Genomic DNA, 72,089 nt, shown 5'->3' on the forward strand with positions numbered 1-72,089 from the left:
TTTCAAAGTCTCTGTACAAACCTGCTTGTAAATATTGCAGGTTTTTTGTTTGGCGTTCATTTCGTTCAACAGTCTTCCCAGACTTTAGTGCTTCTACAAACAGAAGATCTTCCCGGGTGCTTGACTTTCGTGGCCTGCCTTTTTTTGGTCCACTAGCTGGAACATTGGAATTGGAAGGTTGTCCAGTTGTTGAATCAGCTGTGGCATGCTTGGAGCTGCCCTATACAATTTCTTTTTGAAGAAGTGACACTAAAAATTAGTGAAAAAGGACATTGTCTGTTAAATCTGTGTTTCTGCTACATGCACTTTGTTGTTTTTTTGGTAATCCATGACACTTTGTTGTTTTTTTAGTAATGCATGACACAATATTTTTCTTATAAATTATTAGTATAATTATTATACAATGGCAAAGACTCAGTCATGGTAAAGTTAGAGTATGCATTCAAGGCAAAAGACTCAGTTGTGGAAACCCCTAATTAAGTAAGTCATTTGAAAAAAAAAGAAGCAGAGCTGTGCTTAATATGGTCATTACCTTGCAACAACACATTTGGATGTTCTGCAATTTCTCTCTTCCATAGACTCCACTGATTCTGTGTTCTCGCTGTGAAAATTTCTGTTTTGTGAGGGTTACGTTTGTCTATGACACTGATGGTAGTTTCAAATGCCCCTAGCCCTTTTGACATTGCAAGCTCTTTTAGGCCCAAACCTCTGGTTAAGAACTTTGGTAACTAGCATGGAATGGATAATAAAAGAAAAATAAAACCGTAAATAATTACAATCCATTTTTACAGTCCCAAAAGGAAATCAGAGCACATTTTGGTTAACTAACCATACTGATGTTGTCAAAAGTATCAGACGGAATTTCCAATTTGGACTTTTCTTTAAAGGCTGGCTCACTCGGACCTTTAAGATACCCCCACGACACAATATTAACAGGTATGCCATCTTTATCCTAGAATATCAAATAAAACCAATAGGAGAATATTAAAATCAAATTTTTAAATTAAAGATATTTTTATTCAATTGTTTTTATTGAAATTTATTTTTTGTTTCATGTATTAGCTAATTATCTTGTTATTTTCAATGGAGGTATTTAACCACTGTGGTTAATGTCAAGTGTTTAATGCTCATTTAATGACAAAAGAAACAAATTATTTATTGGAATAAGCAATATTTTAATTATTTTGGGGCTTAATTATATAAATAACTATTCACCAACAGTCCCAACAGGACTAGACAAAAACCTGACATATAGGACTTGTTTTCATACGCTTCATCACAACTAAAACTGGAATAAATTGCTTTTACTCACGCTATACTTTACATGTAAGCTTACTTTAATGTGTTATTACATCCAAAGATGTCCAAATAATCAATACTTCTAGTTCTTACAACATCTTACAGAGGGTAAAGAAATCTACCGAAAGCCCGGAAACACTATCTGAAAAGTTTGACAATGCACTGCAGCTAGGTCATGTCATGCATGAGGTCACGAAGCAATATGACAATATGGTCAATATGAATAAAATATGCAAATGTGACCTTCAAAAAGACAAAAAAAAGCATCCAAAAGAAATATTAACACTTTGTAGACATATTTCGGTTATTACTTTGAAGCGATGGATTAGCAGACATCAGTAAAAGCTGGATAGAGTGTGGATACTGACAGATAAATGACATTAACTCACCTTTTCTGCAGAACCATCCATTTTCTGCCTTTTCTCGATCGATAGCCTGTGTGACACTTTGTGACAGACTAGATTCTAGGCCCTCCTGGTTCACTATTGCTGGGGTTTGTTCTCAGTCCTCCGTCCGCACGCGCATCGAGAGGCCGTCACGCTTTTTTACATCCAGTTTGGTGTAGTTTACGAGCTTAAATGAAGCTAAGATCTACAAAGACTTAAAAAAAAGTGAAAAATGATTCCCGCAAAAGTCAATGGTTCACAAATCACGCGTAAGTAAATACATCTTTCACGGATCACGAAGAAATCAAAAGCTAGTTTCCCAAGGAAGGAAAAATATAGATTCACGAGTCACAAAAAAAAAATAAATCCTCATTCACGCTTCACGCAATAAAATAATGTCCATTCACACGTCACGAAAAAATATAGGGGACCCTCACATGAGACATGTTTCAGTGTACTTTGCTTGGTGGTATTTTTATTATATTGTAAAATATTTTAGTTTTTACTTGAGTTTTGTAAGTGTAAATTCAAAAATATAACATTGGTGTGCCAAATTGTACAGTGGCCCATAAGAGACACTAAATCCCAGGTTTTATTTTCAAGCGCCCAAGTCTTAATTTCAAACTTGCGGTTTTTATTTTCAATTTTTATTTTTCTATATTTAAAAACTTTGTTTACCTTAGAAACTCAGGTTGTTAATTATTTTAGAAACTCAGAGTTTTCTTTTAAACTCGGGTTTATATTTCTAAAAACTCAGGTTTTTATTTTTAAAGCCCAGGTTTATATTTCCGAAAACTCAGGTTTTTTACTTTTAAAACCTAGGTCTGGCATAATTTCAATAGGTGTTAACCAACTTAACCTATGGCTATCTGTGTTTCTCGTTCCCACAAATCATGGCTGCTGTCATTCATAGGTTAGTTCACATTGTTGTTCTGTTTCTAATGTTTCTGGTAATTGCTGAAGCTGTCTTAGACTACTTTCCTTATCACAAAAATTATTATCGTAACACCCTGATAGAAAACTATTTTAAACTTGGGTACCAATACTCGGAAATAATGGCATTTTTGAGGGCACACCATGGCATTCAACTCTTGTTGCGACAACTTAAACAGGTACAGTGAAGTAATGGTTTACGATGATGAAAGGACCCCGCTAGTGCAGAAATCCTTGTTGACACTATTCAGTCCGAACTGGAAGGACCTGGTTCATGCCTTGGGTACAGACAAATGCACCAAAAGTTACGAGTAGAACATGGCATTGAAGGTGATCCTGATACTGTGTGAATAATATTGAAGCGTTTAGATCTGGAAGGTGTCCAGCAAAGGTTGTAATCAACGTATCGTTTCTAAGAAAGTCATATTCATCTTGGTGAATGAACTACTTCAAAGATATGCGGGATATAGACCATGGGACGTTCGCTTCTATGTGAAAAGTTTGTGATCCCCCAAGTGGCAGAGGTCATAAATGTTTTAAATGTTAAGCTGAAGTCACAAAAACACAAATAAATAACTTTCCCACGTCTCTCGAGTGGGTAACCGTTAAAATTTCATGGTTGAATGCACCCTCTGTGAGAATTCAAAAATGGTAATTCACATTGTTCAAACATACAAAAAAGGCTAATTTGTCAACTTTTGAGTGATCTACAATTATACAAGATCATGACAACATGGCGTAATGACAACTTCATCAAATTTGCCGAAAATTCTATGTTACGCTCATGTAAAAAGCGTTGTTGGTGATATTATACCATTTAAAGAATCAACATGGGCTACATACTTAAGGTGTGTTGGAGTTTGGAAAGGACTCGTTAAAGATCAGACTGAAATAGCAAGAAATTTTTTGAAAGATTATCATGGCAGTGACTGTGAGATATCCTCTCTCGACTAAATAGCACTACCAGAGGCAGGCGGGTATCACAGAAAGTGTTACAACTATTTTTCTGATTCTTCCAAACAAGCACGAGCAGTTAAAAGAAACAAAAGGAAGATTTGTCTTGCAAAGGTACGTTATTTATAATTATTTATTAACATTTTAATTTGACACAGGCATAGAAAGTGTTACAACTTTTTTACTGATTCTTCCAAACAAACACGAGCAGTTAAAAAGAAACAAAAGAAAGATTTGTCTTGCAAAGGCATGTTATTTATAATTATTTATTAACATTTTAATTTGACACAGGCATATACTGTACAACTATTATATAAATATACCATCACCACAATGTATGGTTGGGTAATAGGGTTAGGGTTGAAGTCAATATTAATGTTGATATGGATTAGGTTCAGATTATTGTAGTTTGGTGTCTGTGTTTGGGTTAGAGGTTGGTTAATAGTTGGAATTAGTGTTGGGATAAGAGACGGGTTAGGTTGTTTGTTAGGACACATGTAAGGATTGGGGTTGCTTAATGGCGTAGAAACTACTGGTCAGTCATAATTTTGTTTAAATATTCTAAACTTAAAAGTTGTCACCTATTACCAGGTGTCACAGAGGAAGTGACAACATCAGAACCCATTTCAAAGAAAAGTAGCATTATTTGCAGAAAGCCAAAACATTCCACAGATAAGCATACGGGTAAGCGATCATATGAACACCTGGTGCAGTGTGAGCTAATTGGTGGTGGACAGTTGCTTAAAGCAGCTCAACTCAAACATGATGATGCCATTTTATGCCACATTGAAAACAAGGACTGTTGCAATAGAACTCAAATATCATATAAGTTGCCATAGGGAGTACACAAGATTTCTTTCTAGAGTTGGGAATACTGAGAGAGCACAAGAAAAATTGTATTCCCAGTCGTTTGATAAGTTCTGTGATCTTGTAGTCGTTAAGAGAAACAATTAGGGGTAAAGAAGTGTTGCGGCTGACCAAGCTTAAACAACTATTTGACAAAACTGTGAGGGATACAGAAGACAAAGATCATCTTACAAGACTTGGAATCTTAAGAGGAGATTAGTAAATAGATTCCCCCAGTTGTGTTTCCAGCAACCTAGTTGCAAGTATGAAAGTGATTTTGTGTATGTTGACAACTTGTCTAGTGGACAGTTAATTGAGGAGTCAACCATACTTCATGAATCATTAATTGATGCAGTCGGTTCAGACATTGAGGACACTCAAGACAGTGAAGCATTTTAGCCATTGCACAAGATATAGTATACCTTGCCCGCAAAGGAAAGAAAGTCATGCCAAAACAAATCTCATTAGCCATGACAGTAAGGCATTTAACTAGATCTGCACAACTTGTTGGAATTATCAATGGTTTGGGCCATTGTGTTTCTCATTCATTTCTACTCAAACAAGACACTGCATTGGCCCAAAAAGAAATTGAACAAGGCAGTACAGGACTTCCGTATGGCATCCAAAGTGACGTATACACTACCCTCGTCTGGGACAATAATGACTTCTGAGAGGAAACCCTGTCAGGAAAAGGACACGTAACACAAATGACACGTAACACAAATCGGATTGGTAACACAAATGACACGTAACACAAATGGGATTGCTACCCAACATGTAGAAAGTGCATTTGTAGTAGAAACAACGCGTCTGCCCAAGAAGAAGACTAAAAACATTCTCTTCATCCACCTGATAAGAACATTATCTCATTTTACGGTGCCAAGAAGTCATCTCCTGACGCCTTTCCAGAGAACGTAGCCTTACAACTTGAGAGTCATTCAGCATCACTACAGCCACACAAAGACAGGGATGCTGCCTATTATCTTGCAAAACAAGCTGCCTCAAGTATTCCCTTACTTTCCTGGACTGGCTTTAATCAGCACTTAACGTTAGATGAACCCCCTAAAGCAACCATCGGTTATCTTCCAGTAGTGGATGCAAGCCCTACCGAGCTAAACACAGTCAACACTATCCTCCAACGTAGCGTGGAAATTGCCGACCGATTACAAATACCAGAAATTGCAGTTGTTTTAGATCAATCAATCTACGCGAAGGTGCAGACGATACGATGGCAAACACCCGTTTTCCAAAGTCAAATTGTAATTAGACTTGGTGCATTTCACACCACAATGACCGCTTTAGCTTGCATTGGTAAGAGGTTTCGAGATGCAGGACTGCAAGACATCCTCATAGAGTCTGGTGTTGTGGCATCTACTTCCCTAAATGGAGTAATGAATGGTCACCACTACAACCGAAGTGTTCGTTGTCATAAGCTCATGGCAGAAGCACTGCACAGCTTGAGATGGAAAGCGTTTTGTGAAAAAGTTCCAAAAGAAGATGCTAAGATATATGACGAGAAGGTGGAATGTTTGCATGCTTCATTTCCAACTTATCAATATGTAGAATACCAGAAGGATGAGGAATTTCAAGCAATGATGGCAGCATATCAAACTTTCGTGCAAACGAGAAGCAGTAATGGAAAGTGTGCTGCTATTCATACGAGCCACAAGAGAAGGTGATTGGTCACTCCACCTTGCAGCTGTCCTACTTATCGTTCCTTGGATGTTTGGTTATGACAGAACCAATTATTCCAGGTATCTTCCAGTCTACTGGCTCGAGATGAACAACCTGGCAACAACCCATCTATTTGCACACAAAGAATTACAAAACGGTAATTTCGCAGTGCAAAGACAAGACGTACATGGTTTCTCTCGAGTGGCTTGTGACATGACCATAGAGCAAACAGCTAATAGAGACTCTAAGACCAAAGGAGGGATGAAAGGATTTACTGTCAGCAAAGGCGCCACTAATCGTTGGATACGAGCTCATCACGATTGAGCAGCCATCACCAGGCAGTGCAAAGAAGACATGGCAGGTAAAGGGCAGAAAAACGCGAGCCGTAAGGACTTGACAATGGGTCGCATGGCAAGAGATCAACTTGACGTTCAGTAAACATACAGTTTACATAGTAAACACCATCTCGAGTATGATCAATCCCTTCGACAGTGATCCGGACGTTGCTGCTATTGATATTGTCAATCTGTCTTCTGGCATCATCGCTTCACCAGAAATCTGCTCCAACCTCCCTTAAGAAGGATGATGCGGCATTTATTGCTTTTTGCAAAGAACGTCTGCAAGGGGAGGTTGGTATTAACGAGAAGCTCAAGAAGCAGAAGCTGAAAACATTTGCAGATACAACGAGACCAAAGGCCGTCGCAATGAAGGGAAAGATGGTTACCATAAGAAATGATCAAGAGCTCCTGTCCAGACTTGTGGTCATCAGTAGAGTATGTGAGATTGATGTTCGACAAATACAGTCATTGCTTGAGCCACCTTCCCTTATCATTGGCTACTTCTGAAGGCTGTCTTGTGAAGACAAGCAAAGCAAAACTATTACATGTGCTAGAAGCTGCACCTGATGTACCTCCTTATGTTGAGGTCCCAAGAGAGGGTATATGGGTCGTCAATGGAATGGCAATGCTGCAACAGATCAGTCCGAAGAATATGCCACAGAATATGGGCCTCCTTGAAAAAATCTTGAAGCAGTTGGTGAATTTAGCAATCAACACAAGCTCATGTGTTATTCACTTTGTCACAGATTGCTATCCAGTTATAAGCATTAAGAATGCCGAACCAAAGCACAGGGCCACAAGTGGTTCCTAAAAGATCCGAATATCAAAGGCTGATCAACCTGTCCCGAAGCAATGGAAGAAATATTTAGCAAACACCTACAACAAGGAGACTTTAGTGAAGTTCCTGTTTGACACATGGAGGAAGGTTGATGTTGCTGTCTTGAAAGGTGTCTCAATAGTCATGGCCCATGGCCCAGAATGTCATTCACTATCACCGTTGGGTGGAGCTGTTCACGTCCAAGAAGTCCCACAGCTTTCAAATTGCATGCATGAGGAGGCGGGCACACAAATGTTCTTCCATGCAAGTTATATTGCTAGCACTTGTGGTAACAGTATCCTCATTAGAAGTCCAGACACAGATGTATTTGTAATTGGTGTTGCATTAGCGTCCAGTGTCGCGAGCTCCCAATTGTATTTTTATACAGGAAGGGATGAAAATGTGCGCATGATCGACCTACATGCAGTAAGAGAACACCTTGGAGAAGAAATTGCAAATGCTATCATCGGTCTTCATTGTTTCACTGGGTGTGACTTTGTTAGTGCACTGGGGTTCTTGTGTACCAAACTTTGCACATGCAAGAACTGTTGTAATCTTGGTAAGTGAATTTTTCATTAGAGGTTACTCATGATTGCAATGTTAACAATGTTAATAATGAATTAATACTAGACTTTCCTCGACATACATTTGCAACTAAACTCAGAATTGCCCGTTTGTGTAGGTTTACCCGATAATGAAATTGAAGAAACCAGTGAGGTTGAACTTGAACTTGAAGATGATGATGAAGAAGAATATTTTGAAGAAGAGTTCTTTCTGGAGGACTTATATTATTTTGAACGTTTTATTATATCTGCCGCTACTATGACCTGTTTATATTGTACTGTTATATTGTGGCTATATGCATTTTCAATTTGCCTTCTCAATCATGTTGACTTTTCAAGTAAATTTGATGCATCAAATTCAGAAAAGGTATTTATAGTGTGTGGTGACTGTAATATATTTTGAATAATGTCTACCTTAATGCTAAATTTTGATGCTCTTGAGTTTAAATACGTTTATAAATGTCAGTTATATCTTTATCGAAAACAATCAACGATATAGAAACGTTTAACAGTCAAAAATAGTGGATGGCAAAACATAGTCACATAATGTTGGTAAGGCCAATTACTCACCAGTACACACTTATTGGGCATGGGAACATTTGTTTTTCTTTTGCATTAATAATACTAAATACATTAAAAACATTTCAATCTCTGCCAGTTTGGAGATCACAAAATTTGCTTTCTAGGACTTAATGCGCAGGAGCCAGACTGCATTCAACGTGCTTCCCGCCAGAGATCTCCAGCGGGCAGAGATGGTATTATTAGGATGCCACATATTATTTGGCAGGGAAAATTTAACGGTTTTCGCCACTTGCGGCGACCGGCGCCATACCAGTGGCAAAAATTTTGATATTGTGAACTCAGAACTAGCACACAATCGTCTAGGAATTTAGGAAATGTTTGAAGAAACTTCCAGAAAGTTTTGCGAAGTTTGTAAATTGTGAACACAGTGACAAAAATGAAATTTCGGGAAATATTTTTTACGAGTGGAAACACAAGCACTATTAAATATTATTTTCATTATTATTATGTCATGTGTTATGTGTATTGTCAGGCTGTCAGCGTACTACAGACTACGGTAAGGTGAGAATTCTTTTTATAAATCCTTAAATTTGCATGCATTATTAAGCCATCCGTTGTTAAACAACGCAGGTAGTTGAATAATGTTTCTTGAAATGTAAAATGAACGCACTTTTAACCAAAACAAATGTGTAAATTGCAAGTTTTTGGCCCTTTAAATACATAGGGGTGATAGGGTAAATTAGTTTTATCTAATTACCTATAGTCCTATACAATACATTTTTAAGTCAAATTTTTATGTGTATACTACAAGACTACTAGCGAATTAGTTGCATTTATATTCCGACTTAGGCGACATACAAATAGTAATATAAAGCCAGTTTCAGACGTCAAACTTTTCATGTGCCAAATCAAATTCATTAACATTAGGTTGGGCACATGAAAAGTTCAACATCTGAAACTTGCCTAATATAGAATTGTCAACGCAGTGTTGTTCACACTGTTGTGCAAATACTTGGACTGGGAAATGAAATCAGAGACAGAGACTCTATGGAATCAGAGCTATTAATATTTTTCTAGATGGCTGAAATTCCTCTTTGCTGTGCTGTATGTCAGCCTGAATGTACTGGGGCACATAAAGGTTCTATATGTCACAAAACAGTACATGTTATATGTTCAGAAGCTAGTAAAAATAATGATGATGAAGGTTACGGATCTGCTGTGGTGTACAATAATTGTTCTGAGCAAACGAACAACGAGCCTCCTATTAAAAAGACACTGGACTGGGCCATTAAATACCCTCCAAATACAGGCACACACACACTCAAACATAAAAAACCTCAACCTGCTAATAAACCAATCCGTCAGTTTGAAAAAGAGAAACGATGTATTTGTTTGAACTGTTTCAAAGATGGCAAGGACCCCGACGTTTATGTTATGTCACGTCGCGACAATAGCACGAAACAATGACATATTTAAAGGTGACATTTAGGAGAAACTATAAATGTTGCAATTGTGAACTGGGAGTGCTCTGGAAAGGAAGTAGAGCATGCGCGTGAGAGATATTCCGTTTTACAAAAAAGGAAGATGCAGGCATGGGACAAAAAGACAATATGAAGCAGAAACTAATTACAACACAATACAATCTAACCCAGCTGTCCCAGCAGCAAGAATCAGGTTATCAGGTAGAACATATAATATGAAGTGTTCTGATTGTTATATCATAGCAAATAATTAACATCCAAAGCAACACTTTACATCCTGACTTAACAATAACATTTCAATCTGCTTGACACTACATGATGACATCATATTATAATAAATATATATCTTGCTTGAATTACTGCAACACTCAAATTTTCATTGCTATCATAAACTGAAAACAAATACATCCAAGTTTTTGATCTTCACTTTTTTCTTCAATTTTAGTCATCGCTAAAGTTTGAAAGCGAAACTGGACGACCTAATCTCGAAAAATGCACGAACTTAAGTTGTATGAACAAATCTGAAACCGCTGGTGAAATCTCACAAAATAAGAGTACTGTTGCTGAAGGAGCTTTTTCTGCGTCATCTGATTCCTCTTTAAAAGACGAAGTCCATAGTCTTCATACGAAAATGGATGAATTATTCACCGCAGTGAAAAGTGTGAAAATAACAGCTTCCAGTTCCAGTGTCGCAAGAACACCAGCGCCTGCAATATGTGTTGCTGAGACCAAGAGTAAACATATAGACTGAGAAAATCTAAAGAACATTGTTGATCTAACCGAAAAAACCAGGATTGGATTTTACGCTGGTAATTTGGAAGAAAAAACTCCATCTGTTTTACGTTATGAGACCTGTTACAGTCTTTTAAAATCAAGAATGAATATAAAAGCTCAACAAGACTTGCAAAAAGTTGCCCTCAAAGGCATTGGTAAGTACTCTGGCTCTATTTCATCCGGACTGATTTTATTGGAAGGTAATTCAGAATTACTTATTACTGGATGGAACGCATACTGGTACCATATAAAGCACAGCATCAAGCAGTATTTATCATGTAGTGGAGAACATTCACAATTACACTATGATGCTCTGCAACATGAAGCAGTCATGAAAAAACAACAGGAAAGAGGAGAACAGGTCACTCAAAATCTGATCAGAATTGCCGTTCGCGTGATTAAATCAAAGACCTTATGCTGGCACTACGACAACGGCAACGGCAACCTTATTAGACAAGAAACTCCCGTCGGCGTTCGGGTTGCCGTCGTCCTGTTATTCGTGATTGCGTTTTTTGCAAAAAAGGCGGGAAATTTGGAACAAAAAAACACAATTTATAAAATTCTAAAATGCCTAGTCTTCGAGAAATTACGGTATTCGCTTAGGCTTTAAACGGTATAAATGATGAGGAATTTGCTCTGTTGTATGATGCAACTAAGCCAAAGAGCCCAAGAGTACCATATTGGCGTTATTTTAGCTTCGATATAGATAAAATGACAGATGATGAATGTTTAGCAGAGTTTCGTTTCTTCCGAAATGATGTTTATAACCTGGCAGATATACTGGAATTGCCCATTGAAATAAAATGTTATAATGGCCTAAAAGTCGATAAAATTGAGGGGCTGTGTATTTTCCTGAAGAGGTTTGCATATCCTTGCAGATATGTAGATATGATCCATAGATTTGCCAGACCTGAACCTCAGTTGTGTATGATATCGAATCAAGTTCTGAATATAATTCATGAACGATGGCACCATTTGCTCACAAATTTTGACCAGGGCTGGTTGCAACCAGAAAATTTGGAATCTTTTGCCGCAGTTATACACCAGAAAGGTGTACCTCCTCCCTCTCAGACCACAATTACTGGGACCTTTCAAAGGGGCTGTGCTTACAGAAGAACAGCAGCAGTGGAACAAATCTATGAGCCAAGTAAGAATTGCAGTCGAATGGGTATTTGGCGATATAGTCAATTACTTCAAATTTATGGACTTTAAAAAAAATTTTAAAGTACGTTTAAGTGCAGTTGGGAAGATGTATATGGTGTGTGCTCTTATGGAAAATGCACGGTCATGCCTATATGGCACATCAACAGCCAAATACTTTGGCATTGACCCACCCAATATACAAGAATATTTTGTGTAAATATACAAAACAAAGCACTGTTCATGATAAGTGTTTTTTAAAACAGTACATGATAAAATGAACACAGTTGTAAAAATTAAAACAGTTGCACCATGGTTGTAAAATATGAACAGTCTAAGTTATAAATACTTAATTAGTTAACTTGAACATATGAACAAAATTTAAATACCAACATTGAGACTTGTAAACAAATCTACTCTCATTTGTTCTTAACATGAAAATAATTTGTTACCTGCTGTAACTGTTACCTAATGGCATGCTACATATATGCAGACTTTCCAGAATTAGATCAACTTGGCAAGGCACTGCATGTGACGGACAGTATTAGGTGAAAGAATTTGGCAATACGCTACACAAAGTCCTAAACGTAGATATTGATCCCGAATTTACGGCTGTGATATGGGATCCATCTCACTGGATCAATCTTGCCATTTTAGACTTAGGAGATGATAAATTAGGATCATCTTCAACGCTTTTGAAAAGATTAATCAACCGTTCCAAAAACATTCACGCAATGTTCGGTCGAGGTAAGATGTTTAGTACCGCCATCGCTATTGCCCAAGAGAAACATATTCAACTAAAGATGACCCAAGGCAATTATACCAACAGATTTTGGTCCTCACAGTACCAACAGTTACAAAATATTATTAGTGGTTTTGCAGTTTGTGCCGAGGCTTTTCGTCAGTTTGGTTACTGTGAGATGAAGGAGTATCAAGATCCTGGGTGATGATTTTGCAATTGATTTGTGCCCAGTCACAGATGCTATGGAAATGCTTATCAAACTGATGGTCAAAGTTCAAGGACTTGACAGACCATGCTGGAAAATCTGCTTATGGTAGCTTAGGCTAAAGCTCTATTGAGAAAGTCGACATTACATGCCCACATGAATCCTTGAAAAATCTTTCCAAAAATATTGAAGACATTCTGATCAAAAAAGAATTCAAGGGTCAAAAATTGGTTGATGGTTGGGAGAAATATGACCAAGATGAAGAAAATGATAATTGGGTAGCACGAGATGAAGAGGACTGCCAATGACTGCGTCAAAGAGGAAAGCCCGTTATTAACGAAGTTCAACTAGAGCAATTTGGAAATGAAGATTTCAAGAAGTTTGTGGCACACGTCAGCAAACTCAAACATCTTCAAACCGCCTTAGTAAATGGTCGTCTTGAAATGGAACCAGACTTAAGTCATGTCATCTATTGCAAAATGAAACAGGTGTTTAAGTATCTGTTATGGGAGAAAAAAGATATCATGCTGAAATGGTTTCTTTTGACAACAGAGAAGAAATTTTTAGCTACCGAAGTTCCATCTAATGCCTCTGTGCTTCAGTCATTTTTCTTATCTGTATCTGAAACAAAATCACCCACGCTTGATGTGCACTTTAAAATGACTTTTTGTGACAATGAAAAAGAGTATGTGGTACAGCTTGACGAAACAGCCATATACAAGTCTATTTACAGTGATGAAGAAGTTTACATGTTATTTGGGAAAGAAGTTTGCCTGCTGGTTGATATAGCCCTAGCTAAAGGGGGGCCAGAATCGGTTGTTGAATCTTATTATTCTGTTATGAAGTCGCAGCAGAAAGATGGTGGTCAAGACAACAATAATTTATCTCTAAGAACTAAACTAGACTGGAGCCTGACCAATGTTCTCCAATGTGAGAGAATGGTTAAAGAAGTGTCACACTTATATCTCAATGGAGATAAAAAGAAAGGTCTAAAGAAGCATGCACTTCCAATTCTCGGCGATAACAACCCGTTCAAAAAAAGTAAAGTGCTGAACAGGCTTGAGCAAAACAAAGCAAAACTGCCATTTCTACAGTAATTTACGCAAATAAAATAATTTATGAAACATTGCAAACCTATAGCAAACTGTCTACACACATGAATGTGTCATTAGGTTGCAGAAAGTCAACATAGCATATTCCTAAATGTGGTAAACAATTGTTATTTACGTGGTTGATATTAGTTTATCTTACAGCTTATTAGTTTATTATAAATTTAATTATATTGAACTTAAATATAGCTTTATTAAAGGGTATGGGAAAAAACTTATAGTAGCAGCCATGTATAAATATCTCAATGCATTTCCTGGGACAAACATGGCGTTAACTGGCGTACAGACAGTTATGCGGGCATAAATATCCGGCGGGCAAAAATTATGGAATGCAGTCTGGCGCATGAGGGCCCATAGTCTAATAAAGGAATTTTCAACAATAGCGACACAATACAAGGTGGATGTCTTCGCTTCTGTTTCATGCATTTAATCCAGAAGGAACTGAACAATGTTGCTAAGCGCTGGAATGCGCACCGAATTCGCCCTTCAAACAACAGGGAATCACCCCCAGGTAAACTGGGCCTGCTATACCATCTTCCAGGACAGTTTGACACAAGAGACTATCTTTTGAACATTGATGTTGATGATCTAGACATTGCTGAAGGTTATGCTAAAGAAAGGCCTACAATGGGATGTGACTACAATTTTGCAGAGCTCGCCAACATGATCATGGAAGACAACAATTACAAGATGCCTGCTAATGAACAAGAGGCATGTTCTATGTATGTTAACTTGCTACATCATATTAATGCTGTTTGAGACGAGAGATATGTTTAATATAAGTTTAGAAGGATGATTATAACGGTCACAGACATATCGGTGACAGTACATTGGAATTTTCATTTGCATGGTAATTAGGACACTCACATGCATGACGCATCGCTTTCACTGGGGTTGAAATTTCTTTAAGCTTTTGGCTATAATTTGGTTTGAATGAAGCATGTTTATAGAACATAATAAAACTGAACTTTTAATCATTTCGCAAATTTTCAATTTAAGTATTGCAAGTCTCTTACATTTGGGCAATTAATGCTGTCATGACGAATTTTCTGGCGCAATTAAAAACGTTCAACTTATCTAAGCAAATTTGAATTGTATATCAACAAATAACTTTAATGCGAGCGCATTTTTTCGCCATTGATGGCTAGCTTAATCATGTAACCTTGTTTAAAGAGGTCTTGACAGGTACTACTGGCTTAGATTTGATTAGTGATTGACAGTCTGCGCTTGTGCTGCATGTATCAGTCAAACTATTTGAGAATTTGTTACTGCAATTTCTACTATACAAACAGAGCAAAGTAAACAATGTTATAACCAACCCAATAAACGTTCACTTAGCCTGGCTTTATGACTTAGCTCAGACGTTAAATGTGTTTTTCGGTCACATAATATAGCTGTCAAACATAACATAGCTAGTTACATGTACACTGAATACTTTTTAATAATATCTTCTCTATCTATCTTCCTAATATATAGACTTGTTACTTTGGACTATTAAGAAAATACGCTTTTAAATGTGCATCGGAAAAGACAGAATATGACATGAAGATATTTAACATCTAAACTAATGCAATTCCTTGGCTAATGTTGAAATTTTAAAAACATCAATGGATAAACAATGTGCATAAGAAATTTCAACACAACAATCATTGCACATAAAAGACACTATAAGTATTATAGATCAAGTGTCATTGGATCATGTTCAAAAATATAAATCATACGTTCATTCTAAGATTTAACCCTCAAGAGATTATTTACTATTGTTTTAATCATCGTCACTAAAATTCCACACACTGGGATTGTGCATATAAAAATCAAGACTTTCAGAAAATTGGGCATAAGATTGGTAATTTTTTGGCAACGTCAGGATTTCAAAACATGTTCTTGATTTCAGTCTTATACCAAGGTCTGCCATTGTTTCCATCATGAAAATATTCTATAGAATATTCTATTGAAATATTTTATAGAAATATTCTATAGAATATCCTATAAAATATTCTAAAAGATTTTGGCACTAATTCTATAGAATATTCTATAGGATATTCTATAGGATATTCTATGGAACATTCAATAGAAGATTCTATAGAAGATGCTATGGAAGATTCTATAGAAGATGCTATAGAAGATTCTATAGAATATCCTATAGAAGATGCTGTAAAATGCTATTGGATATAAGATATGCTACATACAGTAGCATATTCTACAGAACATGCAATTTTGTAATATTGCACAATTAAGAGATGCTATTTACTCTTCTGTGCAATATTACCAATATATTATGTCTAGCTACGAGAAAACACCAAAGATGAAAATCACTTCAAGAATAAAAAGATATATATTAGGAACAGTGGCACATGTGTATTTTACTTTATACGTTAGATCTTTTTAAAATGTTTGTCTGACCAGTAGCTCAGTTCATAATTTTTTACAGGACTTCTTTTTAGCGTTCTCAACCCTTTACAATATTACCAATTCTCTGCATCATTACTTGGCGCACTTCAGATGCAAGATAACCATATCTTTTTGAAGCATACTCTACATTAAGGAATATGATTGGAAAATTATTTAATAATGCAAGGATGGGATAGCATACAATATATATTTAGCTAAGTAAAAAAGTTATTAGCTTACCGCATATGCTATTGACTTTTTCCTGGTCTAGTTGTGGCTTGGCATCCTTCTCCTTGAAAGCATTGGAGGTGTTTCCTGTCATGGAGCGTGTGGACGAACCTCCTGGCTCCACAACATGCCCATAGTCGCATAAACAAAATCCTTTAGATTGGCTTTTCCTTTTAATACCTTCTGCTGACTCTTTGTTATAGAGATACTGGGACATAAGGGCACCTACAAATATATTTTTAACCTTTTTGTGAGTTAGGAAAAAATAACATTGAATTGGTAACTTAGTCAGGCACATATCTAAATATTCATCAACTTTGATTGATAATAAAAGCTGACAAAAATTTCCCAAATAATGGTGATGTGTGCTTTTTCTCATCTACACAGACATTAAGATCAAAAGCACAACTTCCAAAAACATACCTTTTGTTTTGTTAAATTGTATTTACCCTTCAGAGCTTCCTATTCAGTAATTCTCGATGGGCTATCTGAGGATCTGGTTGAATTCTTCTTTCGTCGTTTTTAAGCCTATAAAAACATTAATTTATTAGTGTCTCAGTCTATCTGATATATACTACCAGAACCATAGTGTAAAAATATTGACTTCTGTTGTTGAATTTTAATGCATTTGTTTCGGAATGACAAACACGAAAACAGTTTATTAAATTTACTAGAAATACATGCATGCAGCAACCCCTCGCCTCGGTTAAGCCAATTGAGTTAAGCATAGGGATGGTAACATGATAGTTGGAAAATTTTGTGTGGGTTGGAGAGTTTGGAGGGTACTTGGTATTGTTGGTATGTGAGAAGCGAAGAATGGAATATATTTCTGGAAGCGGAAGTACTGTAGTCATAGCAACTCGCAACCAACATCGCAACGGCCGTATATTTTCAAAGAATCAAAGTTTACCCTCATATTTTTGTGAAAAAAAAGGCAAAAATACGACAAGATTCTAACCATTTTCTGTTACTCATCTATAGTCAGTGTTATAGTAAATTATTTTAATCATTAATTACTATGAAATATAACATCAGACGTCTCATACGACTTCCGAAGTTTTATGTTTACGCTTCGACTGGTTTTTGCACGCGAATATTTTGAAAAAGTTGAGTTTTTAAATGAAATTATAATGTCGCCTATCATATTACACATTCAGATTTGTAGTGAAATACGTTTGAGAATACTAAAGTTGTGTTTACCACGAAATACCTGTGCCAGGTTATTTTCAAGTGTAAAATCTTCCGATTTCATCATACACGGTGAATTCAGTAGAAAATTTAGTCTTGTTTTTTTTTGTTAAACCGTAAACCTGACCACATTCAACTGATTTGAGTTTCCTTCTGATGTAATTAAAAAATATATATATTCCATATTTATGAAAATATAAATAATATGAAAATATATTTAAAAGTTTCTTCAAAATTTTGCGAAATGACAGTTATGCATGTTTAAGAATACAAATATTTGTCTCGACCAATCAAGAGCTTAGTACACTGGCGCATGCGCATAACCTAGAAGACCGTCCATGGTGTGAGGTCCATTGCATAATGGTGGACAACTTTGATTTCGCCTTTGCACACCTTGGGTGTAAATATCCGAGCGGAATTAGTACCCTCGCACGGTGCTCCGCACTGGCTCGGGGAAAAAACACACTACTAGCAAGAACACAAACTTTTACCTTTTCTTGTGTGACTTCTGGCTGTAAATCTTCCCACTCTTGATCTGACTCAACATACCTACCATTTTTTTTGGTACCACCTTGTCCTCTTCCATGCACAGGGGTGTCTGTTGAGCCAGTTACACAAAACCTCGAATAGTTTCGTAGACATCTGATAACAAGCATAGATTTATCGGTTATTATTAATATATAGCCAGTCAATATTAGGTAATAAGCTATTACTCGAAACAAAAAGGTAGACATTTCCCTAACTGAAAAAGAAAATGCCCTGGGCAATATATTATCTATAAAGATTAAGTATTTACAGAAGAAGAAAGCAGAGCTATGAACATGCATGGTCATGATAGATCTGTGACTCTCTCATCATGCCACAGACAGCTTCATTTACCCAAACCTTTTTAATACACTAAAATGTTACATGATACGAATTTTGATATCTTTTTTCATGCAATTAATGTTATTAGGCTACACAATTATGTTTATATTGTGATTATATAGTATCAGACAAATGATTAACTTTAGTCTCTTGTGTTTTTTGGCAGTTTATATTATTTGGCAATTAATCTAGTATCAAATGTATCATATTATTATATAAAACCGTTTGAGGTGAATTAAAATTTGTCGGTGGCTCGCCAGCAGAATGCAGGCACGGACCCAGCCGAAAATCTGACCGTGTAATATAGGACTAAAAATTTCCCCAGGGGGGGGGGTGTGTTGGTGGGGTGAATGGGCTATGATGGACCCTCCGAAACAATCCCTGTACTTTCACAAAACCATTTTCAAAATCTTGGGTAAGGTATATTTACCAATATTTCATTAACATAACGTGAATTTTGCATACACAAATAATTCACAGACTACAGCGTAAATGCAAATTTGTATCATAGGGCGCTTCCATTAAGCGGCCAAAAAGGTTAGACTGGTCATACTTTAAATTGAAATTGAGTATTTTGTTAAGAATACAGCGGTGAAACTACATTTCTCGTGCTAGGCAGATGTAAATAACGATATACTTCTTGAAACACTTTAAAATACCAGTAATCTGTCTTACTGAAATACAACTGAACCGGTCTGGCCATTTTTTGTATAAAGCAGAGTGCCTATTGTTCGATTTAAAACCTAAAAGTCTTACCTTACAAGGACATTAAGTAAAGATTTTCAGTATTAGTCTCTTGGGAAATAGCAGTTTAAAAATTGTCGTTGGAATTGTATAACACAAGCGAGCAAAGCCTTTCTTTAGTAATAATTCCATCATGTTGTAGCCTGAAGAGTGATATTTCCCCTGAAATATGTTCGCTGACATTTGCTTTTGAGAAATTTTGACAGATTCATGTATTAATGCATTTGATTCAGCCTGAATCAGCCAGGATGCAGTGAACAGACCAATTTAACGTGTTATGTATAAACTATATCCGAGTTAGAAGTCAAGAAGTGTCGAACTTTATTGTTTATCACGCTTATTGCATAATCAAAAATAGGCCACCGTGCCGCATTGCGTTGCACCGTGGCAAAAGCTTGCCCTGTGATTGGTTTGCTACACTGCACCATGCTGTGTCACAGTGGTGTGTCATTTGATGGAGCAGTCCTGCTCAATAAGCTGGGAATATGCATGTCTCCTCAGAGAATGATCAATCTCCAGAAGGAGATGGGGAAGGAACACGATGCAAAGCTGCAGATGTGGAAAAGAGATGTACAACAAAATGAGTCTGCTTGTATGTTGCTACAGGAAATTATTTCCAAACAACTGCCGCCATTGGCAGAGGATGACATGGAACTGAATCGTACTGTAGATATGAATGAGGAATCAATGCAACAATACACGTTTTATAACAAGGACATATACAGTTACTGTTTGTCAATTATTACACCTATAATGGAACAGTTGAATGAATGCCAGACAACTGAGGACATTTTAAAGGCAGCAATGGATGTGCTTAAAGGACAAGAAATCCCTTATTACAAGTGAGTGCATTTGTATGGTAGGTTGTTGATCAGAAAAAAATACACAAATTGGTCCAACTATCACTATTAAAGTACACAATCATATTGCTGTACTCATACCAGAGTATTTACACCCCAACCTCCGACCCCCCCTCTGAAGAAATAAACCATTCCAAAAAGTTGTCTGCTCTGGCTATATAGAACATAGTTTTCATTATTTGGGATATTGGGTTCAGAGTTCATTATCTTGTTGCAGATGGCATACTACAAAATCATAGAGTTCTATTAGTTAATATGAAAGATCTAAATTTATATGTTTATGTCACCAGTAACAAGGTAATAAAGCTGGACTCTAAATCCTGTATGTATCTCAACTCAGATTCAATAACCAAGGCCAAGTACATTTTCAAAAGGGTTTTGTGGGATCACCTCCCACCCCCTACCCCCCCTGACATAATGGAAACAAATATCACATATTTTGTATGATATTAATATTATAGATAACAGGCATTTTGGGTTTTGATTTAAAGGATTGTTGGTGACAATCTAGACTTTGAAGTCCATGCTAGAGTGCAAAGCAAATCCCACCATAACCAGTCCATCCACTGGACCCACCAGTATGGCATCAAAGATAGAGTTGTAGATCGAACATTGGAGACAACCCGAAGTCAGAAGCCAGCTAATAAAGTCCAGCTTTCAAGCCTGCTTCCAGATGAAGCTACTTGTTTACGACTGCAAAAGCGATGGGCTGTGCTTGTAAGCCGAGTTGTTACCACATACCTAAAAGAATTTCAGTTCCTCAACAACCACGCATTATGGCACATTCTTCATAAATACTCAACTGAGATGGCACAGAAGTCTGAAATTGTAAGTAATGTTGTTTCATAGCTAATGCAGAATTATACAGTACATGTATATGCAGAAAATTGTATACCGGTATTTTATATTTATTAATTAAAAGGATATAGTGCTATAGTTTAACATCACATTGAAATATGATAGACTTATAGATTCTTATTTGTTGTAGTGCTCTCTTGACTTGGAGTTTGTGAATGCAAACATATCTGGGGAAATGGCACAACTCATGATTTCTAACCAAGAACGATATGTACCAACAATTGTCAATAATATAGGGAATAAAGAAATAATTAGACCAGTTGCTATGCACGGTGATCAACTTTTTGAAGAACGGGCTAGGAACGTTCAGTGGACTTACAGAGTTGGTGACAACAAGTTTGATCGATTGGAGGGTATTTGTGCAGAATTTGCTGATTGGCATGCAAAGGTCACATTGTACAAGGTAATACAATAATTGGTGTATATTTATGGAGGGGGAAGATTTTTTTTGTATTAATTGTAATTTATAAAAAATTGCAGTACTAGCAAAAACCCCCACCCAAATTGGAGCAAAAGTTTAAAATAACACTGTGTATTATCAAACTTACTATCCAACCTGTCACATTGTCAACATAGCCTAAAGAATTTAATATTTTTTATTTAAAATTCTTTAGAATTTTGGGCATATTCTTTGACAAATGATGTGCAATTTTAATCCATGAATTGGCAGAGCTTCCCCAATGACAAGTAAAATCGTCTGGTGTTAAATAAGTAAAAAACTAAGGGTGCATCGACCTTTCTTTGTATAATATAGATTGAATTTGATAGATTTGTGAAACACAGCTCTGCAGGTGAATTAGGCACAACACGTTCAAGTCTGAACAGAACAGGGAAGACAACTGCTGCTCAAGGCATTGAGAACAAGTACAATGAGTACAAAGAGTTCAATGACAGAGAGGTGGAGGCCCATATATGTGCTGCATTCATGGAAATGTCAGATATGGTTACCATGGAATGTGAGTACTAATTACTGCATTTGTACTTACTAACTGCAAATTTTTAGGGTGTAATATGGTCCTTATTTCTGGATAATTGCATCAGGAATGGCACCTGTTTTAACAATGATTGTATTCAGTGTGCAGTATTGATGTTAAAGTAAACTACTACCGGTGTGGATAGTAATAGAATAGTGCCTGGATGTTCTTAGATGAAAAGCTTGTAACAATATGTATTCAGGAAATTAATTCAAGCCAATGTTCATTGTGCACCTGATTTAATGATGTGTGAGAAAAAAATTATAAGTTAATGTATATATAATTCAATGTTTTGTTGTACAATTTTTATTTCTTAGCAAGTCCATCATATGATCTTCCTGATGAGACAATTTCAAGAGATGCTAAATCTCATTGGCTGCTTCAGATTTGTGAGCAGTGACAACCCACCTCTTTGGCTCTGGAGAAATAATGAATGTTGCTCAAAAAGCTGATGATCTGCAAAAAGCCTTAAGCGGTCCATTTCATTGCAGACAACATGATTGTGGCAAGATATACAGCCAACACTCACGGAGAGTAAAGTAAGAAATACCATTAATTCACTGTATATCATAATATAATAATTACAGGATTAATTATTTTAAAAACTTTCTATCACTGTTATTCTCTTGAATTTTTTTTTTCAAGACATGAAATAGATGTACATGGAACAAAATTCAATGAGTCCACTGCATCTGATCAGGATGAATTTGGTTATTATAATTGTGCAGCAGGGTGTGGATATGTGTTTAGTACAAAAACAGCCCAAAACAGGTACAAAGAAATTGGTTACAATATACTGTACAGTAGTTGCATATAGGAAAGCACTTGCATGTACATGTACCTACAGGTACTGTATATTATGACAAGCAGAATGTTTCTATATATTGCATTATTATTTTATATCACTGTTCATTATTTTGTGTATTACCGACACTTGAGAGACAAACATGGGGAGTTTGAACTAGATAATGAAGAAGTCCATGATGGCAATGAGACCATACCAAAGTCCGATTATAAATTAAATTATCATCGGTCAAAGCTCATCTTTGGCTTGATGTTAAGAGATTTTAATGACACTATCCGGGAAGGAGATGGCGAACACCTATTTGATCTTTACAAGCTTGCTTTGTTACTCTACCACAGTGAAAAACACACAAAGTATGCTTACGTTGTCATGCTTCACCTTCTAAAGATTGTTGCTATACTCCCTGAATTTGATGCTCATAGATTGAAATGGAACAGGTTCTACAATAAGTATGGCGGTAGAGGAAACAATATTTCACTTGACCTTAAGAAAGAGCAACAAAACAAGGTTCTTAAGACCTTTTAGAGATCCCTAGGTGCAAATATCAACAAGACAAATGCTGCCAGAGTGGCTCATGCATTAGAACCACTTGAAGCCATTATGGAATCTGTGAATGCAGACTGCCAATATTGTGGACGGATTGGGCGACGATCTGTGCCAGATCAGAAAGAGAGTGTCAGGCAAATTGTAGATGACCTTGTTGCTGAAAAGGTATTTCACTTCACAGAAGGGAGAGAAGGGCATGCTTCATTCCCACGTTTTGATGGGCGACTTTTCAGAGACATTGACTACCGTGAAGTTCACAACTGGATGAGCGAACATATCAAATTATGGGCATCTATATATGAGTCAACTGCCTGATTGTTTATCTGCTGTGGATATAATGTGGATTTTCCCTCTATATGAAAGTAGAAAATTCAATGGATAGAATAAACACCATTGATTAAAAATTAAAACATTGATTCACAGTCTAATTTCATAAGTACAACAGACATCAACAGCCTCACTTGTTTTGTATTGTAATATAATAAACTTATTACATAATATACAATAACATTTTAAAACCTGTTTCAAACATTTGTAACATATAGTATAAGAATTGAGGGTAAATTGACTTAGCATTCATGTTTCAAGCAACTACTGTAGTTACATACTGTATCAATGAAAATGAACCAAAAATCATTGTTGTTCATATAAGTATAGTTTAGAGAGATTGTCAGATTTTGTGGTTAACCCATTAAGTGGCAGAGCTTCCCCACTAATGAGTAAAATTGTCGAGCATTAGACAAGTAAAAAAATAAGTAGGGTGCACTGGGGTGCATTGCCACTTAATAGGTTAATTGTCCTCATTTACTGTATTAACTGTACTCACCATGAATTCAGTTTCCTCATCACTAAGGAACTCTGTTGTGCATATTTCATCACCCATGTCTGTAAAATCAAAGTTCAATCCTTCACATACATGCATACCAGATTTTGACAAGGTATCACTTGTGTTGTCTTCTTCCATGTCATCAAATATATCCTGAAATACCTCCATTATTTGCAATGCAGTTCTAACTGAAAATACTGGAAATTTCAAAATGTCACTGAGAGTGAATATAAAACAGGAATTCTCAACTAAATGTTCAACAAGTTCGTCTGAAAAGCCATGAACTTCTAAAGGGCAATGGTGCTTGAACTTGTCCTTAAGTTTGTAAGGGCATCACGAATGTCATCTCTCTGTTGGTCACTGAGATCTCTCTTCCTTGGTGGTTGAGGTGCTTCCTGGTCTGGTATAATATCCTTTTCAAATGGAAGTTTTGACTTGCTACAGCTATCACTGCACTTGCATATTAGACTGCAAGTGCTGCAACAGTCATGGAGTGGTTCTACAGGCACTACATTTGGAACAAAAGGCTTTAAACTTGCCACACGATAGCATCCTTCTGTACGAACAAAATGTTTAACATCATCTTCACAGTGAGCAGTCTGGTTACCATGGTAAATAATAATACTATGGGCATGCTGTCCATCTCGACCTGCCCGTCCTGCTTCTTGATGATAGTCTATGAGTGTCCTTGGTGGCCCCCAGTTAATTACGTAGTGTACATCAGGAAAGTTAACGCCCATACTAAGTGCTGTTGAAGCAATTATAATTCTTTGGATACTATCATTCCCACAACCTTTAAATGATTCAAGCAGTTTTTTCTTAGTGCCGGCCCAAGTCATGGAATGGTATATGCCAACAATGCAGGTTCGTGTACCATCTGCTGCTTCATAATAAACATCTTTTCCCATCTTTAAAAGCAAATAGTTGCAGACTGAAGCAATTTCATTCATCATGTTACAAAATATGATTGTTTTTGGCATATTCAACCCCTTTTCCAAAGTCAGGTCGATCAGCCAATCCAGTTTTTGAAGTATTGTTGCCTTTTTGCACTCTGTCACCGATATTCGCAAATTTGTCCTCTCTGGACTGATTAAGATCTTCACTGGGTCCTTTAGTGACAACAGACTAATAATTGTACCCTGGGTTTTCGTGTCGGCAGTGCCAGTCAGTGCTAGGAATGGTGTTCCTAAAATAACATAGTCTATACTTAAAATGGGTTGATACAGAAAAGATCCTCACTACCCAGAGGAAATTTCTACTGGCTGAATGGAAAGAGGGGAAATGTACTTCTTATAATAGTAAAATGTTCTAGGACATCATAAGGGGTAGGGGAGCTAGTGATTTCAATTTATAGTGCTATCTGTTTTAATTTAGGTTTTAATATTTAGACACTATTAAAATATCAGAAGATTTGTGCAAGTGTCGGTAGCAATAACAGCAAAAGAATCAAATAGTACCAACCTTTTTTACAAAAGGATCGTAGAATTGACAAATCCCCATAAGCGCTTCTGAAAGCCTTGTCTTTCTTGTTTCTGTAAAGAAATATACCCCCTTACTGTAACAACTGCATTCCTCGAAATAAGAGACAGTATACAGTATATAATGTACTATATAATAATTATAGCAACTAAAATTCTTAATTACCAAGAAATTATTATACCTCTTCCCTGTCCATGTTTCCACAGTATGTGATTCGTCTACGACTATAGCGTGAACATTTCGTTTCTTATTCAGCGATTCCCTAAATGCCTTTAGACTCGCTGCTTCGGCAGAGGCGAACACAACATCAGGGACATCATTCATTTGTTCAAAAATATTTTCTGAACACGTACTAAGGGATACGGCTTTAAGCCCATACGACTCAGCCTCCGTTATCTGGTCTTTTACGATGCTGTCCAAAGGACAAATGACAAGAACAGTGCCCGGGCTAGTGCTGTATCTTGTTGCTTCGACTGATTTTGCAATCGCAAATAGCTGAAAAATCAGGCTTTTGCCAAAGCCTGTCGGCAAGATCGCGAGGACATCCCTTCCAGAAAGAAGACTTTTTATTGCTTCTTCTTGCTCATCTTTTAAGGTCAGCCTTCTACCGGTTGTTGTGAAAATTCGATCCAGCGCTTCGTTCAATAAGCATGCTTTTACTGTCGCCATTTTTATTATTTCAGAATGCTAATTGCATGGACCGGAAGCAACAACACTTTGAGCCAGATTTTGACCAATCAGTATTTTCCGTTCAGAATCTGAATGGAGAATTCATTTTTATTAAGGACGGTTGCAGGCGCTTTATTTTTCCTTCGCGCATTTTTTCCCCGCCCCTTTTTTCTTTTCCCCGCCCCTTTTTTCTCGCTTTTATTTTCGTCGAGGTTTTTCCGCATCGTCAAGACATCCAAAAAATAAAGCGACTGCTACGCAGGCTACGCTGACCGTGTCAACAAGTTGCTGTGATCGCAGCTTCGAATGCACGACTAGCTTCCGAACATACTCAGTACAATTTGGCAAGCTTTTGGCAAATTCTATAGTTCAGTGTCAACTGAACAATCATAATATGAAACAAGGAATAATAATTGGGAATTTGTTCCCACTTTTAGCAGGAATTGGTAATATGACAACGATTACAAAAGATATTACTCACATTATTTGTTTTAGACATATATTTCCTTAATCTTGGTTGGTGTGATTCAAAGAATTAATATGTACTTCTAAATAATGTATGAATATTAGATTGTAGATGGGAAAATTCTGGATGGGAAAATTTGACTGTGGCTCGAGCCACGTTGGATACGGTCTTGATCAGCGCCTGGAATGTTTCTTAACATCAGCTGTATTAGAATAAAAAAGAAGTAATTGACGCAATGCATATAAGTTAGTGTAGGTTTTGATGCATCTGTTAAACTATATAGTGTTTAGAATGTTTACATATGCACAAAATTATGCTTCGGCGCATCTATGCAGAATGCTTTGAAGAATAACATTTCAGTATTTAATTTTCCCTATCGAAGAGATTAAACATTACTATTGATATAAATGAAAGGAGCAAACACATACCACTGAAAATTATCACTTTCGCTACACAGGTCGTAGTCAAAACCAACATTGGGTCAATGGATCCCTTAACAATTTTCATTGACACCTTCGCAAATTGATGTGGCCATGCCATTATAACTTTTTTTTCTCTGTCCGAGCCAACATTTGTGAATGTGCTAGCATCTTCACGACAAATCCAGCGTGTTTTGCCAATCTCACAAGACTTTTCATCAACAAATTCAAACAAGGCGTACTTCATTTTGAAGAAAAAACACACTGTCGATCAAGGTGAGATGTGATCTTTGAACTTTGAAACCAACATAGCATGAGCCGCATTCACTGTAGCAATGAGCTTATGTGTTTGACCTTTGGACAGCGGTTTTTGTTCTTCTGAACCCAAGCCTCTGCTCTGCCCAAAGCTTTATCCATGTGATAGCACGCAGTTAATGCTAAAGTATGTAGATGTTGATGCAACTGTGGATTACTTTCTATAATTTTTTTCATGTGAAATTATTTTTATGATAAGAAATAATACGGCCTATCACAAAGAGTGCAAAACGTTTTTAACAGTACACGTTTTAAGCAACAGATGTCACGTAGAGGATCGTATAAACGCTACGAGTATGACCCTGCTGTCCCGGTTCCAAAACGTACATTCTACAGGAGAAAACCTCAACATGACGAGATAGAAGCGACAATCAATACTTTGGATGACAGTGGCAATGGATGTAATACGGTATGCGAACATATTTATGGTTATTACTAGCTCACAAAACAGATATTATTCTGATAGATATAAATCTGTATGGAACTAAATTGGTGAGTAATCTGACGCCAGGTTATTATCACACATTGATCATATGGGACAAAGATACCATACAAAGAGCAGGATTTGACTCTTTCCAAAAACAAGAGACCGTATATGTAATGATGTCGCATGTCAATTTGTTATTTTCCCTTGGGAAATTAAAATAATCTTAATAATTGGTTTTGTAGAGATTTGGTGAAAGAGCTTTGAGGGAAGAGAACCTGCCTGCAGTTGAACCGAATCTGCAAGCAGCTGAACAAAATAATCAAGATGGATGTTTACAGGTAAGATATCTTCATTAATATTTTATATTTGGGGTTTAGAACTACAATATTACACTGCACATACTTGATGTAGATATTAAGTGTATGTAACTTTCATCTTATATTGTCATATATTTCATTGTCGATTGCAATATATAGGTTGGAGATTCAACCGATGAAGGTGATACAAGTGAATCTGACATGAATGTCATGAAGTGACATGAATGACCACAATGAACAGGTATTTTACATCACCTTATTGTTTAAACTGTGTCGTACAGTCTAACCATTTTGTCATGTTGTATTTCATGCATGTGTACAATCATTGCTATCCATCATCAAAGCATACAATAATTTTTTCAGTGTGACAACTTACCCATCTGTTATAATAAGTGTCATTTGTCAACAGTTCCATACCTGTGAACTACTGTAAAGAAACACTTAATGTTAGCATTGATATTAAAAAAAAAATAAATGACATGACGATGATTAATGATAAAAACCTTGGTATATAGAATACCGGTATTATACTTTAAATGTTGTGCGAAATTAAAGATGTAAACCAGAAAGCAGTTTGCCAACTGAAATATTCTATCTGCATATACTTCTTGTTAACATATTAACCTTTTTATTGTTTGAGAACTATGAAAATGGCAATGATCCAACATATCCTGGTGCAGATGTCCCAAAAACTGAGAGTCTTCTCCTAATAATGTGCTTTGTGCTTAGACACAAACTTACCAATGTGGCTTTAGGAGATCTGCTGTTGTTATTAAACAGTTTTTTTCCTAACGTTGTTCCAGCTACGAAGCACCTGTTTTATAAATTTTTCAACCTAGAGCAATCAGAGGTATGTACATGCATTTTGTTTAGACAGGGTGGCAATCACATAACTAATTTCACTGAGAGTTAAATTAATAGCCTTTGACTCTATTCACATGGTATCGGACCAGTTTGAAGAGACCCTGCGCAACTGCCATTATTTTTATCATTTATTCAATTGACTTAACATTGCTTACTTCTTTACAACTCTGGAAGCACTTCTAATGCTCAACATGTAATTCATACTTGGGTAAGAATACTGCAATGCCAACCTGCAAGTCATGTGACAGTGCATTCAATGAAGGTGATAGTTTAAGGAATGGACATTATTTTATTTACATTCCTCTCCAGCAGCAGATTAGAACATTACTCTCAAATGCCAAACTACAGGGTGTATCAGAAAAAACTAGAAGATTTTAAAATGTTCAAAAAACTATCATTTTATCAAAATATCACAAAAATATACTTACGTCTAAGTATTTTAGCATCTTCTGGCTTATCGAACAGTAAAAGCTATCAGAAAAATTAACCTAAAAAAGCGGGAGAACGGTTTGTAAAAGCCTCATTTTTAACCGCTTGCGCAAAGAAAATGAGAGGTTCAAAATCCAAGTTCATTTAAAGAGATGAAAGTTTGGACCCTTTTGTGCAAAGTATCAAAATTTCAGGAAATTTGATAAACATTAAGTCCGCCGTGGAACGTTTCAAAATTGGACTTTTTTCCGTTTACTCCGCTCTCGCGTAACCTTTTTTCATGCAAGAATGATTACATGCATGAGTGATGGTTCGAATGACGTACTTAAACATAACTAACAATGAATACTCTTGTTTCATTGTTTTATTTAACAAAGAGTTTTGGTAATTACATCTGGAGAATGCAAAAGTAGGGCAGAAGTTTGCGTGCAAAGAAATGGAGGACATGTTGAGAACTAACAACAAATTTTGTAAACTCTGCTCTTGTTTGCAATTGTGTACTGTTTGACGTTTTTGTGTAGTTTATTTTTAACAATAGCATTATTAGATACAGCATCAATGTAAGGAGGTATAACAATAGGATAGTAAGTAGCTACGTCATTCGAACCATCACTCATGCATGTAATCATTCTTGCATGAACAAAGGTTACGCGAGAGCGGAGTAAACGGAAAAAAGTCCAATTTTGAAACGTTTCACGGCGGACTTAATGTTTATCAAATCTCCTGAAATTTTAATACATTGCACAAAAGAGTCCAAACTTTCATCTCTTTAAATGAACTTGGATTTTGAACCTCTCATTTTCTTTGCGCAAGCGGTTAAAAATGAGGCTTTTACAAACCGTTTTCCTGCTTTTTTAGGTTAATTTTTCTGATAGTTTTTATTGTTAGATAAGCCAGGAGATGCTAAAATACTTAGACGTAAATATATTTTTGAGATACTTTGATAAAATGATAGTTTTCTGGACATTTTAAAATCTTCTAGTTTTTTCTGATACACCCTGTATATTCACATTTAACCAATAGAAATTTAGAAGTCAGCATTGGCCGTTTTCACACTAGAGACTGTCTCATTTTCCAGCATCTGGATGCATAATGTGTCTTCAATATTTTTGTCTATTATAAAGATGGGATTGAAAATGGGCGAAATGAAATCAGGAACAGCATCTGGTGGACACATGGCTACCAAAATTGGGATCATCATCACTCTTTCAAAAAGAGGTTTAGAGTCTCTCGAAACACATTTGAGTATATTTTGAGGGCGATCAGCGACCTTATTAAAAAAGAGCCAACTCGTATGGTCGCTCATCCTACTCCACCTGTAGCTTAGTTAGCATTGAGATTATATCGACTTGCACATGGATGTACTTTTTCCACCATCAGAGACCTCTTTGGTGTTGCAGAATCTACAGCACATAGCATTTTCCATGATATTTGTAAAGCAATTGTTGAACATTTGTATGACATGCCATGAATGGAGTCACGAACTTAGAAGTTTTCTTGAAAATTGGGAGTTTCCGTGTGTAGGGGCATGGGATGGGTTTCAAATTTTTGTTTCAAAAAAACTAAAAAATTTTTACAGCTTCAAAAAGAGGTACTCTGTAATAAATATGGGTTTTATTAGGCATAACAAGCATTTTATGTGGGCTGCTGTTGGTGCTCCAGGATCAACACATGACTCAAGACTTTTACGAAACTGTAGTATTTATTCAGAGTTCAACGATAGCTATGTGCTGCCAAACAGGTCTTTGCCTCTTGGTTCTTATGGGGAAATTCCATTCACCACTGTTGGTGATTCAGCCTTTTTAAGTCACTCCTGGCTCTTGCAACTATACAGAGAGGGAATAAGGATACCTAAGTTAAGGTACTTCAACAGAAGACTTTGTTCAGCTAGAGTTGTATCAGAACATACCTATGGTATGTTGAAAGGGAGATGGAGAATTCTCTACAAAAAGACTGAATGCCACTTGGACAACATTTCTCTTCTGATCATGACCTGCATTGCTCTTCATAATATTTGCATACGCAGATGTAACCCTTGTAACCCCAGATGGAGTCTTGATGTTAAAGAACTTAATCTTATTCGAAGTGCCAATACAACTAATGCAGAAGCAGACACAACAAAAGAAGTTATTGCGAATTGGCTATGGGATATAAAAGAGAAACGAAATTCCACTTGAACAAACAATTATGGGATGAAACAGGAATCTAAATAAAAAGGATAAGTACTAAAGTTAAGCACATTTGCAAATAACATACCCTGTATTTGTTAGGTTTTTTCAAGACCCTTTGAACTAGTTGATATAATTTCTTTTACCTAAAATAATTGAGCTATTTCACACTAGTTTGTTTTTATAGATCTTGAAGTACTCGACTAACACAACAATTTGTATAATCTAAGAATTTGAACAATAGAAGATTTTTTTAAAGTTTCACCAGACACTATTGAAACCGTGCATATATAATTTGTTAGGTTTTTTTAAGACCCTTTGAACTAGTTGATATCATTTCTTTCACTTAAAATAATTGAGCTATTTCACACCAGTATGTTTTTATAGATCTTGAAGTACTTAACTAACACAACAATTTGTATAATCTAAGAATTTGAGCAATAGAAGATTTTTTTAAAGTTTCACCAGACACTATTGAAACCCTGCATATATAATTTGTTAGGTTTTTTCAAGACCCTTTGAACTAATTGATATAATTTCTTTCACTTAAAATAATTGAGCTATTTCAGACCAGTTTGTTTTTATAGATCTTAAAGTACTTAACTAACACAACAATTTGAATAATCTAAGAATTTGAACAATAGAAGATTTTTTTAAAGTTTAACCAGACACTATTGAAACCCTTGCATATATAAAGAACCTAGGTTTTGCAAACTAGCTTAAAAGGGTTTCCTACTTCTGGGGCATTTCATTTATAAACATTATACTCAAACTTTCTTGCAAATGACCACATTAAACATTTATATTTCTTTGTTATAGTTATATTGGAACATGTACCAATAAAATATAAACCTGCTTTGAATATCCAATTTTTTTTAACCAACTATTTTTTGCCTAATAGCTTCTTAAAGTCTAGATCCTCAAACACATGAAGTTATCCTGTAGTCTAACAGAAATGTACCCAATGAATATAAACTAAAACCAACTTGGTGTGTGTGTGTTTTGTTAATCTAAATTTAGAAGGTTGCTTTTTTGTGTTTCACTCCCTTGCATGTCTTGATTGTATGGATGGCTGGTTGATTGGCTGAAAGATGCACCACTGTAAAATTGGGTTGGTTGTACTTGAGGTTGGAAATGAAGAGGTGATTACTGAAGTGGCAGCTGTTGTTGGTTATTGGAATATTTCATGATGACTTCAAGCATTTTCAGCTCAAGCTGCCTATTCAATTCAGCTTGTTCTCTTTGAAAAATAATAAATTCTTCATGTCTTTCCTTTTCTGCTTGAATCATCAACTCAAAACGGCGTTCTTGTGATTCACCCGAAGTGTTGAAACTCTTTGCAATTTCATTAATTGCCTGGCTTTGGGTTCTTACCCGTTTCCCCTCGAGGCAGTGGTTTTATGTCATTTTCCCTTTTCATTTGCTTCTTCGGAGGGTCACATTCAGTTCCACTTTTGCTTGTTTCGCTTAATCATCAATATCTTCAGGTTGATCTATACCAATACTATTTGCAACCTTTTTTTGAGTTTGATGAACGAATTTCGTGCTGATTTTCTTCTTTAAAATCAGCCCTGGACATTACTTCTTTCAATTCAATTGATATATCCTCATATACATTTTTATTAGCTGTTTTCTTTAGAGCAAGCGTGTCAAGTTTATAGGCAAACTCAGTCTTTTCGTCAACAAGAACAAGCGCAAAGTATCTTAATTCTGTTTCTGTCGATTAACGGGACTTTTTTCGCTTTATCGCTTAAAAGGAGGACGCAGAACACATCGAATCAGTGCTTTCTTCAGCTGCCATGTTGGATTTTTGTCAAGTAAACCGCTGGTTTATTTTATCACTGTCTCATTTTCCAGAATTATTCGTCTATGTGCCGTCTTCACACGGGCAGACGCATTATCCATCCAGACGAAGTATCGTTGGTTATGCGTCTCTGAGATGAAAAACTGAACATTATTCATCTGGACGTATTATGCGTCTGTTGTCCGTATTTATACTGAAGACGAATAACCAGAGAAGACGCATTATGCATCTCTAGTGTGAAAAGGGACATTAATTCTAAAACTGTAACTGACGTCACAACCTCTGCTTTATACAAACAACTCATTACTAACCAGGGTCTTAATGCAAATGACATGTCATTGACATGGAATACGGATGGTATTCCTGTATTTAACTCCTCAAACTTTTGTATATGGCCATTGCAAGCTTTTGTGAATGAGCTCCCCCCACATCTACGTATCAAGAATATTTTATTACTTGGCTTATGGTTTGGCAAGAAACCGAGTATGATTGTCTTCTTGAAACCATTTGTAGAGGAGTGTAGCAGGTTGGAAAGGGATGGCTTCATTTTTGGCAGGGAGGTAAGGCAGAGAAGAGTATTTGCTTTTCTTTTGTCTTCTGATGCACCAGCTAGGGCTATGGTTCGAAATGCTAAGCAATTTAATGGTGAGCATGGGTGTGATTGGTGTGAGTTTCCAGGAGTAGCTGTAACAAATAACAATGGTCCACCTTCTCGTTACTGCCCCCACCGAAAACGGTTGTTATGCGCTCTGCAAGAAAGCAAGCAGAATATGCATAACTTGCTACACAGGCCAATCCTGTTAAAAGAGTAAAGGGAATGACAGTAGCGGATTTATTACCTTCTTTTGATCCTGCCAGAGGCATAGTTACAAATTACATGCATTCTGTTTGTCAAGGGGTCATGAAGCATATGATGGGTCTATGGGTAGATACAAAGCAACATGGGGAAGACTTTTATATTGGCAGTAAAGTAAAATTAATTGATGAGTGTCTGCAGCAGATTAGCCCTTGAAGTGAGATACACAGAAGTCCCCATAGTCTTTCTGAGAAGTGCTATTGGAAGGCATCTGAATGGAGAGCTTTAATCTTTTACAGCCTGGTTGTCCTTCAAGGAATTCTTCCTCGCCGTTATCTTTAGCACTTCTTTCTCTCATTTTATGGACTTTATATACTCTTAGGTGACTCAATCTCTAGTAGTAAAATTGATCTTTTTGAGGTTTGCCTAACAAAGTTCGTAATTCAAATGGAGGAGCTGTAGGGCCTGTCAAATTGCAAATATAATATTCACTGCTTGACTCACCTGGCACATTGTGTCAAGGATTGCGGTCCACTGTGGGCTACTTCTGCATTCACCTTTGAATCACAAAAATCATGTGCTTATGAATTTGTTTAATGGGACACAATGTGTACCACAGCAAATAATAGACACATTTTTGCTCAAAGCCAAGGTTTCATCTTTGACTAGGAGCTGTGCTGATAGTGATTCTTGTTCCTTTGTGAAGGAAGTACTTTCTAGGCTGAGTGATGATGTTAGTATAGGCATCAGAATGCTCATGATGGTTTAACTCCATTAGGTTTTGAAAAATGTGTTACTTTAGATGCACATATGATAATTGCCCTCGAACGTCTTATAGATATAACTGTGAGTAATCAAGTTGGGATTATTCACGAAAGGTTTATCTACAACTACCAGTTATATTCAAGTGTAAACTACACCAGATCCAAACGGCACACAAATCACAGTGTGTCTATTAATCACCCAGTTTTTAAATATGGAGTGATTTCAACTCCCTTAAATATCAAGCTAACTTGTAACTGTACCCTTGATGTCTCACAGTATTGCCAATGCTTAATGCATAGTGTAGTTATAGTGAGAGACTTCCTCTCTCGCTACAACACAAATGGGAAAAGACGGTTGTGACTTATGCGATAAAGAATCATGACGCCTATCCCGGTTTTCATGTATTTACTACAATGATCGAACAGGAGGCAAAACTCAAAAATCACCCAAATGTCGTAATTGAAGAGATCTTAAAGAGGGAAGCGCGTCCGAGAAGTTGTTTCAAAGAAACTAGAACCTTGAAAGGAAACTTGGAACAGTCTGGAAAAAAACTTCACTGTATATTCCATACTCGCGCCGGACATGATATCTTGGAATGTAAGGCGTTTGCTCGTAAAACATTACAAGAGAGGATAGAGTGGATAAGAAAATCAGGACTTTGCTTCTGATGCCTTTCATCTAAACACATCGCGAAACACTGTAAAGCCGATATAAAATGTTCTGAATGCGACAGCGACCTGAACTCTGTTTTGTTATACCACGAGAAAAAGAAGGAAAATAATGAAGAGGATGGTGCCTCACCTGATGACGAGGTACAATCGAAATGTACAGAATTATGCGAGAAAGCTGACGGAAAATTACTGGCTAGTAAGCTTGTCTTGGTTGATGTTTTCTCTCGTGACAGACCAGAAACCGTCTGTCAAGTATATGCACTGGTTGACAACCAAAGTAACGCGTCCATGATCAGTCCAGCCTTGGCCGACGAGTTGGCCATACAGGGAGAAAGAGAGAAATATCTATTGTCCACCTGCAGCGGCTCGAAGGAAGTGAGATATGGACGGCACGTATCCAGGCTAATTGTAAAGTCTCAGGATGGTAAATCCCTGGCATTACCTATGTGCGTTGAATGTGACAACATTCCAGTTAATAAACGAGAGATTCAAACACCAGAAATGGCCCAACGATTTCCCCAACAGTAATTGGCTGTGACACCCCTGAGCTAGTCAAAGTTAGATCTTTCATCAACGGTCCTCGAGGTGCTCCGTGGGCCCAAAAGCTGTCGCTTGGATGGACGATCAGTGGACAAGTTTGCTTACAACGCCTGGGAGGAGCTGTTCACGTCTCGACCAATCGCACTTCCATTTCCGAAATGAAGAATCGTTCGATTGATGCAAACAGCTGTTTCAAGACATCAACAAAGTCACAAGATTCAACATTCAGAAATCCTACGCATTACACCTTTACTTCGTGTCCAAATAACTTCGTAGTAAAGAAATTCACGGTGAGAAGAAAATCAAGAACGATGTATACCATATCGCCTTAGTCACCTTATCGAGATAGTCACCTTATTTATTGAAGATAAACGTTTCATTGAGATAATGGAGAAAGGCATCCATAAGAACGAGCTTGGCAATTGGGAGCTACCATTACCCCTCCGTTCTTCAAGCGAAATCCTACCAAACAACCGAGTGCAAGCCGCTAGATGACTTGATAACCTACTGCGTACCTTCGCCAGAAAACCCAAGATGAAGGGAGACTACCTTGAATTTACGTGTTTGAACAGCTGCGCCATTCATCTTGAAATTCTGGTAGCGATGGATTCCAACTCCTTCATCTGTGCACTACGTCGTTTCATGTCCATTCGAGGTCCCGTCTCAAAGATGAGATGCGATCGTGGAACAAACTTTATCGGAGGAAAATCGGAATTAGACAATGCATCCAAAGAAGTAAAGCTACAAAGATTGAGAAATGGGTGACAGAACAGGATTGTGAATGGGTATTCAATCCACCCCATGCTTCTCACTTCGGTGGAGTCTAGGAACGACAAATAGGGACAGTATGACGAATCCTAGATGCTATGTTGTTCAAGATCAGACCTGCACAACTTACACACGATCTCCTAGTCACATTTGTGGCAGAAGTAACTGGAATAGTTAATGCACGACCAATCGCCGCGATCCTAAGTGAGGCCGATCAACCACAACCCCTAACACCAGCTGCACTACTAACCATGAAGATAAAGCCATTGCACCCTCCACCAGGAGTATTTGTCCATCAAGACTTATATTTGAAACGATATTGGAGACGGGCGCAAAATTTAGCCAACCAATTTTGGATTAAATGGCGGAAGGAGTACCTTTAAGCACTCCAAACAAGATCAAAATGGAACGAACATCATTCAAACCTAAAGATGAACGATATCGTGCTGCTGAAAGATGACACTCACCGAAACCAATGGCCGATAGGAAGTGATAGAAGCAATCAAGAGCGAAGATGGCAATGTCAGGAAAGTCAAGGTAACTATATGGAAAGACAGACTGAAGAAGACTTATCTGCGACCGATCAAAGAACTGGTTCTGCTTGTACGAGCCAAGAACGAAGAATGTGATACCTCACAACAACATGTTTGAGCAAGACCTTCAAGTCTTGGGCGAGGAGTGTCGTGTTTCCACATGTAAATTTGTTGCCAGTACTTTGCGTGGGTAGAAATATTATAAATAGGATAAACGGGGGAAATTATTTTATATTGTGTACTTAGTGGGGACTTCACTACAAACTTTTTTACCGTGTTTTTCATACCTTTTTTGACTTTGTACTCGGGGAAATTCTATCCAAAAGTTCAAGAGGGGAACTGTTAGAATATTATACTTTGTACAAAGTGATCTGTGTACACTTTAAAAGCGAAATAAAACACCATTTATTGTAGGTGTGGAGTCGAATTTAATGAGTAAACACCGGTTGCAACTACGCTCTCATCTGTGAGACGCGATATTCCTGTACAATCATCAGTTATACTCCAAGCGACAAACACACACCACAGCAAATAATATAACAAACACTATATCCAAATGACACACAACGCACCATACAAGAATTCAACATCAAGTTTTTAGTAGATATGCACATTAGGTCTTATTAACATGAAGCCATCATGCAATCATAATTGTAAAAACAAATGCATGCTAGTCACTTGGAGACATTTATTTAGACACAAATTATTATATATTTTATCATTGAAGTTTCTTTAATTTGCAATATCTTGTAAATTTAGATATTTTAAGTAATATTAGTGTTTAATTTGCAAGATACGAACTTCCAAAAAAAGCCAATGAAATAATGCATTCTTGATTCAAACCAAAAACTGGTATAATGCAACTTGTATCCTGCATAGTCACAGCAAAAAATTCAGCAAATTTGTAAAAAAAATACAGATTTTTCAACACTTCCATTGTCGTTTACAACAAAAAATGGCTAGTAGTTTAGTAAAGGTATTTTAATTTACCTCTGTAATTTTTTGTGTTCTTTGCTGCATAGTTGCAAAGTTTTTACTATTTCGTCCAAGGTAGGAGTTGGCTTGGAAATTAAGGTACGATGTGCTTCTGAATGTCACATCGAACAACATTTAGGTTCGCAAGGCACCTACTAAATGAGTTAAAGCCAGAACAGGCGTCTTGTTTATGTATAAGCTTGATACGTCATTTTCCAAAGTCATATTGCACTATGAAAAGCTTTTAAACCATCGCTTTAACTTTTTTAAAACGTAAAGTGATATTTTAATCTAAACTTTTGCTTCAAAATCAAACAGTCAACTGCATATATATTCCAAGAATATTTCAGGCATGCATGTTACTAGTGAATGCCTTAAATTAGATCAAATTAGTTGTGAGCGCGCAAAGGGGGGGTTGTGGTACACGGTAAAATTGTTAAAGTTGTTCCCCATTAACCAGGAACAACTTGTGAATTGTGATTTTTAGCCTTGCAGGTTTAAGGGAGAAAATTTGATTTGCTGTTCTACTTTTTGGGATTTGAGCATAGTGAATGCCTTAAATTAGATGAATTTTTATAACAAGAGATTTTACAACAAGAGAATATGAACTCGGCCTGTTGTACTATTCAGGCTTAGTATTAGACAACTCATTGTTTAATTGTTAGCAGGTAGCGATATATATTTTAAACTTACTAACCTTGTTCTTTTTTAATTCCCCCATCACATTAGCGGACATAGCGGTTGTGGTACATGGTAAAATTGTTAAAGTTGTTCCCCATTAACCAGGAACAACTTGTGAATTGTGATTTTTAGCCTTGCAGGTTTAAGGGAGAAAATTTGATTTGCTGTTCTACTTTTTGGGATTTGAGCATAGGCAGCCCAGAAATGTTTTCATTCCTGTGGCACTTGCGTGTGTATGCGAGTCTACTCGGTCGATTATTCATGACAAATAATAATAATAATTCTTATTACAATAATAGATCAAACTGTGACCCGAATAGACTTGCGTACACGTGTAAGCACCACAAGAACGAAAACCTTTCTGGGTTGCCTATGATTTCAGTTTGGAACATTTTATTTTTATCAGGGACTTAGTCTCATTTATGATCAATAGGATTTAGACCGTAATTTTTTAGTTGGTTTTAAAAATAAAAACCTGAGTTTTTGGAAATATAAACCTGGGTTTTAAAAATAAAAACCAAAGTTTTTGGAAATATAAACCTCGTTTTAAAAACAAAAACCTGAGCTTTTCGAAATATAAACCTGAGTTAAAAAACAACCTGAGTTTTTAAATATAGAAACTTCACTTTTTAACAATAACATTCTGAGTTTCCATAAGTGTAAACCTGCGTTTTGAAAATAAAACCTGTGCGTTTGAAATTAAGACCTGGGCGCTTGAAAACAGGGGCGGATTGAGCAAAATATCTGACCGCTGCATAATGGTGAGTCTCGCATAACTAGAGGGGGGGGGGGTGAAATCTAGAATCTTGCAAACGTGATTTCCTGCGTTTTGAGCGCATAGTTTGCAAAAAATACACAAAATTATAAAAAAAAAACCTGTTATTTCTCACAAAAAAAACAATACATAAAAAATTCACTACATTGTCACACCGTTCAAGCAAGCATAACATAGTCAACATAACTTATTTCAAAGCCATAAATAGACAAGGCAAATAAATATGCAAACGCACCTTACTTTCCATACCACCATTTGAAGACAATGAAAAATGAAAAGATGATTCACGACCATTTATTTTCTGCGTAGACACAAGAAAAAAAATTATCAAGAGCCGCCTTTTCTACATCAACCGGTCTGAAAACGTTCAGAAACAGGCAAAGCGCTTTCCAATAGAGGCAGATAATACCATAGGCGGCCCAAAATTAGCGGCCGAAAACTTTTTCGGCAATTTGTCAATGTAATGTATAATATATAATTACATAAGGTAGGAAGCTCTTTTTTACGTTACGAAACTTACCACTTAGACAATAACAAAATACATCAATTAAATTGACCGAAACTAATAAAAAAAATATAGTAAACTAATCTCTGATAATTTTCCTCGCTTCTTACATGCGAATTACGATTTAAAACTACTTTTAACATGACAAAATACAGGAATATTTTTATAGTTTTTGATCAAAAATATTTCGTACGATGCGGGATGACAGTGGTCTCTGTATTCGTCATTGTTTTGAAATATTTTACATGATCCTATTGGTTGAAAAAAGTTCGTTCAAATACTTTACAGTTTGTTTCTTTTTTCAACCAATAGGATCATGTAAAATATTTCAAAACAATGACGAATACAGAGACCACTGTCATCCCGCATCGTACGAAATATTTTAGATCAAAAACTATAAAAATATTGCCGTATTTTGTCATGTTAAAAGTAGTTTTAAATCGTAATTCGCATGTAAGAAGCGAGGAAAATTATCAGAGATTAGTTTACTATATTTCTTTATTAGTTTCGGTCAATTTAATGGATGTATTTTGTTATAGTCTAAGTGGTAAGTTTCGTAACGTAAAAAAGAGCTTCCTACCTTATGTAATTATATATTATACATTACATTGACAAATTGCCGAAAAAATTTTCGGCCGCCTATGATAATACAGTAAATCTTTAGCGAAAGTTCAAGGCGACGGATCTCCCAACAGCGGCAGATAACACAGTAAATCTTTAATAAAATGTTCAAGGCAAAGGATCTTCCAACAGCAGCAGGTAACACAGAAAATCTTTAGAGAAAAGTTCAAGGCAAAGGATCTCCCAACAGCGGCAGATAACACAGTAAATCTTTAATAAAATGTTCAAGGTAAAGGATCTTCCAACAGCGGCAGATAACACAGTAAATCTTTAGAGAAAAGTTCAAGGCGACGGATATATATATATATATATATATATATATATATATATACTTGGATACTTTACTTAATTACTCCGGCGTCAGCGACGGAGTTGAAAATTCGCCTCGGTTTTGTTTTGTTTTTGGTTTTTTTTTTAATTTTATTTTTTTTATTATTTTTCGTCGTCGCAAGTGTGTTTTGGCGCGAAATATACTAGCATTTGAAATAATGCTCACTTGTATCCAGGACTTCATGATGATGAGACTCTCATAACAAAAGGTATGTGAGCGCGAGCGTATTTATCTACATCAAAGTTTGTCTCGCAAGAGTTGTGGTGCACTGCCAAATTTTCGATGCGCGATTTGATTCTGACGATTTAATCACGTGATACAGCAATTCGACCACGAGGGCACACAACACAGATAAACCCTTTTCCCTTGCTTTTTACTTTATGTTGGACAAGAATTTTTTTTGTAGAATTTTAAGAGTTTCCATGTCAAGTTTAAATAAGGTAGGAGTATTTTTAATACCTGTGGATTTTTGTTGTATTTTAATAACATAGATCGGTGGTATCGCTGCTTCATTTACACCATTTACAATAGGATTGTATCATTTGTATGAGTCATTTATACTTAGTGGATACACAATTACCAACCTCGTAGACATAATTACATGGTCTTATATAAAGCTGTAAGGTGATGCATATAGTCAACTATGAAATAGCTGGTTGGAGGACATTTGAATGTTAAACTATATTCAGATGTATGAAGGGGAGAGGGGGGCATCTTTTATTCTTTTCTAGAGGGATATGGATTATCAGATATCTTCTAGGATATTTATGATAGTCTATTTTAATTATGTTACACTAAAGTATATATTTCAGTAGAATTTTATAACTGTTTTCTAGGTTACATCGCACTTGATATCTCATTGGAGGAATTCTTACTTTTTACCGAATGCTATCTTTGTAAATTACATGTATGCCAAGTCACAAATTATGAATGCCAAGTTACATATTATATATGCCAAACTTACAACTATGAATATAAATATCTTAAGTATTAACACAGTGAAAAGTTTGATTAATACAAAAATGAACATTTCTAAAGTTGTCGACTTGAATTCTAGAATTATGTATTTGAACGAACTTATTTTCTACAGTTCTAAATGCCAACATTTGAATGTTGAAGGTGATACAAATTGCAAAATTATTTGTGAGAAAACTTTGAATACCCAACCAGCTAAACTACTGACAAGCATCAAGTCACATTACATAAAATTTATGTCCAAACGAGGCAAATCAGCAGTTATTGAGAAGATGCAATGCAATTGTAGTTTCTGTCAACATGATGGCAGAGCCCTTTGCAGTATTCAATGCAAGAAACTTTCATCATGCATATCTCAGTACACTAAAGTACAGAGGCATGAAGTTCATGGGGACCTTAATAAACATTGTTTTTTTCAATTAACTGAAGAAACAGTAAATTTTAAAAACAACATTGTAAGATTTATCAAGAAATCAAAGAAAGTGATGTTCTATTATCAAATGAATATTACACAGAAGCATTTTTACAGAAAACAATCATGCCAAAGTAATGAAAATACTAGTCTTACGTTCCAAGATTTAAACCACAGGATGAATTATTGTGTACTCTCTCTTTGTCAAGACATTGAAACTAATCCAGGCCAAATGAAACAATTCATGCTCCTTACAGTCAAGGTAATGTTGATATCTTTGGTCAAAATGCAGGTCATCAATATGTACCTATGAGTTTATGCTCTCTTATTCATGTGTATCACTATCATTCAATTTTGAACTCAAACAACTTAGTTGATATTATGCGCCTTGGTAACGAATTGTATTCTGCATTGTCTCAGTTAGCAAGGCAAAGATATTTGTTACTTAATGAACTGCCTACAATGGTGACTGTTGAGGAAATTGATTACTTATTTGAATTCAGTGAAAGTTATTCAAATACACTTCATACACCTAGGTTAATTGAGGGCAACCCATTTGTTGTGGCTTTGAATACTTCTTTTGAACATTTGCAAGGACAAGGTTTCAATTTATTTCTACTAACTATTGAATTAAACACTGTAGCTATCTTTACTGATTTGAATAATAAAATTAAGATTTTTGATTCTCATGCCAGAGATTCTTTAGGTATGCCTGACGCTAATGGAACATGTGTCTTGTTACAATTTAATACACTTGGAAATTTAAAGAACATTGGCAACGAAAATTTTTATTCGCCAAATCTGTTAAAATCATGTAGGAAATACTTAATTTAATGTTTTTGTGTGTCTATCGTATTTGGTTCTTGAGAAAATTTCCAAAAATGTTCATCGGTGGTCCGCCATTTTGAAAATCGAGCCTTATGCTAATTTATGCTAGCATACATTTGTGACGTCATTTGATGGGTTCGGGAAATATGATTATATAAACTATTGTTGTATTCTCATATGGCAACTTGAAAAATTTGGTAAAATAGAGTATAGAGGGGGAACAGAAGCGAATACCTATGCAAAATTAATACATCAACATTGTGGGAATATGTTTTTCAAAATATTTGGAAGAGAACATTGAATATGAACTATGTACATACATATTTACACATGTAGTGCACGTCGATACACAACACGACGTTACGGTGACAACACAACACAACTAATAACCAACCTCCCAAAGTTTAAAGTTCTACTTATATTTAGATTTATACTAAAGCTAAGGATATTATGCGATTTTAAATCGATTTCCTTCGCGCAATTTATGCACGTCCGAGGATGTTTTTCCCCGCAACGCGATTAACTTTCTAACCGCACTGCCCCCATTCTTCCGTGTGAGACAGGCGGTTTCCTTTCTCGTGCCGGCGTATATATGTTTGCGCGCATATTTTCCCCTGTTTACAAGTTTACTATATTTTAATATGAATGAATATATATGTATACTACACCACAATTCTACAGACAAACATGACATATGACACATTTTCACGACAGAATATTATTTGAGTTCACCACACGACGAAGCGCGTGTTTGTGAAATCGCTAACAATAGGTACAGCGGAAGGGCGAAGCTGTTGACTAGATAGCAGCAATTAAACACATATGATGTCGGCTAGGGTAAAAACAATACTACCCTGGCACGTTATAGAGTAACGGCATAGATCAGTGTGTTTTTTTTTCCGGTTTGTCCCCTCGCTTAAGATCCAAGTTGAAAATACCGCCGCGTCTGTGCTGAAAGATTTTAGAGAAAGCTGTCAGATATAAGGCAATAAACAAATTTAACTTTCTCATTGCTGCAAGACATAGCTTCGTGTAATCATGTCGTATTGCCCGGTATATGGCTGTAATAGCGACGCAAAAAAAAATCCTTCTGGGTTACATTTCTTTTCGTTCCCCTCTGGAAAATCTGCATCTCAGCAAAAAAGAAGAAAGACATGGGTCGAATTTTGCAAACGCAAAGCATTTAAGCCGTTATCAAACAGCAGAATATGTTCCTTGCATTTTGCTGAAGACGCTTTTGAACCTGGACATTCGCCACAGTTTCTGAGTCGTTTAGGATGTGAAGAAACGTTTCGTGTCCAGTTAAAAAGAGATGCTTTACCAACCTTGAACAAACCCCTAACAGATGCAAGCACTAGTAAAGCAAGGACTCTTACAGAGAAAAGGCAGCGAAAAAAGGTACTGCATGATTTTGAATTTCGACAATTAAATTTCACTTCAGTGCTACAATCTCAAAGCTGTACGGTAAATATTTACAATTCTTGTCAACAATTACAGGGAATATCTGAACTTCTGAAACCAAAGGCAGAGGGGTGTTCAACAATAGAATCAGAAGACTCAACTGATGAAGAACTATGTGATGAGCCAGGCACATCGGGGACATGCGACATATCGATCGAATGTCCAACAATGAGCCCTCAAACCTACAGCCGAGAAAAATCCACCCAAACGCGCCAGAAACTAGGGAAAAGGTCAGTGAAGATCCAGACCATTATGACAGCAACATCCACATTTTTTCAAACAGAAATTAATGTGCCTGTGACTGTCTCCGGGTCTGTCTCGCAACAGTCACAACTCGAAATTATAGACAATGAAAAAGAACTTGTCGAGATAGAGGAAGAACTTGTCCATGAAAGCGCAACAGAAGTTGAAGAATGTAGTCGAACAAGCGACGAATCGCTAACAGGACAAACTAGCGAGTTTGTTCCAGTTGACATCGAGGCGTCATCCACAGAGAGCGAGGAAAGTAACGAAGATCTGGACTCGAACAGGCGGACATTGCTAGTCAAAGGCAAATCCTCCCAAGACCAGATTAAATTGATTATTTTTGAAGACGCGATAGTCGAGGCGTTTGGGAAGTGTGGTCAATGCGAATCAGATTGTGTTGTGACGATGGAGAATCAGATTGGCGCATCGTGCAAAATCAGCAGCCTCTGTACAAGTGAAAGAAATCACCATATTGAATGGATAACTGGTCCGTCGCTGTCCAAAATGCCAGCATTTCATCTGCTGTTGGCATCTGGAATCTTAGCGACAGGTATGGAAACATCGAAAGTTCTTCGACTATTTAACGCCTTGAATATACCTAATGTGAAGCAAAGGGAGATGTCAAATATTCTGAAGAATTACACCATTCCCGCGGTATACAAAGTCTGGCAAGATGAGCAAGCTGCTAGACTGCGAGAAATAGAAGCCGAACCCATTGTGATCGCGTCGGATATGCGTGTTGACAGTCCTGGCCACACAGGTTTATTTGGGTCGGGAAGCACTCTTGACATGGGAAGAAATCTAATATTAGACACGCAAGTAATCAAGGTGAGCAAATATTTAGTTTTTGATTTTGTATGGCAGTTTAGAACATTTAATGAAAGTTGTTTTGATTTTTTTTATAGTCAACAGAAGTAAAAAATTCAAATGCCATGGAGCTGGAGTCTCTAAAGAGGCAATTAAACTACCTAGAGGACAGAGACATCCAGGTAACCAAGTTGGTAACAGATCGCCATACCCAGGTGTCAGCATTCATGGCAAATGAGAAACCTGGAATTGAGCATTCCTATGATGTGTGGCACGTTGCAAAAGGTAACAAAATTATGTATGGCTATTATTTGAATTTCAGCATAACTGACAGTTCAGTGAACAATTGCATACCAGTATGTCACCCTCACTGATAAGTATATGAGAAAAATGTTTTAATATTTTTAAGGTGAGAAGAAAAAACTTACAAAGATTGCAAAAAAAAAGAAGTTTAAATCAATTGGGCCATGGATTGGGGTAAGTCTGACATATAATTAGTAGAAAAATATATGGAATACATGATGTATAGTATAGAACGTACTTCAGATGTTACAGATTGTTCAGTATATTTTAATGTCCCTCTTACAAAAATATATTTGTTCATTTTTTTGACAGTCAATCATCAATCACATCTACTGGGTTGGTGCTTCAGGAGCGACAGAAGATGAAAGGGAAGAAAAGTGGCTTAGCATCCTCAATCATATAGTGGACATTCACAAACATGAAGGCCATAAAATTTTTACAGAATGTCTACATGGCACACTTGAAAGACAGTGGTTAAAGCGAGGTAAATTGCAGAAGTTTTAATGCATTTGTTAGAATTAAATAAAATCAATTGCTAATGTATTAAGAGGAGATTTTTTACAAACTCGCGTATTGAGCGCTCAAAACCAATCAGATTGCTGGAAGTTGATAGAAGCAATTCCATGTAAACATGGCGGCCGGATTTCAAATAGTATGAGTGTTTCAGTGCCGTTTTCACAACCATAACTCTCGGAAAGTTATGCAATTTAACAGAAAATGAAAAGCATGTGATCATCTAAAGATATGAAACTCCTAGACAAAATGGATTCACTGTTTGCCAAATAATTAAGGACGGTGGAATGTTATACAAGAGTTCGCTATGATTGCAGTTCATAGAAGTTAGGATTGTATGATGATCATTTTACTGTTTTTTTAGCTAGGTAACTGCCTGTGATCACAATGAATAAAATATAATGTAATCCTTTGACATATCAGTGTTCAAAAATTGCAGTTTCGTTGAACTTTTAGTGCCTAATCTTATTAATATACCATCTTATTTTACAAACAATTCAATATTGGAATTGCTATCGGAAAATGTATTACAATCAGCACTTTTGACCGTATATCTTAAATATTAGACGGAAATACTGTATTGTACGTGATTTTCTTTTGCAATAGATGTATTTTATGTAAAAGCATGCATTAGTTTTAAAATCCAAACATTAGATGTACCTAAAATAATTGCTGAGGTTTTGCTTGATTTACATGAACTTAAAACATTAGTCTATTGCTAAAACCTATGTTCAACACTGGTAAATTACCCCAAAACTGTTTCGATCAAACTAATTCATATTTTGCAATACACCCTGGGTATTGTAGTTTACAAAAAGTATAATTTGATTTAAATTTGGGTGGTAGGTCCATGGTCGTTTTTTGACATTTTCAAAATCAAGTAATTTTCCAATTATCACAGCACATATTTACCTGACATCTCAGAATAGCTATCTACTTCTTGAGTAGAATTTGAATAGAGATACTTTGAGCCATATAGACACCTTCCTTAGTTCATATTACAAAATCCATAGCAATTAATTTACTGAATAAACAATTTTCATCTAAAAAATCCATAGGTTTTTATTTAGGTCATTTTTGTCAAAAAGGGACTTTATGCGAACCTTAAGTTTAGCCATTAAAATTCAGTGCAGAATTGTTTCCGATCAAACTAATTTATATTTTATGATAAGCCCCAGTTATTGTAGTGTGCAAAAAATACAATTTTGCAAATTTGGGTGGTAGGTCCGTGGTCGTTTTTTGGCATTTTTAAAATCAACCATATGTTGTATATTTACTTTAGGCATTAGTATACCAAATGAAGTGGCACCTGTATTAACAATATTATTGATACAATGGAAATACCTAGGCAATTATATTTATAAGGGGTTGCTTTGAAAACAATAACTAGTGGCACAATAACTTTGGTAATTGCCAATGTAGTTAAGGTGGCTTTGTTAGGTTTTTTTCACTTGAAAGAAATGTGCTAGAATTATGTATTACATCACATTTCTTTGTGTTTAACCATAAAAAAACAATGCAAATGTTTCCAATCAAATTTTCTCTGTATTCACAAAGATGAATATCATAATTTGAAAGCACTTGTAAGTATTTGACTTCCTCCTAATTATTACAGTATAAGTGTAGACTGAGTGTAGTACACTATTTATTGAAATTATTTATATGATATTTTAACAACAAAGTCACATTATAATGTTCAGCTATATGTACACATATATCACACTATATGAACAGCTGCATAATTTTGGAATGAATGTCCCATGATTGTCCCACCAATTGTCCTACATGTCCCATATTATGTACCCACCACACAAGGAATTCATTGTTAAAATAGAGAGGGCAGTTGTTTTTGAAATAGATTATTTAGAGGGCAGTTGTTTTCTTTCTTGTGTTGTTTCTTCAAATAGATTATTTAGGGTCTTTTTTATTATTGTATCTTCGAGCTACTACACATAAGTGACATAACCATCCACTATGCGAGTTTAGTAGTTTACTGGTATCTGAAACTATTGTTCATATTTTCCAATATGTGTTGGAGACCTAGCAATAAATACGTTGACATTTGAGAATTTTATTCTATCACAAGGTTAATTCTAAATCACTAAAATCAAACTTAATCAGTATATTTCAATATGTTTATACTTTAGTGTGTGACTGTGTGTCACTCCTTCGCACGAATAAAAATGTACGCATGGAAAATTATATCATTCAAAATACTAAAAAAATTGAACGAACACTCACCTGTTGTTCTTCTTTATTTCAAGAAGCTTTTCGCCTTTTGAAATTCTCCAAAAGTTAGTAAAACAGCTGTCTCTCGACACGAAAACGTAACCAAACTTGTAAATTCAAAATGGCTGCGAAGCATATTTTAGCGAAGGCCTGGTTGCTAAGTTTTGAGCGATTTTGGGCAAAAATACGCGACTTTCTAAAAAATCTCCTCTTAATAAACATATGTCCATTTCAGGATCAGCCGCCTACAAAAAGCTAGAGGAAATGCTAACCAAACCTCGACTCATCACAGCTATTAGAAAATTGTCCCTATACCATCAAACATCTGGCTTGGAAGCAAAACATGCTTTGGACAACACTCTTGCTTCAAAGAACACATATCATTCATATCACTCATTAAGTGCAAGGTTGGTTTTTATTGCTTGACAGTTGACATTGTTTGAAATTAGGCCATTGAACACATTCCATTTTCATATTATTCAGGTTGTATTGTTCAAACTTGCACTTCAATGAGAACAGTAATAGAAAGCAAGCAACAACATCTGAGGGGAAATTAAGATGGACAATTGTTTACGTCCAAAGGCATTTAAAGGGGAAAAGGCTGTTGCCAAACCATTGAAAGAAAAACCAACATATGGTAAGTACTTAATTTTGCTTCTGTATAAACCTGACTATATTTCAAGTGGGTAAGGTCAATAGTCAATAAGAGTTGGAGACAAACAGTATTTCAAGTATACCTACTGCTGCTGTAAATATACTTCAATAATAACATAATTCAATAATATTCTAATTATATAGGATATGTACAATTGATACTCAAGGAAACTATTCAATTGAGAAAACAATATCCAACTATCAAAAAGGCAAAAGACCATGCAAACAAAGTGCTTCCAACTGAACCGGCAACACTTGTTGAAAAGTATTTGGTAGGAAAAGAGAGACCTTCCAAGGAAGAGGTGATAACCAGCAGAAAGTCAAGATTCAGTACGCCAGCCCTACCTACAAGTCAAGCAGAACAAAGGTTATCAACACAGCCATGTTCTTGCAAAGGAAAGTGTGCAACAAAAAAGTGCAACTGTAAAGCAACAGACATTCTTTGCGACAACAGATGCAAATGTATGGCATCAAAATGTAAAAATAGTGATGCTGACTAGGTTGATCATTCCTTAGGGTAATCCTGGCTATATCTCATGGAGTGGTATTGATAAACCAGATTGATTTTCAACTTTGATTTAAGATATTGAATGTTATATTTAGTTAGATATTATATATTTACCAGTTAATTACATTGTATGAAATCTACAAGCATACTAAACCAAAGATGAAAGTTCTATAATAAATTAAGTATTACCTTTTTGACGTTTTGGCGTATTTAAAATGTGTATAAAGGCCATCAGACGATGCAAAACGTTCTCTTATTTTTGCATACACACAAGCAGGAAATGGTCTCCGGTTCTTTTTTCCCAAAATCTGAAAAACCCACCGAGAACATCGACGATATGCCACTAATCTATAAAGTTTATGCATTTTTTCTAAATCACTGTCATCGAGTGGCCAATTTTCTTCGAGATATTGACAAACATCAATCTTTAGAACGCTTTCTGATAACATGTTGTCTCGAAAGTCTGGATGTGTCGTCAAACATTTTTCGCCTTCTACCTCCGTTTGATCGAGAAGTACTTCGTATTCGTTGTACTCTAGTGCTTTTTCATAGCAGCAAAATCATTCCACAGCCTTTGTTGATAATGCGCAATGTCCACACTTACACCAACTAAGTTCTTCAAGGCGCCAAGCATTCGCTCTTTCGAACTCGCGATCGAAATCCTCGTCAGAGGAAGATGAATCACTACCGCTTTCGGCATTGCTATCGTCGCTTGAATCACAAGATTTTCCCAGCGCCTCTGGCTCATATTGGTAGGGCAACACTTCTTCTACCTGGTTTTCGTGAATATGTTCCATGACAATCATAAAAAAACTACAACTCCCTTTTAAAAGCAACAAATCTCGATAAACACAGTAAACACCACTAGTAAAATATATTGATGTGTTTAGGGAACCCATCGAATGACGTCACTTCCGCCAAATATAATTTTTTCAAAAATTGATCCAATATGGCAGACAAGGTCCAAATTTTAGCTGAATTGTGGTGAAAATAACTCATGAACGAAATATTTTTAGATCAAATTAATACCATATCTATAACTAGACGGTGGAACACTTCAAAAATCGCGAATAAAAATTTTCGTTGCCAATGTCCTTTAATAGAATATTTGAAGTATTTGTATAAACCTGGTGCTATATTTGAAATAAAAGGTGTTAAGATTGCCAATCTTACGTGTGATGAACAAGTACATGATTTAAATAACACTACTGTCAATGAAAATTTTCCAAACAGGCACAAACTTAATAATGATACGAATGTACATTACTCTTCAACAACAATTGAGGATCAAAAATCAAATGAAAATCCATTTCTAAATGATCTTCCGATTTTTTTCCTGTTAATCTATTCTATTTGTTTTTCTACAATCATGATGTGTAAATATTGGAGAAATAATACTTTAAATGCTATTACTGAAAAAGCCACAGAGATTATGAAAGAATCGTTTAAAAACGGTGAGCACGGCTCTTCAGTTTTTAAAAATTTACCTGGAAGCATAGAAATATGCAGTTCTGCAATCAACATAGAATATTCGTCTCGGTATCAAGGGACACTTTGGTTAACAGCTGAATCCAGTAACCTTGATTTCCAGAACTTACTGTTGGCAAATTCGAACAATAGTGGATTTTTGTTACGGTTTTTAGAAGAGTCATTGGGTTGCATAATGCAGAATAAAACCTATCGTAAAAAACACACAACAACGTACTTTTTCTTAGGTCTCGATTCAGAAAGTGGTGTATGTATCTATGAAGAATTTACTGACTCGCGTAATTTTGTTAATAGCATAATATGTGATATAATAAAGTGCAATTATCCTAGCCTTAAAAAGTACCATATATCATCCAGTTTTTATCAATTCCTGGCACAATGACGAAGTCTGAAAAACAAAAAATCTTAAGGAAGCACAAGTCTACTACTCAGATAGAGGCACACAATAAGAATAGAAAAAACATGTATAGCGCTATGAATCCTACAAGTAAGAAACGTCTTGCTGAAAGCAATAAACTTAAAAACCAAGAGATGGATTCTATGCATAAAAAAAGTCTTCTTGATAAAAATGCGCTTAAATACAAGGAAATGGACTCTGCGAAAAAAAATGCACTCCTTGAAAGTAACAAAACTAAGTACAAGGAAATGGACTCTGCGAAAAAGAATGCGCTAATTGAAAGTAACAAAACTAAATACAAGGCAATGGACTCTGCGAAAAAAAATGCACTCGTGGAAAGTAACAAAACTAAATACAAGGAAATGGACTCTGCGAAAAAAAATGCACTCGTACAAATTAACAAAACTAAGTACAAAGAAATGGACTCTGCGAAAAAAAATGCACTTGTACAAAGTAACAAAACTAAATACAAGGAAATAGACTCTGCCAAAAAAACTGCATGCACTCCTTGAAAGTAACAAAACTAAGTACAAGGAAATGGACTCTGCGAAAAAGAATGCGCTAATTGAAAGTAACAAAACTAAATACAAGGCAATGGACTCTGCGAAAAAAAATGCACTCGTGGAAAGTAACAAAACTAAATACAAGGAAATGGACTCTGCGAAAAAAAATGCACTCGTACAAATTAACAAAACTAAGTACAAAGAAATGGACTCTGCGAAAAAAAATGCACTTGTACAAAGTAACAAAACTAAATACAAGGAAATAGACTCTGCCAAAAAAACTGCATGCACTTCTTGAAAGTAACAAAACTGAATACAAGGATATGGACTCTGCGAAAAAGAATGCGCTAATTGAAAGTAACAAAACTAAATACAAGGAAATGGATTCTGCGAAAAAAAATGCACTCAGTGAAAGTAACAAAAGTAAATTCAAAGAAATGGATTCTGCAAAAAAAAATGCACTCAGTGAAAACAACAAAAGTAAATACAGAGAAATTGACTCTAGTAAAAAAGAAGTGCTTCTTCAAAGTGCAAAACGTAAATACCAAGAGATGGCTCCCACAGAAAAAAATAGCCTTCTTGAAAATAAGAAGATGAAATACATGGAAATGAATCCTTTCAATAAGAAACATCTTCTTGACGATTATGCACGCAAATACCAAGAAATGAACTCTCACAAAAAGAATGCTCTTCTTGAAAAAAAGAGACTTAAATATCAAGAGATCGATCCTGCAGAAAAGAAACGACTTTGTGAAGAAGCTTCACATAAATACAAAGAAATCGATCCATGTGAAAAAAAGGTACTTCGTGAAAAACGCGCAATGAATTACAAAACAATGGACTCTGGTGAGAAAGAAGTTCACCGTGAAAAAAGTAGAATGAGCAAAAAACATAAGCATCAAGAGAACAAATCAAACTTAACATTGGATCATTTCATAGCAATCTTTAACAGAAAAATAAGAGAAGGTCCTTATTTCATATGTTCGGTCTGCAATCGTCTCTTGTATAGAAAGTCTGTGAGATCTCTTAAGAGAGAAAATTATTATTCCAATACAAACTCTGTATTCACGAACGTAACATCATTTGACAACAAAGAATATATTTGTGCAACATGTCATTTAAAGGTTTCAAAGGGTAAAATTCCTTGTCAATCAGTGTACAACGACATGTCTGTTGATGAAATTCCAGCGGAACTTGCAGCTCTAGAAAAACTTGAACAAATTCTTATTGCACAAAGAATTGTTTTTGAAAAAATAATTGTAATGCCAAAAGGACAACAGAAAAAAGTTGCTGGCGCAATTTGTAATGTACCAGTTGATTGTGATCAAATATGTAATGTATTGCCACGCCCTCTCGAAAGATCTGGTATAATAATGCTAAAACTTAAACGTAAACTTGAATTCAGAGGTCATGTTTATTTCGAAGCAGTGCGTCCACAAGTGATTCAAAATGCCTTGAATTGGCTTAAACATAATAATTATTTGTACTCCAGTGTAGCAATTGACATAAATAATGTAAGTGACAATCTTAAAGAATTAAGGGAACAGGTGCATAATACACCTGCGAAAACATCTTCAAATAAATTACCAGATAATGATGATAGTGACAATGAAGAAAACAACGATCCATTAAATAACTATCGCCAGGCTACACATGAAACATGCCTGCAGTCAAGTCTACCAGACTATCCTGTAAGTTCACAACAAGTAAATGTGTCATTGGGTAACGAGATTTACAATATTGCACCTGGAGAAAATAGACATCAATAATGACTGATCACGGATGTGAACCGCTTGCTTTCCCAGTATTATTTCCAAAAGGACGCTTTGGTTACAAACATGAAAGAAAAATATCGTTATTTCCAGTAAAATACTTTAATGCTCGGCTGTTGCATTACAGTGGAAGATTTGCTACAAATCCAGAATATCTATTTTTTGCACAATTCGTCATGGAACAAAAGAAAGTTGCTGATAGTATTAATATAGCTTTAAAAAAGATCCAAGGGTTACTGCATCACAAATGAAATCAGATATAAATAAACTAAAGAGTTTGGTCTGTCAAGATCAAGCATACCTTTTCTTAAGACAAATTCCCGGTACACCACCATACTGGCAGAAATTTATGTACGAAGTTGTTGCAATGGTAAAACAACTTGGCATTCCAACATGGTTTATGACATTATCATGTGCTGACCTCAGATGGACCGAGTTGTTTCAAATAGTTGCTAGAACGCAAGGAAGAAATATAAGTGAAGACGAAATTGAAGCCTTATCTTATGCCGAAAGATGTCAATTGCTAAATGTAGTTGCTGAACCTTTAGATGAGAACATCGATGACGAAGTCAAACTAAATATTCTAAACAGACGTAAGGAGATTCTCTCTTTAGTTAAGCAGAAAATTGATGAAGTGTTAAATCCATCTAACGATAAGTATGACGCAACTTTAACAGAGAAAAATATCTTTGATTCAGTAGGTATTACTGAAGAAGAATACTACAGAGCACTATCGATTTCACCAGACTCTGATTTTGACCTATACCTGAAACGGCCAGTAGACAGTTGTTTTATTAACAACTACTGAAACGGCCAGTAGACAGTTGTTTTATTAACAACTACTTTGTTGCTGGTATCAAAGGATTTGCAGCAAATGTTGACTTACAACCAGTTTTCAATCACTACAAATGTGTGACATACGTTTGCTCCTACTTCACAAAGGATGAAACTGAGTGTTCCCAAGCTATTGTTAACGCAGCAAAAGAAGCCAAGTCATCAAATATGAATGTCAGAGATGGGTTGAAAAAAATTGGTGCTGCTTTTCTTTCTACAGGGGAAGTTAGCTCACAAGAATGTGTGTATAGATGTATGCCTGAATTGTGGTTGAGAAAAATATTCCCCAAAACAATATTTGTTAGTACTGATTTGCCTGAGAAGCGAATTTGTGTAACCAAAACTGAAAATGAGCTTGATGAACTTGATGAAGAGAGCACTGATATATTCAAGTCTAATATCATTGAACGTTATAGTAAGACCAAATCGAATCCCATCTGTCGATGCTTTATGTTTAGCACAATTTGCTACACTATATTATAAGGATTATAAACCAGATGATGCCGAGACAAAAGATTCTCAACCTAGTTGTTTAGATGACGATCTACTTGAATCGCGTAACTCAACTCTCGATAATGTTGATACTGGTCTTCCCGCTAAAATAAAATTAATGAACAAAAATGAATATGTGAAATGTAGAAAAGTTAAAGCTGTTTTAAGATATCACACACCAAACAAAAAAAAAGAACCAGAATTATACTTTCATCACTTGCTCATGTTGTATTATCCATGGAGAGAAGAAACAGAGCTATTATCTGCAGATCAAACATATTCATGTAAGTTTCATGAAGCTGGCGTTCAAGCTGTCATTGAAAGGAACAGAGCAATGTTTGAACCTAACGCGGATTTGATAACGGAAGCATTTGAGTCAATCAGAAGCAATCCAGGAACAAACCATTCCTTTTCATACGACTCAATAAATGATCAAGAAAACTCTGATATTCAAGAAGAAGCACCAAACGATCTAAATCCTGACGAATCATTCAATGAACAACAGCCATCAGATTTAGGCCAAACACAACCATGTCAGCCTTCTTCTGGAACCATCACTCACCACACCCAACCATCAGAAATTTCTGATGACAAGCTACGTCAATCAGTTAGATCTTTGAATCCAGAACAAAGACGAGCCTATGATATAGTTCTGTCTTGGTGTAGAAAATTAATAAAAAACATGAATAGCTTGAAACCTGTTGAAATAGAACCAATCTATCTCTTTCTTACTGGAGGTGGCGGTGCTGGTAAAAGTCATTTGATAAAAACTATATACCACACAGCAGTTAAAACGTTTAGACATCCTCCATTTAACCCAGAGTTACCAACTGTTTTATTAATGGCACCAACAGGAGTTGCGGCAATAAATATTGATGGAACAACAATAAATACGGGACTGGCTATCCCTAAAGAAGCTAATGATTACATTCCTGCAATGTCTGATCAAAGGAGAACACAGTACAGACTCACTTTGAAAGACGTAAAACTTATTATAGTAGATGAGATTTCTATGGTGGGAAACACAACTCTTTTACACATCCACCAACGATTAAAAGAAATTTTTGGATGCTCATCTTCCACCTTATTTGCAGGCATTAGTATAATAGCTGTTGGCGACTTCTATCAACTTCCCCCAATAAAAAAGAAAGCAGTGTTCGATAATTACAAAAACCAAGTTCAAAATCTTTGTCATCCATGGAGTGTCTTTAAAATGATTGAACTAACAGAAATCATGCGACAAAAAAACGATGAAGCATTCACTGAACTCCTCAACAGAATCAGAACAGCCTCCCATACAGAAGATGATATTAAAGTTATTCAGTCAAGATCCATTGAACCATCCGATCCAAACTATCCATCTGACGCACTTCATATTTTTGCTGAAAATGCTCCTGTTAATGAACATAACCAAAAGAAGCTTGAAGAAATTCAAAGACCTCTCTTTATTCTTAAAGCAAAGATCAATATCCAAAAAACATCAATAAAGCAGACATTAATAAACTTTTAGCAAGAGGACGGTCTGACACATGTGGACTTGATTATGAAATACGAATTAAAGAAGGCGCCAGAGTAATGCTTACTACAAATATCAACATACAAGATCGACTTATCAATGGTCAAATTGGAACGATAGTTAAAATTAATATTAATTCCAATAACGAACCAAATGTTTTATATATTAAGTTTGATGATGAGAAAGCTGGTAAAACTACAACAAACACTACTGCCAACATATTTGCAAGAGAGAATCATGTTGTACCGATAGAGCCTGTTCTTGCAAAAATCAAAGTTAGACCTGGAAAAGCATCATCTTCAGAAATACAGAGAGTACAATTTCCTATCGCACTTTCGTGGGCTGCACTGTTCACAAAGTTCAAGGTCTTACTCTGCAAAATGTAGTTGTTAGCATGCAGTTGAATAAACAAAGATATTTTAATTATGGTCAGATATATGTAGCCTTAAGCCGGGCAACGTCTTTACAAGGTTTACACATCCTCGGAGAAATGCAAAGTAAACACGTTAAGGCAAATCCTAATGTTGACGAAGAATACGAGAGACTTCAAAACGCTAGTGATTTTATAGAAAGTATTAGGGAGAATGAAAACTCACATTTTACCATATCTCTTTTAAATGTTAGATCCTTAAGAAAGCATAATAAGGATATCAAGTCTCATTGTCAATTGTTTAAATCTGATGTTCTTGCATTTACTGAAACACAACTTTTACCTAACAATTCGTTACATGAAATTACAGAAAACTTAAAACCTTTCAAAATATATCGTCAAGATCATATCACAGACAAGTATCTAAGTATGGCAATATGTATTAGGAGTACTTTGGAAATGGAGAATTATCAATAAATACCTTCAATAAATGCGCTAAAGTTTGATCTGCTTCATACTGAACAACAACAAACACGTTCTTTTCTTTTACTGTATAGAAAAAACAACTCGAATGTTCCACAATTTTTGGAAGCATGGGAATATGTCCTTCGTAATTCCAACATTCACATGGTCTTAGGGGATTGTAACATAAACTATTTCAATGAGATTCATTCTCAACCACTTACGCTTTTGATGAAGTCATTAAACTATACCCAAATCGTAACCGAACCTACATTTATTTCCTCTGGTAGTTTGTTAGATCATGTCTACATTAAAACAACTTCCTTACAAATAATCAGGAATTCCGTACTCAGTGTTTATTATTCTGATCATGATGCTGTCGTTACCTGCATTTATAACAAGTCATCGTATATTGGAACTGTTCTATAGTCTTTATTACAAATTAAAATGGTCAGTACACACTTAACAGATTTTTACAGTGTTACCTTAGAATGCCTGTGTATATCATATGATGCCAACCACTTAATCCAATTATTACATGTACAATTAAACAATGTTATAATATATACGGAATATATGGACACAATATTTTAAGTTTCTCTCAGTTTTGGTTATTTTGAATAACGTAACTAGCTTTAAAACATGTGTCGGTGTATGGACAATTAACCGTTATTCAGTTACCATGAAAAAAATAAGATTAAGCCCTTGAAATAATTTGATTGCCCCTACGTTACTTGTGGGAAAATCGAATCATTTTCAAGCATTTGAAAGATGGTGTATATAATTCTACAACCAAGAGGTAAGGAATATTCTGTGCCTTAAAATACACTGTCGCTGATTGCTTTGCTAGGTTCGCTTGATATATGATGATTTCTCAACTGTTTAATGGTTTAATTTGAGATAAAATCGTACACATTTCAAATTTAACCGTGACCAATTGAGAAAAATGAATCAAATCTATCGGGCTTTTTTTCGACAGGGATGAAACCTGTTTTAACTAGGATTTTAAATGTAGCTATATGATTTCCAGTTGCAACTGTTAACTTTACCAATTAATAGTAGCCTTACATCTATTGTATCTTTTTGACATTAAACTTTCCTCATGTAACATAGATAGAATATATTATACAAGAAACCATGGCTGATAATATAACCAAGACTTACTGATGACTAGTTGCTGATAAATTCCGTATAATGTTACATGACGTATACAACTTAATGGGTAAGATATCCTTTATGATATTAGTTCAGAACTAAGTTACATATTCTCATATATGGGCTCTATGTGTCCATATATCAGTATATATCACAATAGAATCCATAGACTCAAGGTTTTCCGATTGGGTGCCACTAATAGTACTAATTAAACTTCATTTTACGTGTTAATTATCAGGTTCAAAGCAACTAATAATCAAGGAGGTCCATGATGAACAGAAATGTTTGTAAGATATATAGATATTCTGCACCACAAAGTTTATCGATACCATTGTAATTCTCAATAAACACACCGTCGTTTGGTAAAGAGAATTTTATACAGAATGCTACCCAAACAGCAGATGTGTAGCAGCGTAACTCCTCCTGATATTACGACAATATGACAATAAGGATCAATTTGGAAAGAAAGAAGCCAGGATCTCAATCAGGAATTTTGTTTTCAAGTCTGTGAGTTAATCTTAATCTTTATGAAATCAATCTAACAGTTTTGTTCACAGGCAACATTTTTACTTAGTAGCTATGCCTACTGAATTCCGAAACGTCTTCTATTAAAAACGACGGAACGTGCTTGGCAGTGCAACGACTTTCAGTTCAGAACTAAGTTACATAAAACGAACTGTTTTAAATTCAAACTGTAAATAAAAATTCTTGCTTTTTCTTTATTCTCTTACAATCCCAAGGTCGACCCTTTCTGTTCTCTCTTCTAACACCTTTACATTACTCTGATAAATATTACGTTTGTGATGTCCTCTTTGTTATATCGTATGACTAAGTAACTGTGTGTCATTTGTATAAAATGTGACGTGTGTGAATACTCTTATGTTCTTTTTATTTCGGAATAATGAACACCAGCTCCCCGTTGTTTATACCATTATGTGTATTATTGAATACTGCAACACCAAAGTTATCGGACTCATTGCCAACCTCCAATATGTAAAAATGCATCTGGATTACCAAAGACTCGTTACCACCATAATAAAAACGTTACGTATGATAGAAAGCTTAAACTTCCAATCTACCAAACGATACTGGCACAACAGGTGTATACCACGTTATCTTCAACAGAGATCATGAAAATTGCTCCATTTTCCTGAGTGCTTTGACAATCCAAAAAACAAGTTCAATGAAACTCAACAAATATAATCAACATATGTGGAGAATCGACTCTCGTGACAATGATTTCATCCAAACGCAAGTTACACCTCAGGAAAATTATGAAAATTAAAAACAATGGAAGATCTCACATTTGACTTTACTATGCTTATGGAATCATCTTGTTGCTTCAATATAATACACAGATTTCGAAAGAATATTGCTACACAAAGGATCGACTTCTCTCAATCGAAACGCGGAATCGATATTATTAATTATTCCATATGAAATCAACATTTTCAAAAAAAGGATCACTACTCGACGACGTCCATCAATATGCAGACATAAAATTGATGCGTATGAGAGCCAACGATTATTGCAGAAAACTATGAATGAACCTTTTCTCCTCATTCCCAAGGTCGACCTTTCTAATATTCTCTTCTAATATTTCTATGTTAATAAAATGTCTAACATGTTTGTTATGTGTTGTCCTGTTCGTCCTCTCAGGAATGAACAAAGCCAGACAAATTTGTCTGATTTGTAAATGTGACGTCTCTAACGTGACATTCTTCTTCTGCGTCTATTCCTTTTCCACTGTCGTTTTCCTATTCAACTTTGTCATTTTGTCAATTTTGTGATTGTGTTTATTTTAGTGTCTTCCTTAATATCTTTAACTCCAATCGAAATTAAATCTAATATCCACAAATTAAAATTAAAACCTAATGTAATTATGAATATATTATGTCACTATTCTTAGAACTGAACAGAAACGTGTATTATACCAGCTTCCATATTACTTTTACCTGTCAATTGTCTAATACTATTAACTTACATATAATAAAATCGATGATTATGTAAAAATATACACTCTAAATATGAATGGTTTCTTATCAACAAAAGTTACTTCAAAATACGATCTCAATCAGATTTGACTCTATTTAAAGGTTTTAATAACACAAAGGTTCACATATCTTTTGCAAAAAGACGCTCAACTTCCTCATAGAGGAAACTTCCTCATAGAGGAAGAATCTAATACCGGCAAAGCTACTACCACCGATGTGTGCTAAAACATGATCATACCTTTCTTTACGCTTTTGTCAACAAAAAAGCTCAAATAATCTAAAAATTTTGGCACTTCTACTACACTTTTTAATTCTTTTTGCATTTTTGTAAAGGTTTTCGATTTTTGGGCCCCAATTTTCTTCCCATATCTCACCGAAAAAGAAATCTGTCTGAAAATCGCAACAAAAATTGCAATTGTAGCAGGGGACAAAACGACACCAAACAACAAGATCTCCCCAATAAAAATGAGCCGTGCCAGTGCATGGGCCAGCAATATAATAATTCTTATGTACAATGTTCCCAGTTCCTGAAAAGAAATTATTATATAGCTCAGTGGTCAGCATCCTTGTTCCCAGATAATTGGCCAGTGATGACGTCACGAAAATTTAAAGCACACGAAATGAGGCCGAATAGAGTCTAGTTTAACAATCGAATGCTCGATCCTCATTTTTATTTTTATTATTTTGTTTAAATATTCGAAGGATTGAAAAAGTTTTATGCAATTTTTTATGTGAAAGGTGAGTTACTTGAAATGAAAGGGAAGATTCTTATATTTGTCAGAAATTTGAGTAAAACTAGGACCGAGCGTATAGGACCAAGGTGTATTTTATGGTCGCTCACCCCACGTGTTAGAGATGTTCGCATTAAGAAACAAAACGTATTCATAAGTGTTTTTTCTTAGATAAAGATGATTGTTAGATTGAAAGTTTCATTATAAGACATGGTTACCTGTGTTGACAAGATGTAGTTAAAAAGGGACAGGTATTTTGACTATTTAGTAAGCTTAAATGTTCTGTATGAGCATGTCTGGCTAAAAATTTAATTTTTGGGTATGAAAAGGCAGTGTCCAGTGAACTTGTTTAATATATAGGAGATGTCAAACTTTAATTGGGAGAGGAATTTTTAATTGTGAAAGTTATAAACATGTATAGGCCCTGCTCATGCAGCTAGGAGATAATTAAGGCACATAGTTGTGATTGAAAACTTAAGTGTAAAAGAAAATAGGAAGTATAGAACAAATAATGAAAGTGAACAATCATATACTGTTCAATTAACTTTTATTTAAAAATAGATTTTTTAGAAAGCAAGTATTTACAATGATGAAAATTATTCAGAAAAAACTACAATTTCAAACTTGAACAGCCTGTATATAAGCATATAAAAGACTAGAATGTCAATTAATAAGTTAGTTAATGTCCAAAGTTTCAAGGTCATCTTTTGGCATTTCAGAATCTTCATACTGGATAGCACTTTCTATGATGTTTCGGTTTGGGTCTATCTCCAGTGTGTATTTGTGATGTCAGCAGAAGAACCTTATCTTTTTCATCCAGCTGAGGTTTTGGCTCTGTCCAGTTCAATAAGCTCAAGATAACCTAAGGAGAGAGTAAAGAAATTGTTAATTTAATCTACATATAAAGAAGGTAATCTTGGTTAAACCTTAAAGAAGAATAGTTGAGTGGCTTGACATGATTTAAAATATTTCACTGTGACATTAATATACTTACAGATTGAGTTGCTGTGTACCAGTTATTATCTGAAAGCATCACCAGGCACTGGTTTGTTACAGTAGCTAGTCTTGATAAGAAAGATCCCTTGCAGGATGCACAATCCGTTGTGACCGAGTTGACAGCCGTTTGGACAATGGTTGACTTACAGAGGAAGCACTTGCATGCGTACTGAAAGTTCTTTATTGCCAATACGGCCGTTGTCATTTCCATCTTTGTAGCGAAAGTTTCCAGATTCGCAACGACTTCTATTTTCTCTCCAGGCTGAACCTTGATGGTTGTCTCAAAACTGGTGGTCAGATTCATTTTGCCATTGAAGGTAGTTGTTACCAAGTTTTCAAGAAGGATAACATCGTCAGTGTTAAATGAAACTTTTTGTGCTCGTTGTCTCCACAGGACCAAGTTCATCTGGTTGGTCTCATCAGCTAAGACGACTTCGCGTTTGGTTTTCGTATCAGGAAACGCACCGACCTCGTATGGTTCTTCAATCTTCATGACCTTTGCTTTAACGTTGATGAATCTGGGAAGCGTTAGGTTGTCTGACTCAAGAAGTTGTTGGATTTTCATGGTGGAGCCGCCGACGATGGGGACGTCTTTGGACGCATTAGCCATCAGCAGTTCTTTGTCGAGGAGTATCTCTACGGCGTTGGGGTTGTTATTGTAAGACTGTTTGATTTTGAACGAGCTCAGTTCGTAGCTTTTCTGTGCTTCGAACTTGGCGAAGAATTTATCATCGAAACACACTGCGCGCAACGTCTCCTTGGTACTGTCATCGCAGAAGTTCATAGAGAACATCGAGCCGTTTTTCGTTCGACGCAAGTTACTTTTGTTAACCACCGCGCACGTCAGGCTTTTCGAGACTTTTCTGGGAGATTTGGAAACTGGCGATGCCTTTAGTTCGTCAATCGTGGTGGACTTTCGTTCGGTCGACGTCATGTTGCTCTTCTTTCTAGCGTTCTTGGATTTCTTCTATTTTCGTCTCCGTCGCAGATGAATATTCAAAATCGAATGAAAATTAGAGTGTTTGCGACCCATATTTATAGAGAAGCTCAGCCAATCAGTGTGAAGATGATGTCATGGAAAAGTTTAAAAATAATTGTGGAAATATTTTGAGTTCAACGTTAAAAATAGAAACAATTTATGGGGTAAAACCTAAATATAGACTTCAAAGGACGATGATGTAATTGAAATGCACATCTTTGTATTTAGTTTTTTAACTAGAAAACAAAAGATTTGATTACTCCTTTTTTCACAGGATTCTATGGATCATACTGATAACATAGGAGCAAACATTAGAGAAAATATATCTGCTTTTTAACCATTGTTTACATTATTTATTGTTCATGTCTATAAACGTAACAGGCGTGGTTTTGGCGTGTTATTCAAAGATGGGATGACGTAATATTTTAGTAAATTTCAGATTTGTCAGTCAACTTAAAGAGGGCCAGGTGCGGTGATTTCTGTGCATCACTTTTGGTTATATTATTGAGGGACTCCATCATTTATTAATTGTGAAAATTTTGCATGTTTTGAATTTCTTTGAACATAAATTTTATGTCATCGTATTCTGCCTATAACCCTGATGTCATCAAAAATTTTTTGTGACAATTTATATTTAGAACTGAACATTATTAATAGTGGCAGTTCATGGCTAAATATATAAGCTGACGTGTCTGTTACTCCAGAAAACGATGATGTAATTCATCAAAATCCATATCTCTATTTTAGTCTTTCTAATTAAAAAACAAAAGATTTGATGACTAGGAGTAATTTTAAAACTCCCTCCCCACTGAAAATAATAGCTCATAGAGAACCGAAATGTTGTTGGACATTGAGAGAACGGATTGTATTTCTAGAAAGTGTATGAAGTTTAAAATGTAAACAAACCCTATGTTCACATACGGACTTGACATTCATTTTAAGAATTTGAGAAATATCTTGTTTAGAGTCGTTATGTCCCCTGCTACAATCAAGACAAAATTTTTCAATTGGAAAATGTATTGCAAAGTTTTTTGAAATACCTTAAACTTTTGATATATTCAAAATCCGCAACCATGGTATAGGCACTTCAATACAACATGAGCTGTTATATCTGCTTTCAATTTTGACAGTTTAAACTATACATATTGTACGCACAATTTAATATGTAGTTGATTGGCGGATTGGTAGATCAGTGTTTCACACATGACACATTAGGTTACGCCCTTCAAAAGTTACTTTTAACCGAACAAAAAGCACGTTCCCTTCAAAGAATGAAGCAACAACCCTGAATATCTCAAAACATCCCACTCTCACTTTATCTTTCAATCCCTTTTCAATTTCTAAGAGTTTCAAGGACCAAAACAACTTTAAATTGCCAAATTGTTCCTCTTTAATTTAAATACAAATCAATAACTCTTATTATAGCTTTTATGCATGAAAGAAAATCAATTTTAAAACGAAAAACACCCACTGACACTTAATGTCGTCCTTTCAATTTTTGACAGTTTAGTGGGGAGGGAGCTTTAAAATTATTCCTAGTCATCAAATCTTTTGTTTTCTAATTAGACTAAAATAGAGATATGGATCTTGATTAATTACATCATCGTTTTCTGGAGTAACAGACACGTCTTATATTTTAGCCATGAACTGCCACTATTAATAATATTCTGTTTTAAATATAAATTGTCACAAAAAACTTTTTGATGACATCAGCGTTAATAGGCAGAGTACAATGAATAAGACATTAAATTTATGTTCAAAGAAATTCAAAGCAAGCAAAATTTTGGCAATTAATAAATGATGAAGACCCTCAATATTATAACCAAAAATGATGCACAGAGATCACTGCACCCGGCGCTCTTTAAGTTGACTGCAAATCTGAAATTTACCAAAATATACATCATCCCATGTTTGAATAACACGCCAAAACCACGCCTGTTACGTTTATTGACATAAACAAAAATAATGTAAACGATGGTTTAAAAACAGATATATTTTCTCTAATGTTGCTCCTATGTGCTCTGTATCATCTATAGAATCCTGTGAAAAAAGGAGTTATCAAATTCTTAAAATGAATGTCAAGTCCGTATGTGAACATAGGGTTCGTTTACATTTTAAAGTTCATACACTTTCTAGAAATACAATCCGTTCTCTCAATGTCCAACAACATTTCGGTTCTCTATGAGCTATTATTTTCAGTGGGGAGGGAGTTTTAAAATTACTCCTAGTCATCAAATCTTTTGTTTTCTAATTAGAAAGACTAAAATAGAGATATGGATCTTGATGAATTACATCATCGTTTTCTGGAGTAACAGACATCAGCTCATATATTTAGCCATGAACTGCCACTATTAATAATGTTCAGTTCTAAATATAAATTGTCACAAAAATTTTTGAGGACATCAGCGTTATAGGCAGAATACAATGACATAAAATTTATGTTCAAAGAAATTCAAAACATGCAAAATTTTCACAATTACAAATGATGGGAGTCCCTCAATAATATAACCAAAAGTGATGCACAGAAATCACCGCACCTGGCCCTCTTTAAGTTGACTGACAAATCTGAAATTTACTAAAATATTACGTCATCCCATCTTTGAATAAGACGCCAAAACCACGCCTGTTACGTTTATAGACATGAACAATAAATAATGTAAACAATGGTTAAAAAGCAGATATATTTTCTCTAATGTTTGCTCCTATGTTATCAGTATGATCCATAGAATCCTGTGAAAAAAGGAGTAATCAAATCTTTTGTTTTCTAGTTAAAAAACTAAATACAAAGATGTGCATTTCAATTACATCATCGTCCTTTGAAGTCTATATTTAGGTTTTACCCCATAAATTGTTTCTATTTTTAACGTTGAACTCAACATATTTCCACAATTATTTTTAAACTTTTCCATGACATCATCTTCACACTGATTGGCTGAGCATCTCTTTAAATATGGGTCGCAAACACTGTAATTTTCATTCGATTTTGAATATTCATCTGCGACGGAGACGAAAATAGAAGAAATCCAAGAATGCTAGAAAGAAGAGCAACATGACGTCGACCGAACGAAAGTCCACCACGATTGACGAACTAAAGGCATCGCCAGTTTCCAAATCTCCCAGAAAAGTCTCGAAAAGCCTGACGTGCGCGGTGGTTAACAAAAGTAACTTGCGTCGAACGAAAAACGGCTCGATGTTCTCTATGAACTTCTGCGATGACAGTACCAAGAAGACGTTGCGCGCAGTGTGTTTCGATGATAAATTCTTCGCCAAGTTCGAAGCACAGAAAAGCTACGAACTGAGCTCGTTCAAAATCAGACAGTCTTACGATAACAACCCCACCGCCGTAGAGATACTCCTCGACAAAGAACTGCTGATGGCTAACGCGTCCAAAGACGTCCCCATCGTCGGCGGCTCCACCATGAAAATCCAACAACTTCTTGAGTCAGACAACCTAACGCGTCCCAGATTCATCAACGTTAAAGCAAAGGTCATGAAGATTGAAGAACCATACGAGGTCGGTGCGTTTCCTGATACAAAAACCAAACGCGAAGTCGTCTTAGCTGATGAGACCGGCCAGATGAACTTGGTCCTGTGGAGACAACGAGCACAAAAAGTTTCATTTAACACCGACGATGTTATCCTTCTTGAAAACTTGGTAACAACAACCTTCAATGGCAAAATGAATCTGACCACCAGTTTTGAGACAACCATCAAGGTTCAGCCTGGAGAGAAAATAGAAGTCGTTGCGAATCTGGAAACTTTCGCTACAAAGATGGAAATGACAACGGCCGTATTGGCAATAAAGAACTTTCAGTACGCATGCAAGTGCTTCCTCTGTAAGTCAACCATTGTCCAAACAGCTGTCAACTCGGTCACAACGGATTGTGCATCCTGCAAGGGATCTTTCTTATCAAGACTAGCTACTGTAACAAACCAGTGCCTGGTGATGCTTTCAGATAATAACTGGTACACAGCAACTCAATCTGTAAGTATATTAATGTCACAGTGAAATATTTTAAATCATGTCAAGCCACTCAACTATTCTTCTTTAAGGTTTAACCAAGATTACCTTCTTTATATGTAGATTAAATTAACAATTTCTTTACTCTCTCCTTAGGTTATCTTGAGCTTATTGAACTGGACAGAGCCAAAACCTCAGCTGGATGAAAAAGATAAGGTTCTTCTGCTGACAACAAAATACACACTGGAGATAGACCCAAACCGAAACATCATAGAAAGTGCTATCCAGTATGAAGATTCTGAAATGCCAAAAGATGACCTTGAAACTTTGGACATTAACTAACTTATTAATTGACATTCTAGTCTTTTATATGCTTATATACAGGCTGTTCAAGTTTGAAATTGTAGTTTTTTCTGAATAATTTTCATCATTGTAAATACTTGCTTTCTAAAAAAATCTATTTTTAAATAAAAGTTAATTGAACAGTATATGATTGTTCACTTTCATTATCTGTTCTATACTTCCTATTTTCTTTTACACTTAAGTTTTCAATCACAACTATGTGCCTTAATTATCTCCTAGCTGCATGAGCAGGGCCTATACATGTTTATAACTTTCACAATTAAAAATTCCTCTCCCAATTAAAGTTTGACATCTCCTATATATTAAACAAGTTCACTGGACACTGCCTTTTCATACCCAAAAATTAAATTTTTAGCCAAACATACTCATACAGAACATTTAAGCTTACTAAATACTCAAAATACCTGTCCCTTTTTAACTACATCTTGTCAACACAGGTCACCATGTCTTATAATGAAACTTCCAATCTAACATTCATCTTTATCTAAGAAAAACCACTTATGAATACGTTTTGTTTCTTAATTCTTAATACGTACACCACCTTTTTAATAAAAATTATCATATAGCTCAGTCATGCTGGCCCATCCACTGGCGGGGCACACATGCCAGAGTTAACGCCTGAGCTGGCGTCTTGTTGTATATATATATAATATGCTTGCCCGGTTGGTCATACTTGTGCAGAAGAACAAATACACCTTACATATATATATATATATATATATATATATATATATATATATATATATTGATATTGATATATATTGATATATATATGATATATATATATATATATATATATTGATATATATTGATATATATATATATATTTATATATATTTAATTATATATTTATATATATTTATATACGTGAAAGAAAACCGGTGTTATTGTCTCAACAATGCGTTGTGTATCATTTTAAGTGTGACCAGTGTGATGCTGATTATGTTGGATACACGTTGATGAGCATAAAACCACGATTGTTGGAAAGCATGCCAAGGAAGCGCATGGACAGATTTTGGATGACTTGCTTGGGAGGTTCTCGGTTCTTCGAAAATGCAGAAACAAGTGTGAATGTGTGGTTTTTGAAATGCTTTTCATTAAAGAACTAAAGCCCAGCTTAAATGGACAGTCGGATTCTATTAAATCTAAATTATTTTAATTAGTCCTATGTTGTACATTATACATTATTACACCATAGCTTTTATCCTTTATATACGACGTATTTTAATGATGTATTGCAGAATTTTATTAACCCACTTTTATTGTACATAGTCATGGTCGATTAGCCCTTGCTCAGGACAAATGCAAATTTTTAGCTCATAACGTATAAGGACATGTTTATTCTTTTGTCAACTTGGTAGAAAAAAACATTTATATAGTAAAAAAATCACTTTTCAATTTTTGGTCAAAGTATAATATTAAATTTAGCATTGTTCATTTCAGGGGTAAGGGGTTGTTATTCAAAAAATTGTACACTCCAGTAACGTACAACAATGTAGTGGACCAGCACTTTCCTGTAATGGACCTACGTTACTGGAGATCCATCACAACTGAAAAACTGAGAAATTCTGATTAAAAATGGCACAAATTTTTAATTGCGCTTGAAATTAACAAAATTTCTCCAGACAGTTGGTAAACCATGCATTTCTTGTTTGTTTCAAGTGCAAATATACATGCCCCTTGTGCCATATTATAAACATTTCATTAACCTTGCTTGCTTGGTCGATCTTTTGCAATAACTTCGCTCTTTGAGCTCAATCTGTTCAAAAAGACCTTGGTACGATAGTTCTCAAAGTAAAAAATTCTGAATAAACTGGACATCTTGAGAGCCAAAAATGAATCAAGCAAGACACAGGTTGATACTGTAAATTTTTTATCAGAGTATCTAGTAATTTCTTAATTTCAGTGTACCTCCAACATATCCGTGCTGGCCCAATTAATAATGGAATCCTTTTCTATTCAGCCATCCCATATTTATAATGTTTAATATCAACTGTAATTCAGGTTTTCTAGCTGTGATGTGGATACTAACAAATATTTTTTCAATGATTTGGCCTTTCTAACACTAAACTGTCAGCCTCTCAAACTGTCAGTGGGTTGGGATGAACAAAGGGCTTCTGGAAGGACATTTCTGAATGGTTCAATGAGAATTTTAACATATCCAGCAAGCGAAGATGACAAGACAATGTGCGCTGGCCCATGTGTAGTAGATGTTTTGTGTTTCTTAACACATACTACAATTTAATCATCTTATTTTTTTGCATTATTAAACTCCTCCAGAGAGATGCTGGCGACAGATCTACTGCCATTGTTGATGCAGATTTGCGTCATTAGGTAATCCCCCACAATGGTGTACTCTGCCTTGGACAACATTGGAATCTCAGGGTCCATCTGAAATTCGCCTAATATTTCCACTGCCTTTTGTGCAACTTCTGAAGTGTCAAACTGTTTAATTTGTTCAGGTGTTTTGATGAATGAGTTAATGTCCTCCAGCCGCTTTTCCCCATAAGTAATCCTTGGACATCTTCCGAGAAGACTTGGACCACATCTTTACTTGCTGAGAGAGGCTTACCAGTTGGGCCTCACCGACACCCAGCTTTTTAAATTTGTGCTGACATTCTTTAAATTTGTCTCTCAACGCTACTTTATCTAACAGGCTTGACATTGATGGAGCAGCTTGGGCAATATAACTCATGACCATTTCTACTTGTCGCATACTTTGTTGTGCAGCTTTCACATCATTTTTTCCACCATCTGGACCAGATAGCCAATCCTTGAAATAACTTAGCATGACCTTGTCATCAACATTCGATAAAACATTAGTAGTACCAATGTCACCATCATCATCACCACCTTCACCACAAACAGAATGTCCAACATTCTCAGAACCACTCTTCATTGTCTTCATGACCACCCTTATCACCACTTACTCCACTACGAAACTCGTCAACACCAGAACCTCACCACTAACAGAATGCCAAACATTCTCAAAACCACTCTTTTCATTGTCTTCATGACCACCCTTATCACCACTTTCTCCACTACGAAACTCATCAACACCAGTTTCCACACCATCAAACCCCTCATCATCAACATTGTCTCCACCATCAAAATCACATTCACCACGGTCACCACCACCACATTCACCCTCATCATAACTACTACCACCACCATCAACTACTACCTTTACCACCATGAAAAATATCATAAAAGAAACTATCATATTTGGTTGACTCTTTGCTGTCATAAATTGTTTTATAAACTTTTCTTGAGCATGCCTTCTTCATTTTCCACAGATCTTCAGACTGGTCCTCATCGCTGCTGCTAACTAACGATCCATCCGAGGAAGTCATTTCACAATCAACCACTGGAGGTTTTTACTTTACTGACCCCTTCACCAACTTCACAAATTGACTACTTCCTTGTTTAATTTTGTGTGTTCATGCAAGGTGGTTATGGATACTTTTTACAATGGATTACATGAGCTAATTGGGCACACTTTTCTCGCATGCTTTCTCTTCCTTACACCTGCTGATGTACGTTTTGGGTTCCGCAACTCAAATGTTCCTAGCACGGCAGTGGAGTCTTTCTTTTCAATTCATGGACCTGCCTCATGTGCCTTGGAAGGTGAACCACACTTGCTTTGCAGGAAGGAAATAGACACTTGTGTATTGTCCTGCGACCTTTTCTTCCAGTCTCTTAAGCATTTCCAATATCCACACCACTTGTTTCCATATACACCAAGCCCTCTC

General features: G+C 35.8%; 2 protein-coding genes across 2 annotated transcripts; one reads left to right on the forward strand and one right to left on the reverse strand.

Moving 5' to 3' along the window:
* Window positions 1-19,726: 19,726 nt before the first annotated feature.
* On the forward strand, window positions 19,727-22,549 carry LOC114534765. The gene is made up of 5 exons (XM_028556235.1): window positions 19,727-20,043; window positions 20,553-20,889; window positions 21,050-21,322; window positions 21,674-21,875; window positions 22,539-22,549. Exons 1-5 carry the CDS (start codon window positions 19,727-19,729, stop codon window positions 22,547-22,549), a joined length of 1,140 nt encoding a protein of 379 aa, XP_028412036.1.
* A 1,808-nt stretch (window positions 22,550-24,357) lies between these two features.
* On the reverse strand, window positions 24,358-26,218 carry LOC114534766 (mediator of RNA polymerase II transcription subunit 34-like). The gene is made up of 3 exons (XM_028556237.1): window positions 25,731-26,218; window positions 25,532-25,602; window positions 24,358-25,256 (listed from the first exon to the last, which is right to left on the reverse strand). The coding sequence occupies exons 1-3, from the start codon at window positions 26,216-26,218 to the stop codon at window positions 24,358-24,360; spliced, it is 1,458 nt and encodes a 485-aa protein (XP_028412038.1).
* Between the last annotated feature and the right edge of the window lie 45,871 nt (window positions 26,219-72,089).

This window comes from Dendronephthya gigantea, unplaced genomic scaffold (assembly GCF_004324835.1).
Source record: "Dendronephthya gigantea isolate DGI-Jeju-01 unplaced genomic scaffold, DenGig_1.0 000106F, whole genome shotgun sequence".
NCBI lineage: Eukaryota > Metazoa > Cnidaria > Anthozoa > Malacalcyonacea > Nephtheidae > Dendronephthya > Dendronephthya gigantea.

Coding starts and splice junctions, on each gene's coding strand:
- LOC114534765 (XM_028556235.1), top strand. CDS start 19,727: ATGGGGAAGGAACACGATGCAAAGCTGCAGATGTGGAAAAGAGATGTA. Junction 20,044..20,552: donor CAAGAAATCCCTTATTACAA/GTGAGTGCATTT, acceptor TTTGATTTAAAG/GATTGTTGGTGACAATCTAG. Junction 20,890..21,049: donor TGGCACAGAAGTCTGAAATT/GTAAGTAATGTT, acceptor TATTTGTTGTAG/TGCTCTCTTGACTTGGAGTT.
- LOC114534766 (XM_028556237.1), bottom strand. CDS start 26,218: ATGGCGACAGTAAAAGCATGCTTATTGAACGAAGCGCTGGATCGAATT. Junction 25,603..25,730: donor GAAACATGGACAGGGAAGAG/GTATAATAATTT, acceptor ATTTCTTTACAG/AAACAAGAAAGACAAGGCTT. Junction 25,257..25,531: donor ACGATCCTTTTGTAAAAAAG/GTTGGTACTATT, acceptor ATGTTATTTTAG/GAACACCATTCCTAGCACTG.